The sequence below is a fragment of the Arachis hypogaea genome, chromosome 16 (assembly GCF_003086295.3).
Source record: "Arachis hypogaea cultivar Tifrunner chromosome 16, arahy.Tifrunner.gnm2.J5K5, whole genome shotgun sequence".
In the NCBI taxonomy this organism is placed as follows: domain Eukaryota; kingdom Viridiplantae; phylum Streptophyta; class Magnoliopsida; order Fabales; family Fabaceae; genus Arachis; species Arachis hypogaea.
The window spans coordinates 73,516,786-73,581,354 of NC_092051.1; the positions used below are offsets into that span (position 1 = coordinate 73,516,786).

At 39.9% G+C, this 64,569-nt stretch overlaps 1 protein-coding gene across 1 annotated transcript; it reads right to left on the minus strand.

The window, feature by feature from the left end:
- Positions 1–34,279: 34,279 nt before the first annotated feature.
- LOC112757157 (uncharacterized) lies at positions 34,280–34,771 on the minus strand. Its single transcript, XM_025805763.1, has one exon. The coding sequence runs from the start codon at positions 34,769–34,771 to the stop codon at positions 34,280–34,282; it is 492 nt and encodes a 163-aa protein (XP_025661548.1).
- Positions 34,772–64,569: the final 29,798 nt, after the last annotated feature.

Genomic DNA, 64,569 nt, shown 5'->3' on the forward strand with positions numbered 1-64,569 from the left:
AAAGGGAAGGCAGTTGCTTCCAACTCCGAGTCATGAGAGATGGAGAGATTCATCTCAAAAACCCACACATGGACCTCAACAAAAGCAACCCATTATCCTCCATGAAATCAGAGAGGAGCAACAAAGGCAAAGAAGAGACATTGAGGAGCTCAAGCACTCCATAGGATCTTCAAGAAGGAGAACTAGCCGTCATCACTAAGGTGGACCCGTTCTTTAATTTCCTTGTTCTTATTTTTCTGTTTTTCGATTTTTATGCTTGATGTTATATCTATGTTTGTGTCTTCACTACATGATCATTAGTATCTTAGTGTCTATGCCTTAAAGCTATGAATGTCCTATGAATCCATCACCTTTCTTAAATGAAAAATGTTTTTGATTGCAAAAGAAAAAGAAGTACTTGAATTTCAAATTTTAAAACAGTTTAATTATTTTGATTTGGTGGCAATGCTTTTTGTCTTTCTGAATGAATGCTTGAACAGTGCATATTTTTGAATTTGTTGTTTATGAATGTTAAAATTGTTGGCTCTTGAAAGAATAATGGAAAAGGAGAAATGTTATTGATAATCTGAAAAATCATAAAAATGATTCTTGAAGCAAGAAAAAGTAGTGAATACAAAGCTTGCGAAAAAAATAAAAAAAAAACCAAAAAAAAAAGAAAAAGAAAGAAAAAGAAAAAGCAAGCAGAAAAAGCCAATAGCCCTTTAAACCAAAAGGCAATGGTAAAATAAAAAGGATCCAAGGCTTTGAGCATCAGAGGGAGGAGGACCTACAGGAATAAAATCCTGGCCTAAGCGGCTAAACCAAGCTGTCCGTAACCATGTGGTTGTGGCGTGAAGGTGTCAAGTGAGAAGCTTGAGACTGAGCGATTAAAGTCATGGTCCAAAGCAAAAAGAGTGTGCTTAAGAGCTCTGGACACCTCTAATTGGGCACTCTAGCAAAGCTGAGTCACAATCTGAGAAGGTTCACCCAGTTGTGTCTGTGGCATTTATGTATCCGGTGGTAATACTAGAAAACAAAATGCTTAGGGTCACGGCCAAGACTCATAAAGTAGCTGTGTTCAAGAATCAAAATCCTGAACTAGGAGAATCAATAACACTATCTGAATTCTGAGTTCCTATAGATGCCAATCATTCTGAACTTCAAAGGATAAAGTGAGATGCCAAAACTATTTAAAACCGAAAAGCTAATAGCCCCGCTCATATAATTAAGACTGATCTTCATAGATGTTTTTGGAATTCATTGTATATTCTATTCCTTTTATCCTACTTTGTTCTTAGTTGCTTGGGGACAAGCAACAATTTAAGTTTGGTGTTGTGATGAGCAGATAATTTATACGCTTTTTGGCATTGTTTTTAGTATGTTTTTAGTATATTTTATTTAGTTTTTATTATGTTTTTATTAGTTTTTATTCAAAAATCACATTTCTGGACTTTACTATGAGTTTGTGTATTTTTCTGTGATTTCAGGTATTTTCTGGCTGAAATTGAGGGACCTGAGCAAAAATCTGATTCAGAGGCTAAAAAAGGACTGTAGATGCTGTTGGATTCTGACCTCCTTGCACTTGAAGTGGATTTTCTGGAGCTAAAAAAGCCCAATTGGCGCGCGTTTAATTGCGTCGGAAATTAGACATCCTGGGCTTTCCAGCAATATATAATTGTCCATACTTTACTGGAGATTTGATGGCCCAAACCGGCGTTCCAAGTCAGCAGAGAAATTCTGGCGTCAAAATGCCAGAACTGGCATGAAAGCTGGAGTTAAACGCCCAAACTGGCATAAAAGCTGGTGTTTAACTCCAAGAAAGGTCTCTACATGTGAAAGCTTCAATGCTCAGCCCAAGCACACACCACGTGGGCCCTGGAAGTGGATTTCTACACTAACTATTCTAGCTTACTCATTTTCTGTAACCCTAGGTCACTAGTTTATTATAAAACTACTTTTAGTGATTCATCTGGTACCTCATGACATTCTACATGTTTCATATTGTATCTTCTATGGCATGAGTCTCTAAACCCCATGGTTGGGGGTGAGGAGCTCTACTGTGTTTTGATGAATTAATGCAATTACTATTGTTTTCCATTCAATCACGCTTGTTTCTATTCTAAGATATTCACTCGCACTTTAACTTGATGAATGTGATGATCTGTGACACTCATCACCATTCTCAACCTATGAATGCGTGCTTGACAACCACCTCCGTTCTATCTTAGATTGAGTGCTTATCTCTTAGCCTCCTGATTCAGATCAGAGTCTTCGTGGTATAAGCCAGAATTATTGGCGGCCATTCCTGAGATCCGGAAAGTCTAAACCTTGTCTATGGTATTTCGAGTAGGATCTGGAAAGGGATGACTGTGACGAGCTTCAAACTCATGAGTGCTGGGCGTAGTGATAGACACAAAAGGATCAATGGATCCTATTCCAATATGAGTGAGAACCGACAGATGATTAGCCGTGCGGTGACAGCGCATTTGGACCATTTTCACTGAGAGGACGGATGGTAGCCATTGACAACGGTGATCCACCAACATACAGCTTGCCATGGAAGGAGCCTAGCGTGTGTGAAGAAGAAGATAGTAGGAAAGCAGAGATTCAGAGGATAGAGCATCTCCAAAACCTCAACCTATTCTCCATTACTGCATAACAAGTATTTAATTCATGTTCTTCTACTTTTTATAATTAAATCTGAGAGTTATTGATATCCTGACTAAGAGTTACAAGATAACCACAGCTTGCTTCAAGCCGACAATCTCCGTGGGATCGACCCTTACTCACGTAAGGTATTACTTGGACGACCCAGTGCACTTGCTGGTTAGTTGTGCGGAATTGCAAAAGTGTGAATGTGATTCGTGCACCACATGCCAGTCCTATCCACCAAGCTGGGCGTGGCACGCCAGTACAATTGGCCAAAGAAGAAGCTTTGCCACATCAACATGGGCATGACACGCTAGATTTGGGCATGGCACGCCAATTCGATTGTCCAGAGGAGAAGGGAAGGAGCAGCATCAATGGGCATGGCACGCCAAGCTTGTGAACCCAACTCTCATCAATGGGCGTGCTAGTTGAAACTTTGGGCATGGCACGCCAACTCTATTCACACTATGGGCGTGGCACCCCAGTCCGGGGCGTGGCATGCCAGTTCAATTGACCAGAGAAGAAGATTGAAGACCCCAACAAGGGCATGGCATGCTAGACCTAGGCGTGGCACTTGAGACCCTAGGAGTGGCACGCCAAGACAGCTCTCATCATGGGCGTGTGATGATGGTAAATTTGCACTGGTTTGGATTTTTCCTCTTAAAAATAACTTCTGTTGTAAGTATAGACCACACCATTTTAATTAAAGAGTAAAGTATCGTTTTTGTCCCCAACGTTTGGGGTAAGTCCTATTTGTGTCCCTAACGTTTAAATCGTCCTATTTGTATCCTTAACGTTTATAAAAGTGATTCAATGTTATCCTACTATCTATTATACTAACAAATCAGATTATATTTTTCAATTATTCTCACTTGGATGTATTCATTCTTAATTAGGTCTCACTTGGATGTGGCTGATTTTAATATTATATCCACTATTTGTGTTTAGGTTCAATTATGTCCTTAGAAAAGTAAATTATGTAAATGTTGTAGGAATTAGTTTCAACATTTGATGAGCTATTTTTTGAAGTAGATCATCGATTCTATCCCAAACATTTATATTCTAACTTCAAGAAGAGGTTTTTAAAACTCAAACTAAAGCGCTCATGATGTGTAATTGATGGCAGCATAACATTGAATCACTTTTACAAATGTTAGGGATACAAATAGGACGATTTAAACGTTAGGGACACAAATAGGATTTACCCTAAATGTTGGGGACAAAAACGATACTTTACTCTTAATTAAAAAATGTCACAGTTCAAAACAAATATAAACCGGGAGTTTTAAGACTCTCGGGTCGTCTTCCCTAGGAGTTGCAATGAAATGCTCAATTATATGCTATGGGGGAAGGAGGTTGATGGCAAGAGAAGCAAGAAATGAAAATAGCAAGAAAGTGAATAGATATGCAAGGAATTAAATGAAAGCAATTACATTCAAAGGCAATTAGTCAAGGAAAAAGGGAATTCAAATGCAATAAATACTTCTTGGCAAGGATTGAGGGTCAAGGTTACCTATCCTAGCCATTGACCACAAACACATGATGATTATGAAGAGTTAATCCTACTTAGTCAACCCTACATTGAGGATAAGTCAAATAGGCATTATTGATTTCAATCCACAAGTCCTAGTCAACTCTATTAATTGAAGACTTAGAGTTAGTAAAAACCAAATCAACTAACTACTCTAATATATCAATCAAGAATGGACATCAATGACTCAAGGGTCACCAAGGTCCTTAATTCCAAGCCAAGAGTGAGGAAAAACTAAGCAAAAACTAAGCCAAGCATTTTATCAAACACTTGGTGTACATGAAAATAAAATAATATTAAATTGCACTAAAAATTAAATCTAACTACCAAAAGCAAGAAAATAACAATAACAACTCAATTAAATAGCAATAAACTTAAAGACATTAAATTGCATTAAATGAAAATTAAGATGTACAAGGGTGTTCATAAAATAAAAAGTGACATAAATAAGAAATTAAGAAGAAGAACTAAGAGAACTAAGACAATAAAGCATGGAAACATAAATGAACCTACATTAGAACAAGAATTAAAAGCTGAAATTAAAGAGAAATTAACAAAGAATACCTAAATTCTAGAGAGAGGGGGGGGAGCTTCTCTCTCTAGAAAACTAAGACAAGAACATAGAAAAATCTAAACCTAATTGTCCCCCCTCATTCCTCTTCACTTTGGCTTGAAATAGCTTTAGAAATGCGTTGGATTTGGTTTTGGAGGCCAGAATTCGCCCCTACCGATTTACAATTAATGAGCTCACGTGACACGGGTAATGCGTACGCGTCACCTGACGAAATTCACTCCCACGCGTACATGTAGGTCATGCGTACGCGTCGCCAAGCTCGCACTTGTGCGTGCGCACGCATCACTGTGCACATGCACAGATGCTGAATCTTCCAAACACTATTTCCTCATGGTTTTTTCCCTTTTGCATGCTCTTTTTCTCACTTCTTCAAACCATACATACCTTGGAAACCTCAAATCACTTAGCAAACACATCAAGGCATCAAATGGGATTAAAGTGAATAAAATTTTGTAATTAAAAGGCCTAAAAAGCATGTTTTCACTTTCAAGCACAATTTAGGAAGAAATCATGAAACTATGCTATTTCAATGGATAAGTACAAGAAAAGTTGATGAAATCCATCCAAATAGAGCAAATAAATTTCATGAAATGTGGAGTCATCACATTCCCAAACTTAAACAATTGCATGTCTTCATGCTATAGCAAAGAAAGATAAGAAGGGGAATTACATTTATTCAAAGCAAGGAAACTACCTATATGCAATCTACCTATGTGAATGCAACCACTTTGTCAAAATAAATCAAACTCCAAGAATACTTATATAAACATAAGGACTAAAGCAATTCAAATCCATAATTGAATTGAGTTCTAGAAAAGAATTTATAAACTTGCAAGATAAGAATTAAGCATAGGTGAAAACATGTAATTGAGCAATCGAGCCCTCACTGGATGTGTATCCGCTCTAGCCACTCAAGTGTTTAGGGTCAATTCACTCATTTATCCTTTAATCTAGCTTTCTAATAAGATTTATTTTTCATCTAAAAATCATCACTTGTTCAATGTATGAATACAAATATCATGAGGGTTTATCCATAGGTTGTAATGGGGCTAGGGTCAAGGTAAGGTTATATATAGTTAAGTGAGATTAAAATTTGAATCTTTGATTGACTTAAGTTCTCACCTAACCTACATAACAACATATACAAATCAAAGGAGACCTAACTACCCATTCCTCACTTTTCTTACACACTCATGCATTTTCTTTTTTATCACAACTCATATGCATTGTTATTATTACTTTACTTTGGGGCATTTTGTCCCCTTTTTATTGCTTTCTTTTTCTCTATTTCTCTTTCTATTTTTTTTCAATACAAAATATATATACAAAAGTGTCAATGCATATGGTTTAAGCATTTGATGCATAGGTATGTACCCAATTTCCAAGATTTTTAACAAAAATACAAAAATCTACTTTTACCTCAGCCAAAGTTACCAAACTTCCCCACACTTAGATGATACACACTCTCACTAGCCTAAGCTAATCAAAGATCCAAATAAGGGACATTTATTTTTTTTTTCTTTAAGGATAGTAATGTGCTAACTTTTAAGAACAAAAGGGGATTGAAATAGGCTCAAAGTTGGTTAACAAAGGAAGATAAAAGGGTAGGCTATTTGGGACAAGTGAGCTTAATGAAAAGATGGCCTCAATCATATAAATGCATATACATCAAACAATGGACATAAAGAATCAAACAAATCAAAGATTGCAATCATAAAAAGAGTATAACACACACAAGAATGAAAATAGTGGTTATATGATGTAACCACACAAATAGGCTCAAAACTCATATGCTTATATGTTTTTAGCTCAAAAACATGTTCCACATTATATTTCAAGTAAGTTTCAATCAAAAGATCCAACTCAAATCAATTTGGATGTCAATGCACTATGAAGAATGTTTTTCTTGGAAAAAATTCATCATTTTAACTAAGCTTATTATATGTATGCAAAGACATGCAATAACTAAGCTGAATGCAATTAAAGCTATAAAATATATACAAACTAAGAAAAATAAACTGTGCAAGTGATCGGAATTAGAATTTGTCATCCAAGATTGCTGATCGGTGATGACCTCCACACACTTAAGGGTTTGCACCGTCCGCGGTCCATCCAAAGATGAGCAAGGGGGTATGTGATGGGGGAAAACACGATTCCGCACAAACTAACCGGCAAGTGTACCGGGTCGCATCAAGTAGTAAAACTCACAGGAGTGAGGTCGATCCCATAAGGATTGATGGATCAAGCAACTTTAGTGAGGTGATTAGTCTAGTCAAGCTAACAGTGGTGAATTGAGTAAAAGTAAACTAACAGAATGTAAATTGCAGATAATATAAATTGCATAAAGTATATTGACAGAAACTTAAAGAGCAAGAAACTTCTTTCTCAATCATATGAATAGATCTATGGCGGATTGAAATTGATTGGATCCCAATTCCTTGGAATCTCTCTAATCACAATCAATGTTGCCAATTCCTTGATCTAATTGTCATGAGAAGAGGTTAAGCATGTTCTCTCATCCATAAGCCACACAGACTCTCAAGATCTCAATTCCTCCCGAATGGTGTTGATCAAGAGAGCTGTGAGAAACAGAGCTTCAGTTCTAATTTCGATGATTCCCCTTCCGAGGCTCACATGGAAATTCACAGATTCAAACCTCTTTCCCGAGTGAATGGACCTCAATCAAAATAGAAGTTATTTCTTAGCTATCTAAAAGAATTGAGAAGAAGAAGATGTTCATGTAATCATATGAATTTAAATAGAGCTCCTCCTCCTAATGAATTGGGGTTTAATGGATCATCACTCAAGAACAATTGCAAGAAATCTAAATTGTAGAAATTTAAATCAAGCTCAGCATGAACAGAGATGTAAATTTCGTAGAAAGTAAATTTCCATAAGAGAATTGCAAGAATTGAAAATTGCATTGAAATTAAACTGATTCAGTATAGAAGAAATGTAAAGTGCAGAGAAGAAAAAGTGTATTAAAGAGAGCCTTCTATTCTACTCCTACTCCTACTCCTACTGCTGCCTACTACTACTGCAGCCTAATCCAGCGCTTCTCCTCAATGAAATACAACTGATGCCTTTATATAGGCTTTACAAAAATGAAAATGAAATTGTAAACAAATTACAAGTAAATGAAATTCCTATTCTAACTATGTCTTGTGCCTTTGAGTGATGTCAATAGGCTCTGCTTGCTTTGGCGCTTCAATCGGCTTTGAATCAAATTAATTGAGCCAAAAATGCACTTCCAGGAGAGCGTAGCGTTCATTAAGTTAGCGGAACGCTTTTACACCCTTGCGTACGCGTCCTCTATGCGTGCGCGTCCTTTTTGCGTTTTGGGCCTTCCACGCGTACGCGTCCCTCACGCTTACGCGTGCATTGGCAATCTGGCACATCGACGTGTGTACATCATCTACGCGTGCGTGTCCCTTGCAGCGTTCACGAAACAAGCATAGCATTCTTCAATTGAGCGCTCCACCATGCGTACGCGTACGCATGGACTACACAATGCCAATTCCACGCTGTTGCTCCATCCACGCTTACGCGTGCTTCTTCAGGTATTCTCCAACGACGCATGCACGTCGTGTACGCGTGTGCGTCGATTGCAAAAGCTTCAACTCCAGATTTGAACGTGCCTGAAAATGCTCACTTAATGAACGTAGCGTTCTCTTTGAAAACAAGCGCCAATCACTTCCACGCGTACGCGTCATTGATGCGTATGCGTGGGTCTTCAAAATTTGTTGCCTGACGCGTAAGCGTCCTTTACGCGTGCACGTCGTGACGTTTTTGCGCCAAGAGTGCTTTCCTTGTTTAAATCATGGGCCACGCTTTTAAAAACGTGGCGTAAGGCTCCAAGTGTGCTCAAACTTCAAAATGTGTCCAGAATTTTTCTTTTGAGCTTATTTTTATGCTTTCTGCTTCGTTTCCTTCATCTTTTCACCTATCATCAACCAAACAGATACATCAAAACCTTGGCATAATCATCAAATCTTGCATCATTCATATTATCAACTAAATCTTGCAAGAACTCTAATGAAAATGCATAAAATTATCAATGTTTGATTGAATCAAGACAAGCATGAAATTCTCACTCAAACACTTACTTATTACCTAACATGCATGAAAACCAAGTAAAAACTAATGAAAAAGGCTTGTGAAACTATCCTAAGATGACTTGTCATCACAACACCAAACTTAAATCTTGCTTGTCCCCAAGCAAGTAGTAAGACAGAACAAGAATGAATGAAGATAGAGAAGAGTATAGGTCTTTATTTGGAAAAAAAAACATTCAATACTGGTTAATGGGGTTTTCATGTATGGTATCTTAGAGATTTCTATTCTGGGGCTGAGACATCAACATCCCTTTGGATCCTTACTTGAATTACACAAAAAATGAGACTTGTTATTGCTTGGTCCTTAGTTTTCTTTTTGTTCTTCTTGTTCTCTTTCTTTTGCTTGAGCTTTATTGCTTAGCTGAGGCTTAATGTTATGTGGTAAGGCAGCTCTTTAGAGTAAGCTTTCAGCCAGCATTCCCGCCCAAGTTGGTTCAAGATGCTAGGTGTTGAAACACCCCTATGGGCTTACTTGCTCAAGCTTCTCCTTAGCATACACACATCACAGGCATTTAGCTTTGTTTTGTTCTTTGGAAATTGATGCCCAGCACCTCTTTGGGTTACTAAATGCTTTGTCTCAAAGTAGCTCTTGATGGTGGACTTTCGGTTGGCAATCCCGGGTTAGTTAACCTAAGTTTCCGGGTGATGAAGCACCCCTTAGAACCTAGTTATCCAAGCTTATCTTTGTACAAGAACATCACAGGCATATATCCAAATCTCAAGCCATTGGTGCCCAGCCTTGTTTATTCCTTTTTTTGTTTCTTTCTCTTGCATTTTCTTTTTTTATTTTGGACCTCTTTCATTTGTCAAGTCTCATGAATACAACTCAAGTTCATATCACACAGTCATGCCAACATTTAGCCTTATTAATGAATCAACTAATAAACTAGCACATACCACGACATAACCTTATTCTGTCTCATATTAAACCAGACTTTTACTCTTTCTCTGTTTCACAGTAATTTTTCTTTTATTCAAGCATGAGGAATAAAGCATATAATTTAAGCAAGATAAGGTGCTAAAAGCATCTAAACTAGCAAGCTGCTACAGCATGAAAACAAACAAACTAACAGACAGTAAATAAATCTAAGAAGATACTACTCAACAGGGGACATTTGCACTTTCAATTAGCATGTTTAAGCTAAAGTCAGTCAGAGAACAATACAACCTCTTGGAGTCCATTTGTTTCCTCTATGTCATCATCATTGTTGGGTTTCATGTCCTTCTTTCGTCCATCCACATGATGATGTATCTTTCCCTCCAAGAGATTAAATGACTTCCTACAAGAGATATTGAAAGTTGCTTGTTCTCCAAGCACTTGAAAAACAGTTAGCCTGCATGTTTGCTTGTGATTCTCTGAACCTAAGTTGGTGTGGGAACACCAAACTTAGTTCCTTGCCTACTTCTATATGCAGCAGAATGAATACATGCATGAAACATTGGGTACTTTTTATTGAGAAAGTAGACTATGAACTAGAGAACAAACTATGAACTAGAAAACAAACTAAAAACTAGAAACATAACAATTATTAAATAGTTTATCTGATTGCTTGGAGCCGATACAAGTCATGCTGAGAGTGTGATGAGCGGATATTTTATACGCTTTTTGGGGATAATTTCATATAGTTTAGAGTATGTTTTAGTTAGTTTTTAGTCTATTTCTAGTAGTTTTTAGGAAAAATTCATATTTCTGGACTTTACTATGAGTTGTGTGTTTTTCTATAAGTTCAGGTATTTTTCTGGCTGAAATTGAAGGAGCTGAGCAAAAATCTGATTCAGGCTGAAAAAGGACTGCTAATGCTGTTGGATTCTGACCTCCCTGCACTCAAATTGGATTTTCGGGAGCTACCGAACTCGAAATGGCATGCTTCCAATTGCATTGGAAAGTAGACATCCAGGGCTTTCCAGCAATATATAATAGTCCATACTTTGCACAAGGATAGACGACGTAAACTGGCGTTCAACGCCAGTCCTCTTCCCAATTCTGGCGTCCAGCGCCAGAAAAGGATCAAAAACTGGAGTTGAACGCCCAAACTGGCACAAAAACTGGCGTTCAACTCCACAAATGGCCTCTGCACGTGAATTGCTTAAAGTCTCAGCCCCAGCACACACCAAGTGGGCCCCAGCACACCAAGTGGGCCCCAGAAGTGGATCTCTGCATCATCCATCATAGTCCACTCATATTTTGTAACCCTAGGCTACTGGTTTAGTATTTAAACAACTTTTAGAGACTTATTTTGTATCTCATGATTTTCAGATCTAAACTTTGTATTCTCTGACGGCATGAGTCTCTAAACCCCATTGTTGGGGGTGAGGAGCTCTGCTGTGTCTCGATGAATTAATGCAAGTATTTCTGTTTTTTTTTATTCAAATACGCTTGTTCCTATCTAAGATGTTCATTCGCGCTTAACTGTGATGAAGGTGATGATCAGTGACATTCATCACCTTCCTCAAACCATGAACGCGTACCTGACAACCACCTCCGTTCTATATCTGATTGAATGAGTATCTCTTAGATTCTTTAATCAGAATCTCCGTGGTATAAGCTAGAACTGATGGCAGCATTCATGAGAATCCGGAAAGTCTAAACCTTGTCTGTGGTATTCCGAGTAGGATTCAAGGATTGAATGACTATGACGAGCTTCAAACTCCTGAAGGCTGGGCGTTAGTGACAGATGCAAAAGGATAGTAAATCCTATTCCAACCGGATCGAGAACCAACCGGTGATTAGCCGTGCTGTGACAGAGTGCGTGAGCGTAGTTTTCACTGGAAGGATGGAAGGTAGCCATTGACAATGGTGATCCACCAACACACAGCTTGCCATAGGGGGACGTGCGTGCGTGAACAAGAAGACAGAGGAAAGTAGAGATTCAGAGGACAAAGCATCTCCAAAACTCCAATATATTCTCCATTACTGCATAACAAGTAACCTTTAATCCATGCTCTATTGTTTATTTGCAATTCAACTGATAAACATAATTGACTTCCTGACTAAGATTTACAAGATAACCATAGATTGCTTCAAACCAACAATCTCCGTGGGATTCGACCCTTACTCACGTGAGGTATTACTTGGACGACCCAGTGCACTTGCTGGTTAGTGGTACGCGTTGTGAAAAGTGTGATTCACAATTCGTGCACCAAGTTTTTGGCGCCGTTGCCGGGGATTGTTCGTGTTTGAACAACTGACGGATTATTTTGTTGCTTAGATTAGGAAAAATCTTTCTTTTTTTTTTTTTTTTTGGTTTAGAGTCCTTTATTAATTACCCCTTGTTAAAATACTTTAAACTTATAGCTCAGTTATTTAGAACGTGGTGTTTATGTTCATGATAATTGGCTATCATATTTTTTTAAAAACCTTTTTCAAAAATAATTTTTCTATTAAATCCTGTGCCAAACTTTAAGTTTGGTGTTTTCAAAAATAATCTTTCTTAAAATTTTTGAAGGTCCCATAACTCATTTGGCTAGAGCATTAATTTGATTGGGTTAGAATCTTTTATACTCTTTTCAAAACCTTCTTTTTCAAAAATATTTTTTTCTATTAAATCTTGCGCCAAACTTTAAGTTTGGTGTTTTCTTGTTGATTTCCCTTTGATTTTCGAAAATTTTGGTTTGGTTTTCTAAAAATTTTAAGTTTGGTGTTCTTCCTTCATGTTCTTGTGTTCTTGTGAGTCTTCAAAGTGTTCTTGAGTTTCCTTGTGTCTTGATCTTAAAATTTTTAATTTTGGTGTTCCTTGGTGTTTTCCCTCCAAAATTTTCAAAAACAAGGAGCATTAGATCTAAAAATTTTAAATCTTGTACTATCTTATTGTTTTTCTCTCTCCTCACTAAATTCAAAAATATCTTTTCAAAATATCTCTTCTAACTTCCTAACATCTTATCTTTTCAAAATTTGTTTCAACTAACTAACTAACTTTTTGTTTGTTTCTTAACTTTTTCAAAACTACCTAACTAACTCTCTCTCTCTCTAATTTTCGAAAATATCTTCCCTCTTTTTCAAAAATTTCTCTTTTTTTTTTACTAATTAATTTTTATTTTTTTTATGAAAAAAAAAAATTAAAATAAAAATATTTTTTTTTAAAATTCAAATTCTTTTTAGTTATTTTATTTTATTTAAGTATTTACTTCTTATAAAATAAAATAAATAAAAAGATAAATCAGTCCAAGTTATATCCATAGATCCATCATGGACATAAGTAGAGATGGACAGTCCAGGAGGACTTTGGGGTCATATTCTAACCCCTCTACTGCTTCATATGGGAGTAGCATCTGCATACCCTCCATTGGAGTTAGTAGCTTTAAGTTGAATCCTCAGCTTATTATCATGGTGCAGCAAAATTGCCAGTATTCCAGTCTTCCACAGGAAGAACCTACAGAGTTTCTGGCACAATTTTTACAAATTGCTGACACAGTACATGATAAGGAAATAGATCAGGATGTCTACAGACTATTACTGTTTCCATTTGCTGTAAAAGATCAAGCTAAGAGGTGGTTAAATAACCAACCTAAGGCCAGCATAAGGACATGGAAACAGCTGACAGAAAAATTCCTGAATCAATATTTCCCTCCAAAAAGGATGACACAGCTGAGGCTGGACATCCAAGGCTTTAAACAAGGAGATAATGAATCTCTTTATGATGCCTGGGAGAGATACAGAGAGATGCTACGAAAATGCCCATCTGAAATGTTTTCAGAGTGGGTTCAGTTAGACATCTTCTACTACGGGCTTGCAGAAGGAGCTCAGATGTCTTTAGATTACTCAGCTGGTGGATCTATCCATATGAGAAAGACAATTGAAGAAGCTCAAGAGCTCATTGATACAGTTGCCAGGAATCAGCATCTGTATCTAAGCAGCAACCCTTCCATGAATGAAGAGGTTAAAACAGTAACTGCTGAATTCAGTACTGTAAAACAAGCTGCTGAATTCAATCAGCAATTAGATTTTCTAACAAAACAGCTAGCTGAATTCAAAGACAGGTTACAAGAGACAAGGATAGCTAATATACATATGGACGAACAGTTTAAGCAAACAAAGCAGCAGCTATCAAAGCAAATAGCAGAAGAATGCCAAGCAGTTCAATTAAGAAGTGGGAAAACATTAAATACCCCACCTCAAGGCATCAAAAATTCCAGAAATGAGCGACCCACCAAAGATTCCCCTGAGGACAGTAAGAGCCCAGGGAAAAATAATTCTGGCACTAAAACGCCAGAAAATGGGTGGAAGGCTGGCGCTGAACGCCCAGACCATGCCCAAAACTGGCGTTCAGCGCCAGAAACAAGGCAGGATTGGCGTTCAACGCCAGAAACAGGCAAGAATCTGGCGTTGAACGCCCAACAGGGGCACATTTCTGGCGTTTAGGCGCCAGGAACAGACAGTGAGCTGGCGTCTAACGTCACTCCAGCTTCTGACTCTGGCATTCAATTGCCAGTGAGGGATCAGACACACACAAGTGCTGACAACAACCCCTCTAAAAAGGCTTCTTTAACCACTAAGGTTGAGGAATATAAAGCCAAGATACCTTATTCTCAAAAACTCCGGAAAGAGGAGCAGGATAAGCAATTTGCTCGCTTTGCAGATTATCTAAGGACTCTTGAAATAAAGATTCCATTTGCAGAGGCACTTGAGCAAATACCTTCTTATGCCAAGTTCATGAAAGAGATCTTGAGTCATAAAAAGGAGTGGAGAGAAACAGAAAGAGTTCTCCTCACTGAAGAATGCAGTGCAGTCATTCTGAAAAGCTTTCCTGAAAAGCTTAAAGACCCTGGGAATTTTCTGATACCATGCATATTAGAAGGTGATTGCACCAAGACAGCTTTATGCGATCTTGGGGCAAGCATCAACCTAATACCTGCATCCACTATCAGGAAGCTTGGCTTAACTGAAGAAGTTAAACCAACCCGGATATGTCTCCAACTTGCTGATGGTTCCACTAAATACCCGTCAGGCGTGATTGAGGACATGATTGTCAGAGTTGGGCCATTCGCCTTTCCCACTGACTTTGTTGTGCTGGAAATGGAGGAGCACAAGAGTGCCACTCTCATTCTAGGAAGACCCTTCCTAGCAACTGGACGATCCCTCATTGACGTCCAACAGGGGGAAATAACCCTGAGAGTCAACAATGACGAGTTCAAGTTGAACGCTGTCAAAGCCATGCAGCATCCAGACACATCAACAGACTGCATGAAAGTTGACCTTATTGACTCTTTGGTAGAAGAGATCAACATGGCTGAGAGTCTCGAATCAGAGTTGGAAGACATCTTTAAAGATGTTCAGCCTGATTTGGAGGATTCAGGGGACATGAAAGAGCCTCTGAACTTTCTTCTGAAAGAGGAAAAACCTCCTAAACCAGAGCTCAAGCCACTGCTACCATCCTTGAAATATGCATTTCTAGGAGAAGGTGACACCTTTCCAGTGATCATAAGCTCTACTTTAAATTCACAGGAAGAGGAAGCACTTATTCAAGTGCTAAGGACACACAAGACAGCTCTTGGGTGGTCCATAGGTGACCTTAAGGGCATAAGCCCAGCTAGATGCATGCACAAAATCCTACTGGAGGATAATGCCAAACCAGTGGTTCAACCACAGAGGCGGCTAAATCCAGCCATGAAGGAAGTGGTGCAGAAAGAGGTCACCAAATTACTAGAGGCTGGGATTATTTATCCCATTTCTGATAGCCCCTGGGTGAGCCCTGTTCAAGTCGTCCCAAAAAAGGGAGGCATGACAGTGATTCATAATGAAAAAAATGAACTGGTTCCTACAAGAACAGTTACAGGGTGGCGCATGTGTATTGACTACAGAAGGCTCAATACAGCCACCAGAAAGGATCATTTTCCTTTACTATTCATAGACCAGATGCTAGAGAGACTAGCAGGTCATGATTATTACTGCTTTTTGGATGGCTACTCAGGCTATAACCAGATTGCAGTAGATCCCTAGGATCAAGAGAAAACAGCATTCACATGTCCATCCGGAGTGTTTGCTTATAGAAGGATGCCCTTTGGGCTATGCAATGCACCTGCAACCTTCCAGAGATGCATGCTCTCTATTTTCTCTGATATGGTGGAAAAATTTCTGGAAGTCTTCATGGATGACTTCTCAGTATATGGAGACTCATTCAGCTCCTGTCTTGATCACCTGAAACTTGTTCTGAAAAGATGCCAAGAAACCAACCTAGTTTTAAACTGGGAAAAGTGTCACTTCATGGTGACTGAAGGAATTGTTCTTGGGCATAAAATCTCAAACAAGGGAATAGAGGTGGATCAAGCAAAAATAGAGGTAATTGAAAAATTACCACCACCTGCCAATGTTAAGGCAATCAGAAGCTTTCTGGGGCATGCAGGATTCTATAGGAGGTTTATAAAGGATTTTTCAAAAATCGCAAAACCTCTAAGCAATCTGCTAGCTGTTGACACGCCATTTGTGTTTGACACAGCATGCCTGCAGGCGTTTGAAATGCTGAAAGCTAAGCTGGTCACAGCACCAGTCATTTCTGCACCAGACTGGACATTGCCATTTGAGTTAATGTGTGATGCCAGTGATCATGCCATTGGTGCAGTATTGGGACAGAGGCATGACAAGCTTCTGCATGTCATTTATTATGCCAGTCGCGTTCTAAATGATGCCCAGAAAAATTACACAACCACAAAAAAAGAACTACTTGCAGTGGTTTATGCCATTGACAAGTTCAGATCATACTTAGTAGGATCAAAAGTGATTGTGTATACTGACCATGCTGCTCTTAAATATCTACTCACAAAGCAGGACTCAAAACCCAGGCTCATCAGATGGGTATTGCTTCTGCAAGAGTTTGATATAGAAATAAGAGACAGAAAAGGGACAGAGAACCAAGTGGCTGATCATCTGTCCCGGATAGAGCCAGTGGAAGGGACGTCCCTCCCCTTTCTTGAGATCTCTGAGACGTTCCCTGATGAGCATCTATTTGCCATTCAGGAAGCACCATGGTTTGCCGATATTGCAAACTATAAAGCTGCAAGGTTCATACCCAAGGAGTACAATAGAATACAAAAGAAGAAATTAGTTACTGATGCAAAGTACTACTTGTGGGATGAACCCTATCTCTTTAAGAGATGTGCAGACGGAATTATCCGTAGGTGTGTCCCCAGAGAGGAAGCACAGAGAATCCTATGGCATTGCCACGGATCTCAATATGGAGGCCATTTCGGAGGTGAGCGAACAGCCACCAAGGTCCTCCAATGTGGCTTCTATTGGCCCACACTCTATAAAGATTCCCGAGAGTTTGTACGTAATTGTGACAGTTGCCAAAGAGCTGGTAACCTGCCTCATGGTTACGCCATGCCTCAACAAGGGATCTTGGAAATAGAGTTGTTTGATGTATGGGGAATTGACTTCATGGGACCTTTCCCACCATCATACTCAAACACTTATATTCTGGTGGCAGTTGACTATGTATCAAAATGGGTTGAGGCTATTGCCGCACCCACCAATGATACTAAAACAGTGCTGAAGTTCCTCCAGAAACATATCTTTAGCAGGTTTGGTGTCCCTAGAGTGTTAATCAGTGATGGGGGCACTCACTTCTGCAATAAACAGCTTTACTCTGCCATGGTTCGGTATGGAATTCGCCACAAGGTGGCCACTCCATATCATCCACAAACCAATGGGCAGGCTGAAGTCTCTAACCGAGAATTAAAGAGAATCCTGGAACGGACAGTAAATACCCGTAGAAAGGATTGGGCAAGGAGCTTGGATGATGCTCTGTGGGCTTACAGAACAGCATTCAAGACCCCTATAGGGACCTCTCCATACCAGCTCGTGTATGGTAAGGCATGCCACTTGCCCGTGGAACTGGAACATAAGGCCTACTGGGCAACCAGATTCCTAAACTTAGATGCCAAATTAGCAGGAGAAAAATGATTGCTCCAGCTAAATGAGCTAGAGGAATTCAGATTCACAGCTTTCGAAAATGCCAAGCTTTATAAAGAAAAATAAAAAAAATGGCATGACAGAAAGCTGTCATCTAGAATCTTTGAACCGGGACAGAAGGTCCTGTTGTTTAACTCTAGACTCAGGCTATTCCCCGGGAAACTGAAATCCCGGTGGAGGGGACCATACGTGATTACAAGTGTGTCACCATATAGTTATGTGGAGCTTCAAGATATTGATTCTGATAAGAAGTTCACTGTCAATGGACAGAGAATCAAGCATTATCTTGAAGGCAACACTGAGCAAGAATGCTCAAGGCTGAAGCTAGATTAAAAGCTCAGCAAGGTCCAGCTAAAGACAATAAAGAAGCGCTTGCTGGGAGGCAACCCAGCCATGGGGCAACAATCCTCTAAGCATTTTGCCCTATTTCTATCTTTATTTTTTATATATAGTTCATTGACAACAAGGTAAATAATCATTTACAGAAGACCTCGGCACACAAAACAGAGTAAAAGAGCTCAATGGCAAGAAAACGCCAGTAAAGGGGCATTTTGGGCGTTCAGCGCCCAAAATGGGCATCCACTGGGCGCTGAACGCCAGTAATGGCAGCATTTGGGCGTTCAACGCCAGAAATGGCCACCCACTGGGCGTTGAATGCCAGGAATGGCAGCAACTGGGCACTGAACGCCCAGGAGATCAGCATTTGGGCGCTGAACGCCCAAAACAGGCAGTGTTTGGGCGTTCAAACGCCAGGAGGACAGGGAGGAGCCAAATCCAGTAATCCCACACGTATTTCCATTTTAATTTCAAATTTTATGCTTCAATGCATGATTTTTACATGAACATATCAAGAACCCTGGTTTCTAAAATCCCTAATTTCTAAAAAAATCCATCTTTCCAAATTCAATCCATATCTTTTTCAAATATTCATATTATCTTTTTCAAAAATCTATCATATCTTTTCAAAATTAAACTCTATCTTCTATCTTATCTTTTTCACTCTAAAATCTTTTCAATATCTTTTTCATATTATCTTTTTCAAAAACCCAGATTTATCTTTTTCAAAAATCTATCTTATCTTTTCAAAATCAAACTATATCTTCTATCTTATCTTTTTCAACTCAATCTTTTTATCTTATCTCTTCCAATTTTTCGAAAATCCACCCCCCTCCTCCATCAACAAGTGCACCTCGATCTCCTTCTATCCCTCTCCTTTCTTTACTTTTGCTTGAGGACAAGCAAACCTCTAAGTTTGGTGTGTTTTTCCGAAATCACTAAGATCATGGCTCCCAAAGGGAAACAATACACTCCTAGAGGCAAGAAAGAGAGCATTCCAAAAGCACTTTGGAATCAAGGGAATTTCTTATCTAAAGAACATTCAGACCATTATCTGAAAGTAATGGGTCTGAGATCAGTGATCCCGGAAGTTAGATTCGATCTGAAAGAAGACGAATATCCAGAGATCTAGGAGCAAATTCGAATCAGGAACTGGGAAGTCCTAGCTAATCCTGAAACGAAAGTAGGAAGGAACATGGTCCAGGAGTTCTATGCTAATATGTGGCAGACTGACAAGCAAAGACTATCTGGAACTGCCTGCTACGAATTTCGGACCATGGTCAGGGGAAAAATTGTTCATACCACCCCTGACAAGATCAGAGAGATACTAAAGCTACCTCAGCTGAAGGATGATCCAGACTCCTTCAACAGGAGGATGATGAGAGCAGACATTGGCCTGGATAAGATTCTAGAGGACATCTGTATCCCTGAAGCCAGGTGGACCACCAACACAAAGGGCGTCCCAAATCAACTCAAGAGGGAGGATCTCAAACCAGTTGCCAGAGGATGGCTGGACTTCATTGGGCATTCTCTGTTGCCCACCAGCAACCGTTCTGAAGTCACAGTTAAAAGAGCAGTGATGATTCATTGCATCATGATAGGAAAGGAAGTGGAGGTTCATCAGCTGATTTCAACAGAGCTCTATAAGATTGTTAACAAAAATTCAAGAGAGGCCAGGTTGGCTTATCCAAGCGTGATTTCTCTGCTCTGCAAGGACGCTGGAGTCAAGATGGGAATAACTGAATATATCCTAATTGAAAAGTCAATCACCAAAGCATCAATGGAGAGACAACAAGCACAGGAGGAACATATCAAGAAGAGAGCACAGGAATTCCTCCCAGAGATTCCTCAAGCGGAATATTGGGAATATCTTGAGACGTCTGTCACCAAGATACAGGAAGCTATGGAGCAAATAATAAAACAACAGAAGGAACACAGTCAAATGCTGACCCATATGCTTAAAGAACAAGAGGAGCAGGGACGTGACTTAAGGGAGCTGAAGCGCCAAAAATCTTCTGTGATACCAAGCCTCCCAAGGATCAGAGGAACCCCCATACCCCCAGAATAAAGGTTGTTAATTTCCAATTTCTGCCTTAACTCTGTGACAGTGTCCTTATAAAAGTACCTTAGAAGTCATATAGTAGTAATTAGTATCTATTTTGATTTTATCTCCAATTAAGCTATAGTTTATTTTTCTCATCATCATTAAACATGAATAAAATAGTAGATCTTTTGAATAAGAAGCAATAAAATTTCGAGTTTAAATAAAACAAATTCTAATTGGTTAAATGTGGTGGCAAGGCTCTCTGTCTTCTGAATGAATGCTTGAACAGTGCATATGTCTTTTGAATTTGTTGTTTAAGACTGTTAAATATGTTGGCTCTTGAAAGAATAATGAACATGAAACATGTTATTGATAATCTGAAAAATCATAAAAATGATTCTTGAAGCAAGAAAAAGCAGCAAAGAACAAAGCTTGCAGAAAAAAAAAAAAAAGAGAGAAAGCAAGCAGAAAAAGCCAAAGCCCTTAAAACCAAAAGGCAAGGGTAATAAAAAGGATCCCAAGGCTTTGAGCATCAGTGGATAGGAGGGCCAAAAAGGAATAAAATCCTGGCCTAAGCGGCTAAATCAAGCTGTCCCTAACCATGTGCTTGTGGCGTGAAGGTGTCAAGTGAAAACTTGAGACTGAGTGGTTAAAGTCAAGGTCCAAAGCAAAAAGAAGAGTGTGCTCAAGAACTCTGGACACCTCTAATTGGGGACTTTAGCAAAGCTGAGTCACAATCTAAAAGGTTCACCCAATTATGTGTCTGTGGCATTTATGTATCTGGTGGTAATACTGGAAAACAAAGTGCTTAGGGCCACGGCCAAGACTCATAAAGAAGCTGTGTTCAAGAATCATCACACTGAACTAGGAGAATCAATAACACTATCTGAGTTCTAAGTTCCTATAGATGCCAATCACTCTGAGCTTCAATGGATAAAGTGAAATGCCAAAACTGTTCAGAAGCAAAAAGCTACTAGTCCCGCTCATTTAATTAGAATCTGAGCTTCACTCAAAAACTCTGAGATATTATTGCTTCTCAACTTATTAGTCTTCTATTTTATTTATCTAAGTTGCTTGAGGACAAGCAACAGTTTAAGTTTGGTGTTGTGATGAGCGGATATTTTATACGCTTTTTGGGGATAATTTCATATAGTTTAGAGTATGTTTTAGTTAGTTTTTAGTCTATTTCTAGTAGTTTTTAGGAAAAATTCATATTTCTGGACTTTATTATGAGTTGTGTGTTTTTCTGTAATTTCAGGTATTTTTCTGGCTGAAATTGAAGGAGCTGAGCAAAAATCTGATTCAGGCTGAAAAAGGACTGCTAATGCTGTTGGATTCTGACCTCCCTGCACTCAAATTGGATTTTCTGGAGCTACAGAACTCGAAATGGCATGCTTCCAATTGCATTGGAAAGTAGACATCCAGGGCTTTCCAGCAATATATAATAGTCCATACTTTGCACAAGGATAGATGACGTAAACTGGCGTTCAACGCCAGTCTTCTGCCTAATTCTGGCGTCCAGCGCCAGAAAAGGATCAAAAACTGGAGTTGAACGCCCAAACTGGCACAAAAACTGGCGTTCAACTCCACAAATGGCCTCTGCACGTGAATTGCTTAAAGTCTCAGCCCAGCACACACCAAGTGGGCCCCAGCACACCAAGTGGGCCCCAGAAGTGGATCTCTGCATCATCCATCATAGTCCACTCATATTTTGTAACCCTAGGCTACTGGTTTAGTATTTAAACAACTTTTAGAGACTTATTTTGTATCTCATGATTTTCAGATCTAAACTTTGTATTCTCTAACGGCATGAGTCTCTAAACCCCATTGTTGGGGGTGAGGAGCTCTGCTGTGTCTCGATGAATTAATGCAAGTATTTCTGTTTTTTTTTATTCAAACACGCTTGTTCCTATCTAAGATGTTCATTCGCGCTTAACTGTGATGAAGGTGATGATCAGTGACATTCATCACCTTCCTCAAACCATGAACGCGTGCCTGACAACCACCTCCGTTCTATATCTGATTGAATGAGTATCTCTTAGATTCTTTAATCAGAATCTCCGTGGTATAAGCTAGAACTGATGGCAGCATTCATGAGAATCCGGAAAGTCTAAACCTTGTCTGTGGTATTCCGAGTAGGATTCAAGGATTGAATGACTGTGACGAGCTTCAAACTCCTGAAGGCTGGGCGTTAGTGACAGATGCAAAAGGATAGTAAATCCTATTCCAACCGGATCGAGAACCAACCAGTGATTAGCCGTGCTGTGACAGAGTGCGTGAGCGTAGTTTTCACTGGAAGGATGGAAGGTAGCCATTGACAACGGTGATCCACCAACACACAGCTTGCCATAGGGGGACGTGCGTGCGTGAACAAGAAGACAGAGGAAAGCGAGATTCAGAGGACAAAGCATATCCAAAACTCCAACATATTCTCCATTACTGCAAAACAAGTAACCTTTAATCCATGCTCTATTGTTTATTTGCAATTCAACTGATAAACATAATTGACTTCCTGACTAAGATTTACAAGATAACCATAGATTGCTTCAAACCAACAATCTTCGTGGGATTCGACCCTTACTCACGTGAGGTATTACTTGGACGACCCAGTGCACTTGCTGGTTAGTGGTACGCGTTGTGAAAAGTGTGATTCACAATTCGTGCACCAGAGTGCAATGTGTTTTTAATGATATTTTTGGTGGAACACCAAACTTAACATCCAACATTCACCCCTTAATTACTTTGGTGTGCAATACCAAACTTAGCTCTTTGCAATACAGAGAAATCTACTTAACTCTTTTATTGAAATAGCTAAGAAAGTAAAACTACCAACATGTAGTTGGTGACTTTCTTCCTCTTCTTCCAGTTTGTCAAGAGAAATGACCTCAAGGGTAAGGAGGATCCAGTCAGTGTCCACTTTCTTGGCCTCTTCCCAGCAAGCTTCTTTTGGTAAATGGCTTGATTGAGCTTTCTTGCTGGATTAGGGGTAGGATTTCTTGCAGTTGACCTTTTTTTCTTTATGGATATGATCAATTGTGGCCTGGTCACAATCCTCTTCTCAGTGTTGTTGTTGGTTGCCTTCACTTCTTTGATTTCAAGACTTGGTAGTTGTATGATTGTTGGAGTGTTCTCTTCATAAAAAGCCTTTTGAATTGATGGTTCAATGAGCCCTTTTTCTATGCAAATTTCTGCTTCACTTGAGTGTGGACTTCCCTGATAGAATTCCTCCCTTTCTTCTGTATGATCTTCCATTAAGTTCTTTGGGAGTGAGTCCTCATGGTCTTCTATCACCTCAATTAGCCTCCGTGGATATGAATTCCTAGGTTCATACATCTCCACAACCTCATTCTTCATTGAAATCTCGTTGGGTACAAGAACTTCTTCATCTTGCCCTTCCACTTCCTTCTTTGCACTTAATATTTGTTTTAATTGTACTTTTATGGAGGAGGTTTGTTGTTCTTCCCAAGATTTCTTCATCTCCTCTTCATATTTTTCAATCACATATTCAAGTGTTGAGATTCTTTGGTTCAGGGAAGTTTGTGGGGGTTGTGAGTTTTCATGTTCCCTTGTTATCTCAAGTGGCTTTTGTAGATATGCACTTTTAGGTTCAAATACCTCCACCACCTCATTCTTCTTTGAAATTTTGCTTGACAAAGGGACATCTTCTTCCTTTTCCTCACTCACAGATTGTTCTTCATTCTCAATACTTAGCAATCCTAAATGTGTCCTCATTTGCTCTAAATGTCCATCCATCTTCTTGAAGAGGATTTCTTGTTCTTTTTCTTTCCAGGATTGTTTTTGTCTTTCTAAAAATTGTTCTTGTCTTTCCACAAATTCCCTGGACCATTGGAAGTACTCCTCAACTGCTGGCTCAAGAGATGAAGGTTGAGAAAAATTTTGTGGACATGGATGTGTTGTGGTGAAGTTGTTTTGAGAGGTATGGAATGAATTTTTTGAATTGTGGAACAAATTTTGTGGATGTTGAAATGAGTCTTCTGTGTAGTAAAATGAATTTTGTGGTTGGTGAGATGAGTTGCATGGATTATTGAGGAAACTTTGTGTTGAGGCATAGTCAAGTGATGAAGAACTTTCAAATGAAAAACTGTGAGGTGAGGTTGGACAATTTTGCATGAATGAATTGAAGGTTTGCTCAAGTGATTATGGCTCTTGATAAGTGGAGTATGAACTTTCTGGTTTTGATCCTCCCATCCACAATGTGAATAATTGTTAAATTCATCATAGTATGGATCATCTTGTGGCATTTGGGGGCAATCTTGCATGAATTTATTGAAAGCACACTCCAGTGATGATGCCTCTTGATGAACAAAGTATGGATCATTAAGATCTCTTTGATTTTAACCCTCCCAGTTATAATATGAGTAGTTGTTGTAGCAGTATGAGTCATCTTATGGCTCTGGGAGGTGTTCATTCTCTATCATTTCTTGTTGATGTTCCCATCCACCATTAGCATAATGACATGAATCATTTTGTGGTGTTGGGCAATATCTCATGAAATTGTCTTGCTCATCTGTTGGTTCTGAAGCATATCCCCGTTGATTGGGTTGCTCAGAATCTATTAGTTCTTGGTGATACTCCCAGCCATCATTAGGATAATGAATTGAATCATATTGTGCTGGTGGGTAATATCCCATGAAATTTGTTTGACCAAAAGATGAGTTGAACTCCATTTGAATTTTGTAAAAGACATCACCAGTGAAAATTGAAGTTTATGTCGCATATGAGATTTGCTTTGTGAGGCAATAACACAAACACCTTGGTTTCAGTAGAAAAAAGAAAATTAAAAGAACAAAAACAAAGAAAATGCTTAATATAGACTTCTCACCCACTTAATCATTGTCGATCTAAATCAATCCCCGGCAACGGCGCCAAAAACATGATGGGGAAAAAATGATTCCACACAAACTAATCGGCAAGTATACCGGGTCGCATTAAGTAGTAAAAACTCAAAGGAGTGAGGTTGATCCCACGAGGATTGATGGATCAAGTAACTTTAGTGAGGTGATTAGTCTAGTCAAGCTAACAGTGGTGAATTGAGTAAAAGTGAACTAACAGAATGTAAATTGCAGAGAATATAAATTGTAGAAAGTAAATTGACAGAAACTTAAAGAGCAAGAAACTTAAATTGCATCAAATGTAAAGGGACTGGGTGCTGGGAAATTAAATGGAATAGAAATAACAGAGAGAAAGATTCATCAGGGATTGGAGGTATCATAGTCCACAATGAATCAAATGGGTCTCAACTTCTTTCACAATCATATGAATAGATCTATGGCGGATTGAGATTGATTGGATCCTGATTCCTTGGCAATCCGATCTCTCTAATCACAATCAATGTTGTCAATTTCTTGATCTAATTGTCATGAGAAGAGCTTAAGTATACTCTCTCATCCATAAGCCACACGTACTCTCAAGATCTCAATTCCTCCCGAATGGTGTTGATCAAGAGAGCTGTGAGAAACAGAGCTTCAGTTCTAATTTCCATGATTCCCCTTCTGAGGCTCACATGGAAATTCATAGATTCAAACCTCCTTCTGGAGTGAATGCACCTCAATCAAAACAGAAGTTATTTCTTAGCTATCCAAATGAATTGAGAAGAAGTAGATGTTCATGTAATCATATGAATTAAAATAGAGCTCCTCCCCCTAATGAATTGGGGTTTAATGGATCATCACTCTAGAACACCTGCAAGAAATCTAAATTTTAGAAATATAAATCAAGATCAACATGAATAGAGATGTTAATTTGGAAGAAAGTAAAATTGCATAAGAGAATTGCAGGAATTGAAAATTTCATTAAAATCAAACTGAATTCAGTACAGAAGAAATGTAAAGTGCAGAAAAGAAAAAGTGTATTAAAGAGAGCCTTCTATTCTACTCCTACTCCTACTCCTACTGCTAGCAGCCTACTACTGCAGCCTAATCCAGCGCTTCTCTTTAAGATTCAGCTATTTTACTTCTTCTGCCCTTTAATTTACTGTCAATTTTCCTTTTCCCTTTAATTTCATGCAATTTAGCTTCTGTTGGTTACAATTCACTCAAATCATCAACTGTTTGCTTAACTAAATCAACCACCTAACTAAAATTGCTCAATCCTTCAATCCCTGTGGGATCAACCTCACTCTTGTGAGTAATTACTACTTGATACGACCCGGTACACTTGCCGGTGAGTTTTAGGTGTTGGAAATCTGTTTTCAACCCATGAAGTTTTTGGCGCCGTTGCCGGGGATTGATTAGCTTGACAATGATTAAGTAAGGTGGTGGTCTAGATTAAGCACTTTTTCTTTATTTTTGTTTAATTTCTTTGTTTTTAACTAGCACACTAACTATTTGAGACTTTGTCTCTACTAACTCTCACTACACTCAAGCTACAAAGTACTCTTGTGTTTCTTGTTGTTGTGGTTTTATGACAGAGGTAAGGAGGGAGACCCCTACTTTCTGTGAAGCTGACGAAAGAACTCTCCAAAGGATAAGAAGAGAAGCGAGAGGGAAAGGAATTATTGGAGAGGAAGAGCTTTTTGAAGAATAATTTCATGAAATGGAGGAATACTCCACAAATCCAACAAATCCACCAGTGGGAATGGCCAACAACAATGGTCAACCACAAAGGAGAGTATTGGCTTCATACACATTTGCTAATCCAAGGCATTGTGGGAGTAGCTTCCTTACCCCAAATGTCAATGCAAATAACTTTGAATTGAAGCCCCAGCTCATCACATTGGTACAGAACAATTGCTCATATAGAGGAAGCCCTTTGGAGGATCCAAACTAACACTTATCTTTCTTTTTGAGAATTTGTGACACAGTGAAGTCCAATGGTGTGCATCCAGAAACATACAAATTGCTGCTGTTTCCATTCTCATTGAGGGACAAAGCTGCTCAATGGCTTGAAACTTTTCCACAAGGAAGCATCACTAGCTAGGAGGATCTAGTAAATAAATTTTTGGCCAAGTTCTACCCCCTCAAAGGATCATCAGGCTCAAGACTGAGGTGCAAACCTTCACACAAATGGATGCTGAATCTCTCTATGAGGCATGGGAGAGGTACAAGGCCCTGATTAGAAAATGTCCCCCTGAGATGTTTAATGAATGAGACGTCCTTCAAAATTTCTATGAAGGTTTGACTATGAAGGCTCAGGAAGCACTAGATCATTCAATATGAGGCTCTTTACAATTGATGAAGACAGCAGAGGAGGCTGAAAACCTCATTGATATGGTGGCAAATAATCAATACTTCTTTGGCCATCAGAGACAACGGCAACCATCACAAAGGAAAGGAGTGCTAGAGTTGGAAGGAGTAGACACAATCCTAGCTCAACACAAGATAATGCAGCAGCAAATCCGACAATAATTTGAGCAAATGGCTAAAAGGATTGATAGCCTCTAAGTTGCAGCAGTGAACACAAGCCAACCATCAACCACATGGGGGCAAAATGAAGATAGTCAAGAAGATCAGCAGCAAGAACAAATTCAATATGTGAACAACCAAGGCTCAGGCCAAAATGAGGTTTATGGTGACACCTACAATCCATCCTGCAAGAACCATCCAAACCTAAGATGAGGAGATAACCACACTCAAAACCAGAAACCATGGCAAAGAAATTCAAACCAAAATAACTCAAGAAACAACAACCACAACCAGCAAAATACTAACCCCAATCCATATAGAAAACCCCAAAACAACCACCCAAATTTCAGCTACTATCCACCCAATAACCAAACCGCTAACCAAAATACGTACCATCAACCTTCAACATCTCATAACCCACCACAAGCATCACAAGACACTCAAAGAATCTCCAACTTGGAGATGTTTATAGAAAAGATGCTGAAGAACCAATAAATAACAAGCAAGAATTAGGAAGCCTCAATAAGAAACCTGGAGAGGCAGATGGGACAATTGTCCAAGCAAGTTGTAATTGAAAGACCAACAAGCTCACTCCCAAGTGATACCATTCCAAATCCTAAAGAGGAATGCAAAGCCATCCAACTGAGGAGTGAAAAAATCTTGGTGAGTAACAAAGAAGATAACAAGAGGCCTATGGACAATGATAAAGCTAGCAGCAAGCATAGTGAAGCTAGCAACAAGGAAGGGATGACAGCAAGCAAACAAGCTCAAGAGAAGCCTAGATAAAAAGATGACTAGCCACAAGATCCAAAGAAAGGGAAGCAAGTAATGGAGGAACCATCTCAAGAGCAAAAGCAGGTAGTGAAGGCTTTCACACCCGCCTTGCCATATCCTCAGAGGTTCAACAAGAAAACCAAGGATCAACACTTCCCCATGTTCCTTGAAGTCTTCAAGAAGTTGGAGATCAATATCCCCCTGGCTAAAGCATTAGAGCAGATGCCTCTATATGCAAAATTCTTGAAGGAACTCATTAACAAAAAGAGAAGCTGGCATGAGAAGGAGACCATTATGCTCACACAAGAGTGTAGTGCTATAATTCAAAGAGGTCTCCCACCAAAGCTCAAAGATCCTGGGAGCTTTTTCTTACCTTGCACCATTGGTAATATAACCATAAAACGGGCACTGTATGACTTAGGGGCCAGCATCAACTTAATCCCTTATTCTATGATGAGAAAGCTATGCATAGAGGAGGTAAAGCCCACACAGATGTCACTAGAGCTCGTGGACAAATCATTGGTGTTTCCCAAAGGAGTAATTGAAAACCTTTTGGTCAAGGTGGATAAGTTCATATTCCCTGCAGACTTTGTGATCCTGGATCTAGGAGAAGAAGGAAATGAATCTATTATCTTGGGAAGACCCTTCTTGGCCAAAACAAGAGCCATTATAGATGTTAAACAAGGAGAGCTGACTCTAAGGATACATGATGAAAGCATTACTCTGAATGTCTTTCCAGAAGCACAGCATAATAATGAAAATGAAGAATGCATGGAAGCTGACAAAAAAGACTTGTAGTGGAAGAAAGAAATCAACAAGACACTCATTAATCCTCCTCCAAAGCAAGAGACAAGCAGCAAGGTAGGCCAAGAGGAGAATGAGACTGTACCGAATGATGAGAAGAATCAATAAGGAAGTGAGGTGTTAGCTAGTGAGAAGATAGATTCTAAAACACAGCTCACACTGTCAAAGGAAAAAATCATCAAGAAAGGGGAAGAAAAGCAAGAAAAAGGGTCCAAGAGGGTGGAGAAATAAAAAGATCCTAACTGAAGGATTCTCAAAGGGAGATAAAGTGCAGCTAATTTACCAACAGTTGGGGACAAATCAACAAGCTGATGACTACTACCTTATCAACATAGTACTCTCACTAAAGCATGCAAAGATTGAATATCAAAGTATTGGAAGGAAGCTTACTGTGAGAGGAAACAAGCTGAGACATCACAGTCATCAATCACCCTAATGAGGGTCCAATGTCAAGCTAATGACAATAAAAGAGTGCTTGTTGGGAGGCAACCCAACCTGACGTAGTTTTCTTTTCATAGCTAATTTAATAAAAAGGTTGAGTGGTTTTATTTGTATTGCAAGGAGCTAAGCTTGGTATTGCACACCAAAACAATTTAAGGGAGAGTGAAGGACACTAAGTTTGGTATTCCACCAAAAATCTCATTTAAAAATACATTCTCACCTTCTGCATAAAGAGTTGCTAGCTCCAAGCAATCAGGTAAACCATTGAACCATTGTCAGTCTTCTAGTTTTTAGTTATATCACCTTTAGCAAAGACAGAAGTATTTCACATATGGTTAACTTGATACATAAGAAACATTGGCAAGGAACTAAGTTTGGTGTTCACACACCAAAGTAAGTTCAAAATGCCCACAAAAAAGTCATGTTAGCTAACCATTTGCTTAAGGGCTTGAAAAACAAGCAACTTGTGAGGATTATGCAGGAAAAAATTCAATCTATGGAGGGAGCCTGCATCTTTGTCCAAAGGAAGTGCAACAAGGAGAAATAATGATGACAGAAGAAAAGATGAGAAGACATTCCTAACAGGTTGTATTAACACTTAATCCTTGTTGCTTTGAAGTATTTTAACTTGGAAATTCCTATATGTCTTGCTGAAGTATTCAATTAAGTGCAAGTGGAAATGTTTGCTAAAAATGCTAGCCTGCATATTGTGATTGTAATCCATCATTAGCTTGAATTTTGTTTTGCTCCCTTCTGCAATAAATTAAAGAGAAATTTTTTATTTAGAAAAGTGAATATTCAATGTTGTAAAAGTTAGAATGAAATTCAGTGGTGGTAGTTGTTTGATTTAATGATTAGCTCAAATAACAAAAGCTGCATAATAACATGCTCTTTGAAGTGTGAAATAGTTTGCTGCTATAAAGTCCTTTATTAATGAAATTCCCTTGAGAATGAAGCAAAAACAAAAATAAAAAGAAGAAGAAAAGCCAAGAATTGGCAAAGAAACAAACAATAAGGCTAGACACCAATAGCTTGGACCCTAGGATATATGTCTGTGGTGTTTTTGTACTGGGATATGCTTGGACAAGTAGGTTCTGAGGAGTATTTTGAAACTTGGCCACTTAGATCAACTGATCTGGGATTGCCAACTGAAAGTCCACTATCAAGAGAAACCTAGTTACAAAACATTTAGTAATCCAAAGAGATGCTGGGCATCAATGTTCCTAGGAAGAAATTGTAAGCCATGTGTTTGTGGTGAAGAAATATTGAGCAAAATTGAGCCAAAAAGGCTGCTGCAACATTTGCCACCAAGCTTTCATTAATAAATAAGCTTTCTAAGCAAAAGAAAGAAATAAAAAGCTAGCAAGGGATCAAGAAAAAGCAAGGCATTATAGCAGCAACTCTAACCTTTAAGGAAACATTTCTTATCTGTCAGCAAGTAATAAATGAGCTACCATTGTCTGCATAAAACCCCATGAACCAAGTTTAATTATCTGCTAAATAAGGACATGCATACTTCTCTGTTTCATTTCATTTTCTCCTATGTTTAGTGCTTGCTTGGGGACAAGCAAGGTTTAAGTTTGGTGTTGTGATGACAAGTCATCTTATACTAGCTTTTCAAGCATTTCTCACTTGTTTCATTTTGTTTTATGCACTTTCTTGCATTAGAAGTAAATGATTTGGAGTGAATTTGCATGGTTTTGTTGAATCAATCAACCATCCTTTATTTGACACTAAATCATGAGGTTTAAGCTAAATTTAATTGGTTTTTGAATGAATTATAAACTTTATGAATTTGGTGGTACTTTGATTAGTTGTTTTGATTACTTGTAGGTGAAGAAATGGTTGAAAAAGGAAATTTTGGCACGCTTTTGAAGTAAAAGCACGCTTTCGACCTTAGGCCATGCTTTGAAAAGCGTGACCCAAGGTACAAAAGCGTGGCGCACCAAAGGAGGCATGGGCGCTCAGTTCAATCACCTAACTGAGCGCCAGTTAAAGCATTACCAAAAGGCAAGGCCATGGATGACCAAGGAAGCACCAACAGCATGGCGTTAAGTTAAGTTTACTTAACTGAGCGCCCAAGAGGAGTGAAGAAAGCACTAGCGCTCAGTTAGCTTTTTCTACCTTTTTCGTGCTCCTCAAAAAAGAAATCAAGGTGCAAGCAACCAAAATGGTGAAGCCAAGTCTCGAACCTTGCACTTGGAAGACATGGAGAAGCGCTACAAACAAAAGAAATTTGCCAAAGTGCAACCAGTAGGGTTCGAATCAAGGAGCTCCTCTCTTGCAAGGAAGGAGCGCTCCACTTGGCCAAAGTAAATGGCACCGAAGTGCACTCTCCAAGGCTCGAACCAGGAGCCTCAAGCCAAAGAGAAAAGGCGCTACACCAAAGCACAAGGCGCTCAGTTAAAACCTTTTCACTGAGTGCTACCCCTTATGCCAAGGAAATTAGTGAATTGCTTCCACCAAGGTTCGAAAAGAAGACTTCCTCACAAGGCAAAGGCACTCAGTTAACAAAAGTTAACTTAACGCTATGGAGACACACCTGGAGCAAGCCTGTGACGCAACATATTGGCCAAGGACAACAAGCATGGGCGCTCAGTTACTTTAAAGTAACCGAACGCTACCCTGGAGCCACACACGAAGCAAATATGGCCTAGACTTGGAGCGCTCAGTTAACTTAGTTAACTGAACGCTCCCCTGGAGGTGCACCATGGGCCAATTTCACTTTAATTGATATTTTGGATTTAACTCTTCACCAAATGAGAAGACCACTCTAAATTCTAAAATAAAAAATAGAAAGTGTATAAATAGGATTTAGTTTGATTTAGAAAGGACATTTTTGTTTTACCCTTACTTTCACTTTTGAATTTTCATAGAGTTTTGAGCTTTGAATTGGGAATTAGGATTGAGAGCTGAGTCCTCTCCTCCTGGTTCTCACTTTTGCATTTCTTGCTTTCTGTTCTTGAATTGTGGATAGAGATTGAAGGAATTCTGTTTCAATCCTTGATCTACAATTCATCTTTGCTCTCTTCTGCATAATTCTAACAAATTGTGAATTGGATTTAGCTTTTTGTTTTGATTTTCATTTCTTCTTCTACATTTGCTATCTTCTCTTGGAATTTGAATTGAGATTGAAGACCGTCATTGATTCTAAGTTTGAGAATCATCTTTCACCTCTCTTCTCAATTGTTCCAAGAAGTGGATATGAGTTTCTTTTACTGTTTTCATTTTCTTTTCTTCTACAAATTATTCTCTGTTGGATCAAGGAAGGAATTGAGATCTAGACTTGTTTTCTAGTCTCATTGAGCCTCTGAGCTCTTGAATTTCTTTCCTAGCTCTTGCAATTGAGTTGAATTTACTTTCTGTTTTGTTCCTCACTGAAATTCTCCAATTCTGTTTAGATCTGCTGCACTTAATTCTTCTTCTTTACTTTCTGTTGTAAAATTCTGGATCCCAGCATCCCACACCCCTTTATTATTCAGGCAATTTACATTTCTTGCAATTTAAGTTTCAGTCATTTACATTTCTTGCAATTTAAGTTTCAGTCATTTACATTACTTGCACTTTAAGATTTAGCTATTTTACTTCTTCTGCCCTTTAATTTACTATCAATTTTCCTTTTCCCTTTAGTTTCATGCAATTTAGCTTCTGTTGGTTACAATTCACTCAAATCATCAACTGTTTGCTTAACTAAATCAACCACCTAACTAAAATTGCTCAATCCTTCAATCCTTGTGGGATCGACCTCACTCTTGTGAGTAATTACTACTTGATACGACCTGGTACACTTGCCAGTGAGTTTTAGGTGTTGAAATCCATTTTCAACCCATCAGTGCGCGCCATGCACGCCTGCGCGTGCATGGGCAGAAATCAGTAGCAGCGCGGACGCGTACAGTGCGTGTACGCGCGAAGCGGTGAAGTGCAGGTTTGCGCGCGTGCGCCAGGTGCGCTTGCATGTGCATCTGAGTTGTGCTCTCAGCAAAAATTTGGCACAACTTTAGCTCAACTCTCGGGAAAAAGTACCAGAAGATGAAATTTTAGAATCGACGCGGACGCGCACGGTGCGCTGGCGCGTCGATATGCATTTTGTCTGCTGTGCGCGTGCGCGCCAGGTGTGCGTACGCGCGAGTCGAGTTAGGCCATTGGCATGATATTAGCCCAACTTGGGCATAACTCTCAGGAAAATGGCTCAGATTGCATCTTGTAACATCGGTGCGGACGCGGCTAGTGCACATACGCACTATTTTGCACAAATGGGTCATGGGCGCATACGCGCAAGGTGCTCACACACGTGAATGTGGTTGTGCCTGAGGCTCAGAATTGGCCCAGAATTTGCACAACTCTCTGGAAAATGACCCAGGAACGGCGAATGTGTATGGGCGCGTACGCGCATAGTGCGCACACGTGCACCCCTCCTCTTTTTTTTTAAGACATCAAGAATGCCTAATTGTCAAGAATTTAGTGGTTAAACAAGCCAAAGGGGTCAAAAACACCCAAAAACTCAATGTAAAACCCAAAGATGGGGTGTTCTTCTACCACACAATCAATTCATCCTTGGAGAAATCTATGCAAATCTTTGTGAACAAGTTATCTAAGGTATTCATAATCAAATCTAGCCAAACAGAACTACAGCTAAGCAAGCACAAAACAATGAAGAATTCAAGAATTATATACAAAAGGGTAAAAAGGATAGATCTCACCATGGTGGGGTGTCTCCCACCTAACACTTTTGTTTAATGTCCTTAAGTTGGACTTTCACTAGCTCATTGCTCTTTGCCAAGAGGTGCATCTTCCAAAAGAAATACCTCAATCTCCTTGTTGCTCTTCATTTGCTCACCATGATACAACTTTAGACGGTGCCCATTGACCTTGAAGATATCCGGACTTGAGGGATGATGCAAATGGTAAATCCCATAGGGTTCCACCTTCTTTACTTGATATGGGCCCTCCCATTTTGACCTTAGTTTTCCAGGCAACAATCTCAATCTAGAATTGTAAAGGAGGACTAGATCGCCAGCTTTAAATTCTTTACCTCTTATGTTCTTATCATGCACGGCTTTCATTTTCTCCTTGTAAAGTCTAGAATTCTCATAAGCTTCAAGCCTCAAACATTCCAACTCTGCTAGTTGTAGCTTCCTCTCAACTCCGGCTCCACCCAAACTTGGATTGCACTCCTTGATGGCCCAATATGCCTTGTTCTCTACCTCTACCGGTAAATGGCAAGCTTTGCCATATACCAACCGAAAGGGGCTCATGCCAATTGGCGTTTTGTATGCCGTTCGGTAGGCCCATAATGCATCGGTGAGCTTAGCACTCCAATCTTTCCTATTGGGTTTCACAATTCTTTTCAAGATGCGTTTAATCTCCCGATTGGAAACCTCGGCTTGGCCATTTATTTGTGGGTGGTAGGCTGTGGCTACTTTATGCATGATGCCATATTTCTTCATTAGCCCTTCCATTCTCTTATTGCAAAAATGTGAACTTTGGTCACTCACGATTGCTCATGGCGACCCAAATCTACAAATGATGTTATTTCTCACAAAGGAAAGGACTATATTAGCATCGTCCGTCCGGGTGGGTATTGCTTCCACCCATTTGGACAGATAATCAACAGCAAGTAGAATGTAGAGAAAACCATTAGAATTTGGGAATGGCCCCATGAAGTCGATTCCCCACACATCAAAGATCTCATAAAATAGCATGGTTTGTTGGGGGATTTCATCCTTCTTGGAGATATTACCAAATATAATGCATTGAGAACAAGATTTACAAAAATGAGAAGAGTCTTTGAAAAGAGTTGGCCACCAAAATCCACAATCTAGGATTTTACTTGCCGTTCTTTGGGGTCCAAAATGGCCTCCTCCTTCGGAGGAGTGGCAAGCTTCCAAGATTGAGTGGAATTCGGTTTGTGGAATGCACCTCTGAATTACTTGATCCGCCCCACATCTCCAAAGGTATGGGTCATCCCACACATAGTATTTGGATTCACTTTTTAGCTTATCCCTTTGATGTTTGGAGAGATTAGAAGGGAAGGACCGAGATACCAAGTAATTCACAATTGGCGCATACCAAGGAATGGTTTCCGAGATTGCATGCAAGCCCTTAAAGGGAAAAGAATCATTAATAGGAGTGGTATCGCCTTTAGTGTGTTCAAGGCGACTTAAGTGGTCCGCCACTAGGTTTTGCGTACCACTCCTATCCTTAATTTCCAAGTCAAACTCTTGCAACAATAAAACCCATCTAATCAATCTTGGTTTGGATTCCTTCTTAGCCAACAAATACTTTAACGCCGCATGATCCGAGTACACTACCACTTTTGAACCAAGTAAATATGCTCGGAACTTGTCCAAGGCAAAAACTATGGCCAATAGTTCTTTTTCGGTGGTAGTGTAGTTGGATTGGGCCCCATCTAGTGTTTTTGATGCAAAGGGTTGATGCACGGAAAACTTATCTCATAACAAATTTCCTTCGGCAAGTGTACCAAATTTGTCGTCAAGTAAAAACTCTTAATTGAGTGAGGTCGAATCCCACAGGGATTGATTGATCAAACAACTTTAATTAGAGGAATGTTCTAGTTGAGCGAATCAGAATTTGGGTTGAGAATTGCAGAAAATTAAATGGCGGGGAAGTAAATGACAGAAAAGTAAATGCTAGAAATAAAGAGCTGAATGTAGATGACGGAAAGTAAATTGCAGAATCTTAAATGGGAATGGGGTAATTGCTCATAAAAGTAAATGACAGAAATTAAAGAGAATGGGTAAGATCAGAAATGGGGAGTTCATTGGGCTCAGGAGATGTTGCATTCTCCGGATCAATTTCATTTTTATCTCTTCCTCAATCAATGCACTCATTGATCTCCTTGGAAATCTTAAGTGATCGAATTACAATTCCTTGTAATTCAATCTCTCAAATCTTGATCAATAGCCAATTCCTTGGTCACTTGCTCATGAGAAGAGATGAAGTATGGTCACTGATTATACCACATGCATTTCCCAAATCAGGTGTTGAGAGGATTATAGTCACATATCCATCCAAACTCATTTTGGTCCAGCATGAGAAAGCATTTCTAGCATGATCTCTTCATTCCTCTTTCAAGGTTCAGAAGAGATCCAAGTTTGAATAGCTTCTTTTCCAAGTTAACTACCCAATTGGATGAAGATCGAAAGCTTTCAAGTAAAATCAAGAGAAAAGATAGAAGAAGAATAATGAAAACTAGTATTGATCCATCCAATTACAACAGAGCTCCCTAACCCAATGAAAGGGGTTTAGTTGTTCATAGCTCTGGAAAATGAAAACGAAGATGGAGAATACATGATGAAACTAGAAGTGCAGAGAAAGTAAAATACAGAGAGTAGTTCTATGCCAAGAGGCTCCCTATAATTTCCAACTCCCTAAATAATTCAAAGCTACTCCTATATATACTACTCTTCTGATCTTCTAGTTGGCTCTTCAAGTCTTGGGTATGGGCCTTTGGATCTTGAGTTTGAAGTAGTTATCTTCTTCATTGCGCTTGGCTTTACTTGCAGAGAGAAAGTGTAAAGTGGGCAGAGACTTTAGCTCAGGACGTTAGTGGTGTTAACGTTCAGTGAAAATATGGGTTCGAGAACGTTAGTGACAATCACCTTTTTCACTAACGTTCCTCACCCAAGTAAGAGCCACGTTAACCTCAACGTTAGTGGCACAAACGTTGCCACTAACGTTGCCTATTTGTCCTTCGCACACGTTATTGGGACTTACCTTTCCCAATAACATTGAGAAGCCTCCTCCTTCCCTACGTTAGAGTCCACGTTAACTTAGTTAACATCTCCTTCGAGAACGTTAGTGACACTTACCTTTGTCACTAACGTTCCAATGTGCCCCTAGCTCCCACGTTAGAGTCCACGTTAACTAGGTTAACGTGGCCTTTAACGTGGCTGTGCTAGCCATCTCCAACGTTAGTGACAAAGGTGAATGTCACTAACGTTGGCTCATCATCTCTCCTCCTCACGTTAGCTTCCACGTTAACTAGGTTAACGTGGGAGTTAACGTGGCTTATTGGGGCTTGTGTGGGTTAATCCCAACGTTAGTGACAATGTTTGGTGTCACTAACATTGTCAATCACCTACTTTCTTCACGTTAGCTTCCACGTTAACTAGGTTAACGTGGAAGTTAACGTGGCTTATTGTGACTTGGCCAACGTTAGTGACAAAGTTGAATGTCACTAACGTTGGCTTCCCCTTTACTTCTTAACGTTAGAGGCCATGTTAACTAAGTTAACGTGTCTCTTAACGTGGCCACTATTGAGCTTGGTCCAACATTAGTGACAAAGGTAAGTGTCACTAACGTTGGCTCCATTTCCCTTCCTCCACGTTAGAGTTCACGTTAACTTAGTTAACGTGACTCTTAACGTGGGCAATGATGGCTTCGAGAGCGTTATTGGTGATTACTTTTCTCATTAACTTTGCAAGTTACTCCCATTCCACGTTAGGAGTTACGTTAATTAGATTAACGTGGCTGCTAACGTGGTTCTTCTTTGCTTCGTTTGTCCTGAAATCAAGCAATAGAGTGCATCAAAGTTCTAGTCCAAGTCATGGGAAATACAACATCCAATTTGTCATTAAATTCATGCAAAATCGTCATGAAATCATGTAAAGTTCACAATGTATGCTTGAATCAAGATGTAAGTGAATATCTACCCAAAACTAGCTTATTTTCTAAGGAAATGCATGAAACTACCCTAAAAACAGTAAAGAAAAGGTCAGTGAAACTTGCCAAAATGCCCTGGCATCAAGGGTATGACATATGGAATCTTTCACATTGTGCTAACGTGGCTCCCACGGCAAAATTAGAAGCATGACAAATTATCTCGAATGGCCGACTCCAATCCGGCCCTCGCACAATGGGAGCTTGGGTCAATCCTACCTTGAGCTTATCAAAAGCCTCCATGTAGTCCTTTCTTAGATCAAACTCAATGTCCTTTTGCAACAACCTTGAGAGAGGCAATGCTACCTTACTAAAGTCCTTTATAAACCTTCGATAAAATCCTGCATGTCCAGGGAAAGAACGGACTTCCCTCTCGGAGGAGGGGTAAGGCAAGCTAGATATAACATTAATCTTTGCCGGATCTACGGAAATACCATCTTTGGAAACAATATGTCCTAAAAAAATGCCTTGCTTAACAATGAAATGGCACTTCTCAAAATTCAAGACAAGGTTAGTTTTAGTACATCTTTCCAAAACTTTTTCAAGGTTATCCAAGCAATGATCAAAAGAATCACCATATACCGTGAAGTCATCCATGAATACCTCCATGCATTGCTCTAGAAAATCCGCAAATATGCTCATCATGCACCTTTGGAAAGTTGCCGGTGCATTGCACAAGCCGAATGGCATATGCTTGTAGTCATAAGTTCCAAAGGGGCAAGTAAATGTTGTTTTTTCTTGGTCCTCTAGAGCAATGTGTATTTGAAAGTACCCCGAATAGCCATCTAGAATGCAATAATGGGATTTACTGGATAATCGATCGAGCATTTGATCGATAAACGGAAGTGGAAAATGATCTTTTCTAGTGGCGGAGTTCAACCTTCAGTACTCTATGCATACTCGCCAAGAGTTTTGCACCCGTGTTGCTTTGAGCTCCCCGCTTTCATTCTTGATAGTGGTTACCCCGGACTTCTTTGGCACAACTTGAACGGGACTCACCCATTTACTATTTGAAATGGGGTAGATGATGTCCGCTTCGAGTAACCGTGTTACCTCCTTCTTGACAACCTCCAAAATGGTAGGATTCAATCGTCTTTGAGGTTGTCTTACGGGTCTAGCTTCTTCTTCCAAAAAGATCCAGTGCTCACACACTTGGGGACTTATCCCAACTAGATCCGCCAAGCTCCACCCTATTTCCCTTTTGTTTTTCCTCAAAACTCCTAGCAACTTCTCTTCTTGTTGAGGATTTAGTTCCCTTGCTATAATCACCAGAAACTTGTGGGCTTCATCAAGGTATGAGTACTTTAGGTGGGGTAGTAGTGGCTTCAATTCTAGCTTTTGCTCTTGGCTTGTCACTTGAACTTCTTCACTTGGGTCTTCACTATTTTCTTCAATCATATGTTTCTCATCTAGCTTTGCATAATGCACTTCGGCCACAATGTTGTCAATCAAGTCACACCGGAATATAGAGTGGTTCTCCGGTGGGTGCCTCATTGCTTCTTCTAGACTAAAACTCATAACTCTCCCATCTATCTCAAATAAGTAAGTTCCCGAATGGGTATCCAACTTGAATATAGAGGTCCTCAAGAACGGCCTCCCAAGTAGGATAGATGATGTCCTTTCGGCTTCACTAGGTGGCATCTCGATGATATGGAAATCAATTGGAAATAACAAACCCTTTATGTTGACCAACACATCCTCCGCAATACCCGTCACGGTTATTATGCTCTTGTCCGCCAAGACAAACCTAGCCGCTGACCGCTTCAACGGTGGGAGCTTCAAAATATAATAAAAAGAGAGAGGCATAATGCTAACACATGCACCAAGGTCACACATACAATCAATGAATTGAACTCCATCAATGACACAAGAGACTAAACAAGGGCCCGGATCAACACACTTTTCCGGAATGGCTCCCATCAAAACAGAAATAGAACTCCCCAATGGAATAGTTTCTAACTCATGGATTCTATCTTTGTTCATACACAAGTCCTTAAAAAATTTCGCATATTTAGGCACTTGATGTATAGCATCAAAGAGAGGGATAGTTACCTCCACTTTCTTGAACATCTCTATCATTTTTGGGTCAAGTTCTACATGCTTCTTAGCCTTTCTTGCCAATGTAGGAAAAGGGACTGGTTAAGCCACTTCCTATAAGACTTGCTCTTTTCTAGGGACTTCACCCCTTTGTTGAGGGTCTTCCTCTTCAACTATCACATGTGCTTCCTCCTCCTCTTCAATTTCTTCTATCTCCACTCCATCTTCCTTTTGAGCAAATATCATGGGGCTAGGCACCTTTTAGCCCTTCTCTTTCAATTGAGTTTTGGACCTCAAAGTTACGGCGTTGATGTCACCCTTGGGGTTGGGTAGAGGTTGAGAAGGTATGGCACTAGAGGTTGAGGTTTGAGGATTAGAAGTGGAAGGTGGCTCCATGCGAGCAATGAGAGCTTGGAGGGTGGAAGTAAGGCCATTGAGACTTGAGTTGAGTATGTTTTGGAGTTCTTTTTTCCCTTGGAGTATGGACTAGAGTGTGTCATCTTGATTTGGAGAGGTGGAAGGATAGGTGATTTGTGGTGCTTGGGGTTGGTTGGGGTGAGGTAGTTGTCTATGGGGTGGTATGTAAGTTTAGTAGTTCCTTCCTTGGTTTGGTTGTTGGTTTGGAGGGTTTTGTGAGTAGCAGTTTTGTGGAGTGTTGTTGTTCCATCTTTGGTTGCCTCCATTATCCCTACCTCCTTGTTGATAATTGTCCCGCCAACCTTGGTTGGAGCTATCCCTCTAAAGAGACAGAAGATTGATAGTTTAGAAGTTATAGTAAACTCTCGTTGCAAGTATAATTACTAAACCAAGCAATCAACCTTTCTTACAAATGTTTTGGTTGTCACAAGTAACAAACCCCTTTGAAATTGATAACCGAAGTATTTAACCTTGGGTCATCTTCTCAAGGAATTGTAGGGAAGTATGTTCTTATTATTGGTTATGAAGATTGTAAATAGGGGTTTTGAAGATGAGGAACAAGTAATTTAAATTGCAATTAAAATAAGTAAAAGATTGTAAGTAAATAAATAACTGTAAAACACACTTTTGGCAAGGTATGAGAAATTGGAAGCCCTATCCTAGTTATCCTTATCAATGATGATGAAAATTGAATCGTAATTCCACTTAGTTAACCTTTACTAGAGCAAGGGAAGGTCAAGTGACTAATTGGTTTGATCTTCAAATCCTAGTTAATTCCTAGAAAAAGATTGGGATTATTGAAGTTCAATTCAATTAACAAAGATAACAATTATCGATCACGTTGAGTTTGATAACTCCTGAGTTACCAATTTCTTAAGCAAGACCAAAAAGGAAAAAAGTAAATATACTGGAATAAAAATGTCTTCAGATTGGAAGCAACAGTAACATAAATAAAAGAGAGCAATAATAAACTGAAATACCTCAAATATCATTAATTCAAAGAATAATTTGTAACATGGAAGAATTCATAAACTAAATTGAGAAGATAAATAAAAAGGAATGTTGAACCTGATAAAAAGAGATAATCCTAAAATCAAAAGAAATCCTAATTCTAAATCCTAAAAGAGAGAGGAGAGAACCTCTCCCTCAAAACTACATCTAATTCATGAATACTAACTAATTGGAGACTCTCCTCAAAATGGATGCATTCCTCCACTTCATAACCTCTGATCTGTGCCTTCTGGACTTGGATTTGGGCCAAAAAGGGCTTCAGAAATTGCTGGGAGCATTTTCTGTAATTTTTGGTGCGTAGCCTCTGTCACGCGTCCGCGTGGGTTACGCGGTCACGTCATCTGAAGTTTTCCTTGTCACACGGTCGCTTCAGTCATGCGTCCGCGTCATATGCGTTTCGCTTAAGGCGCGCGATCGCGTCAATGACGCGGTCGAGTCACTACCATTTCGCGCTGGCATGCGGCCACGTCGTCCATGCGATCGCGTCACTGCCAGTTTCTTCAAAAACTCCGTTTTATGCTTTCCTTCCAATTTTGTATGTTTCCTTTCCATCCTTTAAGTCATTCCTGCCTTAGAAGATCTGAAATTACTCAACACACGAATCACGGCATCGAATGGTAATAAAGGGAAATTAAAATTATTATTTTTAAAGCATAGGAAACATGTTTTTCATATACATCACATAATAAGGAATGGAAAGTAAAACCATGCAATTTATATGAAAAAGTGAGTGAAGGATTGAATAAATCACTTAAATTAGGCACAAAGTATATCATAAAATATGGGTTTATCAACCTCCCCACACTTAAACAATAGCATGACCTCATGCAAAATCCAAGACAAAGAGTAAGGTAAGGTTGAAGTGGTGGAATCTCATGCAATGCAATCTATTCTAAATGCAACTACCTAAATGAATCATGCAATTCTAAATTTTTTTTCACTTGTATATAAAACTTACATGTAGTTAAATTAATTCACATTCTCAAGGAATCATATATGCATAGCCAAACCTTAGATAATGATAAAGCACTTTTACAATTGAGATGGGAAGGAAAAATATTTTACAAACTTGCAAGACAATTAACAATTTCAGCAGAGATATATGTTGATGAGCTATTGAACCCTCACTGGATTTTGTGTTTACTCTCTAGTCACTCAGTGTTTATTGGGTTAATCACTCTATTCTTCCTTTTATCCTTACTTTCCATAACTTTGTTCTTCATCTAACCAATCAACAATTATAGAATATAGGCATACAAAAATCTTGAGGTCTTTAATTAAGGTTGTAATGGGGCCAAGGTAAAGGTAAGGGTACATGTATAAGGCTAAGTGAGCTAATTAAGTGAATCCCTGATTAGTCAAAGATCTCACCTAACATACATATTTTGTAAATCAAAGCTTCGTTACCTATTTTCCCATATTTTTCCCACTTTTTATGTTACATGCTCATATTTTAATTTTTATTTATTTTTATCCCATATGCATCGTTTTTTGCATTTGGGGAATTCTTTTGCATCCCCTTTATTCAAATACTGAAAAATAAATTTTTTTTAAATGCACATGGTAATTAAATTTTTTTGATCTCACATGAGCATGCTTCCCAAAACTTTTAAAAATAAAAATTTTTATTCTTTTTAACTTTCTACCCTTTTGTTTCTATCATCCATGTTCCATAAGGTTCCCGCACTTACACAATACACAATTTCTATCTTAAGCTAACCAAGGATTCAACTTAGGATTTTTTATTTTGTTTTTCTGCTTAAGGCTAGTAATATGGTTATAAAACAAGAGGGGATTTAAAGGCTCGAGGGGGCTAACAAGGGTGATGTAAAAGGTAGGTTAATTTGGGAAAAGTGGGCTAGAATCAAACAATGGCCTCAATCACTTTCTTGGTATGTATCTATATTCTATAATCGGACATATAGATTAAAACAAAGTAAAGAACACCAGAATAAATAAGAAGGGCGGAACACACAGGAATAAAATGTTATGTTTACATGTAACCATGCAATTAAGCTCAGAACTCACAGGCTGTGTGTTCTCTAACTCAAAAATCATATATTAGTTATATATGTCATGCAAGTAAAAATTAAGAGTTCCCATTATTCTCAATGTAAATCTTAAGGTGGCTTTAAAGTTCTAGTATTTCTCCTTGATGAAATGTTGTTAAGTAACAAACATGTAATGCTATATATACAAGGTGTGGGTTGTTTTTATTCTGTTAAAGTCTCTAGTTTACTTCCTTTTTTATATTTTTAATTTAAACTAAGTTATCTTATGCTAAAAAGGGTAAACTATACTAATTAATCCACATTTTCTATAACTAATAAGTTAGAATTGCAACTAAACTAAATGGCTAAAATATGAACAAAAGTGCAACATGCAGAAATATAGTAAAAATATATGAAAATAGCAATGTATAAGTACTGAGAAAATAAAAATAAAAATAAAGAGAAAAATACAAAAAAATAATAAAGTAAAAAGAGTCTGTAATGGTTCCCCAAAAAATACGCCAGAGATGGCGACCTCCCCACACTTAAAATGAAGCATCGTCCCTGATGCTCACTCAAGCAGGGTGTGAAGGGGTGTCATCACTGGAAGGATGGGTAGCCGGAGTCTCTGTGGTGGTGGTCTGATGATCTGCCTGCTGCAGAGGAGGTGCTGACTGAATAGGAACTTCTGGGTCTGCAGCCTGAATCTGATGTGGGGCCTCCTGATGTGATGCAGCCTACTCTGTGCCTGCCTGCGCAGCCTCTCTCTGTGGATGGGTCTCCACCTCGTGATCATCCTCCTCCTCCTTAGATGGCTCTGATGGTGTGTCAGGCTCGGAGGGGATGTCGCTGCTAGAACGGATCATCAGGTTCAGGTGCTCACAGCATCGCTTGCTGCGATGTTCAGATCTCTCGTATCCCCGGCAACGGCGCCATTTTGAAGAGATGGAAGATTGATGGTTTAGAGGTTATAGTAAACTCTCGTTCCAAGTATAGTTACTAAACCAAGCAATCAACCTTTCTTACAAACGTTTTGGTTGTCACAAGTAACAAACTCCTTTAAAATTAATAACCGAAGTATTTAAACCTCGGGTCGTCTTCTCAAGGAACTGCAGGGAAGTATGTTCTTATTATTGGTTATGAAGATTGTAAATCGGGGTTTTGAAGATGAGGAACAAGTAATTTAAATTGCAGTTAAAATAAGTAAAAGACTATAAAATAAATAAATAACTGTAAAACACACTTTTGGCGAGTTATGAGAAATTGGAAGTCCTATCCTAGTTATCCTTATCAATGATGATGAAAATTGAATCTTAATTCCACTTAGTTAACCTTTACTAGAGCAAGGGAAGGTCAAGTGACTAATTAGTTTGATCTTCAAATCCTAATTAATTCCTAGAGAAAGACTGGGATTATTGAAGTTCAATTCAATTAGCAAAGATAACAATTATAAATCACGTTGAGTTCGATAACTCCTTAGTTACTGATTTCTTAACCAAGACTAAAAGAGAAAAAGTAAATCCACTGGAATAAAAATGTCTTCAGATTGGAAGCAACAGTGACATAAATAAAAGAGAGCAATAATAAACTGAAATACCTCAAATAACATTAATTCAAAGAGTAATCTGTAACATGGAAGAATTCATAAACTAAATTGAGAAGATAAATAAAAATGAATGTTGAACCTAATAAAAAGAGATAATCCTGAAAGCAAAAGAAATCCTAATTCTAAATCCATAAAGAGAGAGGAGAGAACCTCTCCCTCAAAACTACATCTAAATCATGAATACTAACTAATTGGAGACTCTCCTTTGAATGGATGCATTCCCCCACTTCATAACCTCTGATCTGTGCCTTCTGGACTTGGATTTGGGCTAAAAAGGGCTTCAGAAATCGCTGGGAGTGTTTTTTGTACTTTCGGGTACATGGCCTCTGTCATGCGTCTGCGTGGGTCACGCGATCGCGTCATCTGGAGTTTTCCTTGTCACGCAGTCGCTTCAGTCATGCGTCCGCGTCATATGCGTTTCGCTTAAGGCGCGTGATCGCGTCAATGACGCGGTCGCGTCACTACTATTTCGCATTGGCATGCGGCCGCGTCGTCCATGCGATCGCGTCACTGCCAGTTTCTTCAAAAACTCCGTTTTATGCTTTCCTTCCAATTTTGTATGTTTCCTTTCTATCCTTTAAGTCATTCCTGCCTTAGAAGATCTGAAATTACTCAACACATGAATCACGGCATCGAATGGTAATAAAGGGAAATTAAAATTATTATTTTTAAAGCATAGGAAACATGTTTTTCACATACATTACATAATAAGGAAGGGAAAGTAAAACCATGCAATTTATATGAATAAGTGAGTGAATGATTGAATAAATCACTTAAATTAGGCACAAGGTATATCATAAAATATGGATTTATCAACCACCCCACACTTAAACAATAGCATGTCCTCATGCTAAATCCAAGACAAAGAGTAAGGTAAGGTTGAAGTGGTGGAATCTCATGCAATGCAATCTATTCTAAATGCAACTACCTAAATGAATCATGCAATTCTAATTTTTTTTCACTTGTATATAAAACTTACATGTAGTTAAATTAATTCACATTCTCAAGGAATCATATATGAATAGCCAAAACATAGATAATGATAAAGCACTTTTACAATTGAGATGGGAAGGGAAAATATTTTACAAACTTGCAAGACAATTAACAATTTCAGCAGAGATATATGTTGATGAGCTATTGAACCCTCACTGGATTTTGTGTTTACTCTCTAGTCACTCAGTGTTTATTGGGTTAATCACTCTATTCTTCCTTTTATCCTTACTTTCCATAACTTTGTTCTTCATCTAACCAATCAACAATTATAGAATATAGGCATACAAAAATCATGAGGTCTTTAATTAAGGTTGTAATGGGGCCAAGATAAAGGTAAAGGTATATGTATAAGCCTAAGTGAGCTAATCAAGTGAATCCTTGATTAGTCAAAGATCTCACCTAACATACATATTTTGTAAAGTAAAGCTTCGTTACCTATTTTCCCATATTTTTCCCACTTTTTATGTTACATGCTCATATTTTATTTTTATTTATTTTTATCCAATGTGCATCACTTTTTGCATTTGGAGAATTCTTTTGCATCCCCATTATTCAAATACTGAAAAAAATAAATTTTTTTTAAATGCACATGGTAATTAAATTATTTTGATTTCACATGAGCATGCATCCCAAAACTTTTAAAAATAAAATTTTTTATTCTTTTTAACTTTTTACCCTTTTGTTTCTATCATCCATGTTCCCATAAGGTTCCCACACTTACACGATACACAATTTCTATCTTAAGCTAACCAAGGATTCAACTTGGGATTTTTATTTTGTTTTTCTGCTTAAGACTAGTAATGTGGTTATAAAACAAGAGGGGATTTAAGGGCTCGAGGGGGCTAACAAGGGTGATGTAAAAGGTAGGCTAATTTGGGAATAGTGAGCTAGAATCAAACAATGGCCTGAATCACTTTCTTCGTATGTATCTACATTCTATAATCGGACATATAGATTAAAACAAAGTAAAGAACACCAGAATAAATAAGAAGGGCGGAACACACAGGAATAAAATATTATGGTTTGAATGTAACCATACAATTAAGCTCAAAACTCACAGGCTGTGTATTCTCTAACTCAAAAATCATATATCAGTTATATATGTCAAGCAAGTAAAAATTAAGAGTTTCCATTATTCTCAATGTAAATATTAAGGTGGCTTTAAAGTTTTAGTGTTTTTCCTTGATGAAATGTTGTTAACTAACTAACATGTAATGCTATATATACAAGGTGTGGGTTTTTTTTATTCTGTTAAAGTCTCTAGTTTACTTCCTTTTTATATTTTCAATTTAAACTAAGTTATCTTACGCTAAAAGGGTAAACTATACTAATTAATCCACATTTTCTATAACTAATAAGTTAGAATTGCAACTAAACTAAATGGCTAAAATATGAACTAAAGTGCAACATGCAGAAATATAGTAAGAATACATGAAAATAGTGATGTATAAGTACTGAGAAAAAAAAATAAAAATAAAGAGAAAAATACAGAAAAATAATAAAGTAAAAAGAGTCTGTAGTGGTTCACCAAAAAATATACGCCAGAGATGGCGACCTCCCCACACTTAATATGAAGCATCGTCCCTAATGCTCACTCAAGCAGGGTGTGAAGGGGTGTCATCATTGGAAGGATGGGTAGCCGGAGTCTCTGTGGTGGTGGTCTGAGGATCTGCCTGAGGCAGAGGAGCTGCTGACTGAATAGGGATATCTGGGTCTGCAGCCTGAATCTGAGGCGGGGCCTCCTGATGTGAAGCAGCCTGCTCTGTGCCTGCCTGCGCAGCCTCTCTCTGTGGATGGGTCTCCGCCTCGTGATCATCCGCCTCCTCCTCAGATGGCTCTGATGGTGTGTTAGACTCGGAGGGGATGTCGCTTCCAGAACGGATCATCAGCTTCAGGTGCTCATAGCGTCGCTTGCTGTGACGCTCAGATCTCTCGTATCGCTGCCGGTTGCGTGCTTCATCTGGTCTAGCAGTTGAAATAGGCGGTGCACTAAGTGATAAACTGGCTCTGAGGCAGGTGGAGGTGCAGTGGTGGTAGCAGGGGTGGCTGTAGAGGAAGAGGGGCCGGCAGATGGTGTGGCTATCTCATTAGTAGGTGTGAGGAATGGAGGTCTGCAGCGCAAAGCCAGAAAGTTCCTGCTGTGAGGGATAATTTACTTGTATTTTGCAGCAGGTGGCTTCTCATCAGCAACCTCCCAAGGCACGTTAGCTCGACGGCCAAGCTGTGTAATCAGATATGGAAAGGGGAGAGTGCCTCAGACGTGGACCCTGGCCATGTAGTATCGAATGAAGCATGGCAGGTACAAGTCCTTACCCTCCATCACACACCATAGGAGGTGATCATACCAGCAGGTAGCTCCGTCTCGTGAGTACTCGGCATAATAAAGTTGCTTAGGATCTGATGCCTTAGCCGAGCCTCATCGTTTAAGTATGCCCGCTTGATTCCCTTAGGCATGTTGGTGTTCTGACCCATGACCCACGGAACAGTCGGGTCAAGGTCTATCCTTGCCTTGACGGCATCCCTGTCAAATTTCATGAAGCGCATGTCGTCCTCAGCCTTTTGATAACCATCTGGCTGATCGGATTTAGGCAGGAGCTTCAAAACATCCTCTATGGCCTCTTCAGTGACCAGTATCTGCTTCCTTCTTAGGTTTACTGCATCTAGGGAAGTTTTGAAGTAATTATAGTAAAATTTCCGTACCCAAGATGCATTGACCTCAGTCAGGTTTCTCTCCAGGAAGAACCAGCCTCTTTGTTTGATCTGATCAGAGGTGTATTGCTGGAGTTCTTCTGGGATCTTCAGAGTCCTTTCCAGGTACAGGTTCCTGGAGGTTGCAAACACCGGATACTTCAGCTCGCAGTATCGGTTTGCAAACTTAATGGGATCAGTAGCAGGGAGTAGCTGGTCAGCCTTCTCCTGCGAGGTAAAGTGTTTCTCCCGCCAGGAGTCATCATGCATGATGTCCAGGATGGACATGGAGGATTCTCCTCTTTTCCGTTTGCCAGTTGTTGCCTTTCCCTTTCCTTCTCTTTGGGTGTCAGACATCCTGAAAAATAGAAAACCAGAATATAATAAAAACAGGAAAAACAAGTATGCAAATCACAAAATAAGCATATAGTGGTAAAGGAGCAGTGGAGTAGTGAAAATGAGTTAAGTAAGTGTGCATTAAGGATTGAATAGGAGTTAAAAGTCCGAGAAGAAAAAAGTTAACAATCCAAAATGTATTAGAAATCATGTTAATTAGGAAAAATTATCATCATGCCTTAGTTAGAAGGTTAAAGAGAATAGTGAAAAACAAGAAGAGATGTTTTGAAAGGTGAGGTTGGTTAGGAATGAAAAAAGAGTTTAGGAAGTTAAAATTAGTGAACTAGTAAAAAGTGGGTTAGAGTAAGTGGCATGATGAACATTTTCTAAGTAACAAGCATTCTCAATTAGAAGCTACTGTTAACTCATATCCAAACAAGGGAATCAGGTTGATGATGAATCATAAATTGGAAGCTAAACATAAAAAATGCAGATTATGAACCAGGAAATCAAAAAGAATAAGAAAGCTTGCCCTGGTATTCATGAATTGGGTTGGTAAAAGCAGAGTAAAGCAGAGTTCAAAGTGCCAAAACCAAGACATGAATGGAAACAAAACAGTTTACAGAAAATTGGGCATCATTCCGGATAAAATTGGATGTTCTCAAAAAATAAACAGTAAGTAGGACAGTTCATATGAATTAAAACAAACTGCAATTAGATAAAATTAGCGTGAACAGGAAAGAACATTTGCAATAGCAGCATGAACAGTAAGAACAGCATATGAACAATACTAACATCACAGCAACAGCAGAATTGCGAAAATTATAAAACAAGACGCATGAACAGCGCAATTAATCAGGCCTAAATCCACTAACCACATCCTAGGCTACCTAACCACCTAGAATCCACTACAACATGCGTATCTAACTAGCCTAATTATGAACATAAACAGAAAAATATGTAATTAACTGGAAATTGAAAGAAGGGTGGCGTTCGTCGGAACCTGGTAGGCGTATGAATGAAAGTGGGGCAGAGAGATGGCTGGGGGATGGTGGTGGTGTCGGCTGACGCGGCGGTTGAGGGTGGTTGGCGTGGCGGTGGTTGTTCAGAGGCAGGGGGTTTCGGTTAGGTTGATGGGGGTAGGGGTTAAGGGGGAAGGAAGGGAAGGAGGGCGTGGGTGGTGGGTGGAGGTGCGCCGGTGACGGCGGCGCAGTGGGGGTGGTGGCAGCGAAGGTGGGCAGTAGTGGTGGAGGGAAGAAGAGGAGAGAAGAAGAAGAAAGACGGGGAAGGGAGAAGGGGGTGGCGCGGCGGCGGTGGGGTCTGGGTGGTCGGTGGTGGTAGCTGGAAATGGGTGGTGGTTGCAGAGAAAAGAGGAAGGAGGAGGGGGTTGGGGGCGCAAATGGGTAGGGTTTCGCGTGGCTGAGGGGTTATCGAATTTGAACCCACACGATCGCGTGAGTGATGCGATCGCATGTAATGGGTAAAATGGTGAATCACGCGGTCGCGTGAGTCATGCGACCGCGTCGCTGGAAATTGTGCTAAGCGCGCAATTTCAGCGTCGTTTCAGCGCAACTCTCTGTCTCCTTTGGGGTGTTGTGCAATCCATGCGATGCGATCGCGTCGCTCACGCTGTCGCGTGGGATTGGTGTTGTGCAAGTGACGCGATCGCATCATGGACGCGACCGCGTGGGTCGTTTGTGCGAAACGCACAACAGCCGCACGATTCCAGCCCAACTTTCTGGGCGTTGGATCCTTACGCCGATTTCCAGGTCACGCGACCGCGTGAATGATGCGGACGCGTGGGGGTTGTTTTTCACAACTGACGCGATCGCATGAGTGATGCGGTCGCGTCGCATGCCTACTCTCTCTCTCTTTTTTTTTTGATACAGGTATGAAATTATGCAGTATGCAATGCAAATGAATAATATTCAGGTTCAATTGAAAAGGAGAACAAAAATAAATAACACGAAATAAAACTGAAAAAGAAACAACCATACCATAGTGGGTTGTCTCCCACCTAGCACTTTTAGTTAAAGTCCTTAAGTTGGACATTGGATGAGCTTCCTGTTATGGCGGCTTGCGCTTAAATTCGTCTAGAAATCTCCACCAATGTTTGGAATGCCAATGGCCTCCGGGGTCCCAAAGTAGGCATGTAGAGCTTCTGAGCATCTTCAAGCAGATTGTCAGGCTCCCGGGGTGACGAATGTCAGAATAGATTCCAGGATCCTAAACTTTGCTTTTAAATCCGGCTTCGTCTTGATCTATATTTTTCCATCCGGGCGGTTCAGAAAGTAGATTTTTACCAAGATGACCAAACATTTTCCGAGATCCATTCGATTGATCATGATGCCAATCCATGCACTTCAAATTGAAGCGTGAAACCTTATTGAACCTTCTGCACCAGCTCTGAGTGCGAGCCATTTCCCTCTTACTCTTAAAGCCACAGAGAGCTCTAAGCTGGCCTCTGTCACGCGTCCGCGTGGGTCACGCGGTCGTGTCATCTAGAGTTTTCCTTGTCACGTGGTCGCTTCAGTCATGCATCCGCGTCATATGCGTTTCGCTTAAGGCGTGCGATCGCGTCAATGACGCGGTCGCGTCACTACTATTTCGCATTGGCATGCGGCCGCGTCGTCCATGCGATCGCATCACTGCCAGTTTCTTCAAAAACTCCGTTTTATTCTTTCCTTCCAATTTTGTATGTTTCCTTTCCATCCTTTAAGTCATTCCTGCCTTAGAAGATCTAAAATTACTCAACACACGAATCACAGCATCGAATGGTAATAAACGGAAATTAAAATTATTATTTTTAAAGCATAGGAAACATGTTTTTCACATACATCACATAATAAGGAAGGGAAAGTAAAACCATGCAATTTATATGAATAAGTGAATGAAGGATTGAATAAATCACTTAAATTAGGCACAAGGTATATCATAAAATATGGATTTATCAACCTCCCCACACTTAAACAATAGCATGTCCTCATGCTAAATCCAAGACAAAGAGTAAGGTAAGGTTGAAGTGGTGGAATCTCATGTAATGCAAACTATTCTAAATGCAACTACCTAAATGAATCATGCAATTCTAAATTTTTTTTTCACTTGTATATAAAACTTATATGTAGTTAAATTAATTCACATTCTCAAGGAATCATATATGCATAGCCAAACCTTAGATAATGATAAAGCACTTTTACAATTGAGATGGGAAGGAAAAATATTTTATAAACTTGAAAGACAATTAACAATTTCAACAGAGATATATGTTGATGAGCTATTGAACCCTCATTGGATTTTGTGTTTACTCTCTAGTCACTCAGTGTTTATTGGGTTAATCACTCTATTCTTCTTTTTATCCTTACTTTCCATAACTTTGTTCTTCATCTAACCAACCAACAATTATAGAATATAGGCATACAAAAATCATGAGGTCTTTAATTAAGGTTGTAATGGGGCCAAGATAAAGGTAAAGGTATATGTATAAGCCTAAGTGAGCTAATTAAGTGAATCCTTGATTAGTCAAAGATCTCACCTAACATACATATTTTGTAAAGCAAAGCTTTGTTACCTATTTTCCCATATTTTTCCCACTTTTTATGTTACATGCTCATATTTTATTTTTATTTATTTTTATCCCATGTGCATCACTTTTTGCATTTGGGGAATTCTTTTGCATCCCCTTTATTCAAATACTAAAAAAAATAAATTTTTTTATAAATGCACATGGTAATTAAATTATTTTGATTTCACATGAGCATGCTTCCCAAAACTTTTAAAAATAAAATTTTTTATTCTTTTTAACTTTTTACCCTTTTGTTTCTATCATCCATGTTCCCATAAGGTTCCCACACTTACACAATACACAATTTCTATCTTAAGCTAACCAAGGATTCAACTTGGGATTTTTATTTTATTTTTCTGCTTAAGACTAGTAATGTGGTTATAAAACAAGAGGGGATTTAAAGGCTCGAGGGGGCTAAAAAGGGTGATGTAAAACGTAGGCTAATTTAGGAATAGTGAGCTAGAATCAAACAATGGCCTCAATCACTTTCTTCGTATGTATCTATATTCTATAATCGGACATATAGATTAAAACAAAGTAAAGAACACCAGAATAAATAAGAAGGGCGGAACACACAGGAATAAAATGTTATGTTTACATGTAACCATGCAATTAAGCTCAGAACTCACAGGCTGTGTGTTCTCTAACTCAAAAATCATATATTAGTTATATATGTCATGCAAGTAAAAATTAAGAGTTCCCATTATTCTCAATGTAAATCTTAAGGTGGCTTTAAAGTTCTAGTATTTCTCCTTGATGAAATGTTGTTAAGTAACAAACATGTAATGCTATATATACAAGGTGTGGGTTGTTTTTATTCTGTTAAAGTCTCTAGTTTACTTCCTTTTTTATATTTTTAATTTAAACTAAGTTATCTTATGCTAAAAAGGGTAAACTATACTAATTAATCCACATTTTCTATAACTAATAAGTTAGAATTGCAACTAAACTAAATGGCTAAAATATGAACTAAAGTGCAACATGCAGAAATATAGTAAAAATACATGAAAATAGAGATGTATAAGTACTGAGAAAATAAAAATAAAAATAAAGAGAAAAATACAGAAAAATAATAAAGTAAAAAGAGTCTGTTGTGGTTCACCAAAAAATATACGCCAAAGATGGCGACCTCCCCACACTTAATATGAAGCATCGTCCCTGATGCTCACTCAAAAAGGGTGTGAAGGGGTGTCATCACTGGAAGGATGGGTAGCCGGAGTCTCGGTGGTGGTGGTCTGAGGATCTGCCTGCGGTAGAGGAGGTGCTGACTGAATAGGGATCTCTAGGTCTGCAGCCTGAATCTGAGGCGGGGCCTCCTGATGCGAAGTAGCCTGCTCTGTGCCTGCCTTCGCAGCCTCTCTCTGTGGTTGGGTCTCCGCCTCGTGATCATCCGCCTCCTCCTCAGATGGCTCTGATGCTGTGTTAGACTCGGAGGGGATGTCGCTTCCAGAACGGATCATCAGCTTCAGGTGCTCATAGCGTCGCTTGCTGTGACGCTCAGATCTCTCGTATCGCTGCCGGTTGCGTGCTTCATCTGGTCTAGCAGTTGAAATAGGCGGTGCACTAAGTGATAAACTGGCTCTGAGGCAGGTGGAGGTGCAGTGGTGGTAGCAGCGGTGGCTGTAGAGGAAGAGGGGCTGGCAGATGGTGTGGCTGTCTCATTAGTAGGAGTGAGAAATAGAGGTCTGTAGCCCAAAGCCAGAAAGTTCCTGCTGTGAGGGATAATTTACTTGCATTCTGCAGCAGGTGGCTTCTCATCAGCAACCTCCCAAGGCACGTCAGCTCGACAGCCAAGCTGTGTAATCAGATATGGAAAGGGGAGAGTGCCTCAGACGTGGACCCTGTCCATGTAGTATCGAATGAAGCATGGCAGGTACAGGTCCTTACCCTCCATCACACACCATAGGAGGGTGATCATACCGGCAGGTAGCTCCGTCTCGTGAGTACTCGGCATAATAAAGTTGCTTAGGATGTAATGCCTTAGCCGAGCCTCATCGTTTAACTATGCCCGCTTGATTCCCTTAGGCATGGTGGTATTCTGACCCATGACCCATGGAACAGTCGGGTCAAGGGCTATCCTTGCCTTGACGGCATCCCTGTCAAATTTCATGAAGCGCATGTCGTCCTCAGCCTTTTGATAACCATCTGGCTGATCGGATTTAGGCAGGAGCTTCAAAACATCCTCTATGGCCTCTTCAGTGACCAATATCTGCTTCCTTCTTAGGTTTACTGCATCTAGGGAAGTTTTGAAGTAATTGTAGTAAAATTCCCGTACCCAAGATGCATTGACCTCAGTCAGGTTTCTCTCCAGGAAGAACCAGCCTCTTTGTTTGATCTGATCAGAGGTGTATTGCTGGAGTTCTTCTGGGATCTTCAGAGTCCTTTCCAGGTACAGGTTCCTGGAGGTTGCAAACACCGGATACTTCAGCTCGCAGTATCGGTTTGCAAACTTAATGGGATCAGTAGCAGGGAGTAGCTGGTCAGCCTTCTCCTGCGAGGTAAAGTGTTTCTCCCGCCAGGAGTCATCATGCATGATGTCCAGGATGGACATGGAGGATTCTCCTCTTTTTCGTTTGCCAGTTGTTGCCTTTCCAATTTCTTTGGGTGTCAGACATCCTGAAAAACAGAAAACCAGGATATAATAAAAACAGGAAAAACAAGTATGCAAATCACAAAATAAGCATATAGTGGTAAAGGAGCAGTGGAGTAATGAAAATGAGTTAAGTAAGTGTGCATTAAGGATTGAATAGGAGTTAAAAGTCCGAGAAGAAAAAATTAACAATCCAAAATGTATTAGAAATCATGTTAATTAGGAAAAATTATCATCATGCCTTAGTTAGAAGGTTAAAGAGAATAGTGAAAAACCAGAAGAGATGTTTTGAAAGGTGAGGTTGGTTAGGAATGAAAAAAGAGTTTAGGAAGTTAAAATTAGTGAACTAGTAAAAAGTGGGTTAGAGTAAGTGGCATGATGAACATTTTCTAAGTAACAAGCATTCTCAATTAGAAGCTACTGTTAACTCATATCCAAACAAGGGAATCAGGTTGATGATGAATCAGAAATTGGAAGCTAAACATAAAAAATGCAGATTATGAACCAGGAAATCAAAAAGAATAAGAAAGCTTGCCCTGGTATTCATGAATTGGGTTGGTAAAAGTAGAGTAAAGCAGAGTTCAAAGTGCCAAAACCAAGACATAAATGGAAACAAAATAGTTTACAGAAAATTGGGCAACATTCCGGCTAAAATTGGATGTTCCCGGAAAATAAACAGTAAGTAGGACAGTTCATACGAATTAAAACAAACTGCAATTAGATAAAATTAGCGTGAACAGGAAAGAACATTTGCAATAGCAGCATGAATAGTAAGAACATCATATGAACAATACTAACATCACAGTAACAGCAGAATTGCGAAAATTATAAAACAAGACGCATGAACAGCGCAATTAATCAGGCCTAAATCCACTAACCACATCCTAGGCTACCTAACCACCTAGAATCCACTACAACATGCATATCTAACTAGCCTAATTATGAACATAAACAGAAAAATATGTAATTAACTGGGAATTGAAAGAAGGGTGGCGTTCGGCGGAACCTGGTAGGCGTATGAATGAAAGTGGGGCAGAGAGATGGCTGGGGGATGGTGGTGGTGTCGGCTGACGCGGCGGTTGAGGGTGGTTGGTGTGGCGGTGGTTGTTCAGAGGCAGGGGGGTTTCGGTTAGGTTGATGGGGGTAGGGGTTAAGGGGGAAGGAAGGGAAGGGGGGCGTGGGTGGTGGGTGGAGGTGCGGCGGTGACGGCGGCGCAGTGGGGGTGGTGGTCGCGGAAGTGGGCAGTAGTGGTGGAGGGAAGAAGATGAGAGAAGAAGAAGAAAGAGGGGGAAGGGAGAAGGGGATGGCGCGGCGGCGGTGGGGTCTGGGTGGTCGGTGGTGGTGGCTGGAAATGGGTGGTGGTGGTTGCAGAGAAAAGAGGAAGGAGGAGGGGGTTGGGGGGCGCGAATGGGTAGGGTTTCGCGTTGCTGAGGGGTTATCGAATTTGAACACACGCAATCGCGAGGGGCACGCGGTCGCGTGTCTGGGGTGGAATGGGGGTTGACGCGATCGCGTGAGTGATGCGATCGCATGGAATGGGTAAAAGGGTGAATGACGCGGTCACGTGAGTCATGCGACTGCGTCGCTGGAAATTGTGCTAAACGCGTAATTCCAGCGTCGTTTCAGCGCAACTCTCTGTCTCCTTTGGGGTGTTGTGCAATCCACGCGATGCGATCGCGTCGCTCACGCTGTCGCGTGGGATTGGTGTTGTGCAAGTGACGCAATCGCGTCATGGACGCGACCGCGTGGGTCGTTTGTGCGAAACGCACAACAGCCGCACAATTCCAGCCCAACTTTCTGGGCGTTGGATCCTTACGCCGATTTCCAGGTCACGCGGCCGCGTGAATGATCCGGACGCGTGGGGGTTGTTTTTTGCAACTGACGCGATCGCATGAGTGATGCTGTCGCGCGCACGCCTACTCTCTCTCTTTTTTTTTGATGCAGGTATGAAATTATGCAGTATGCAATGCAAATGAATAATATTCAGGTTCAATTGAAAAGGAGAACAAAAATAAATAACACGAAATAAAACTGAAAAAGAAACAACCATACCATAGTGGGTTGTCTCCCACCTAGCACTTTTAGTTAAAGTCCTTAAGTTGGACATTGGATGAGCTTCCTGTTATGGCGGCTTGCGCTTAAATTCGTCCAGAAATCTCCACCAATGTTTGGAATGCCAATGGCCTCCGGGGTCCCAAAGTAGGCATGTAGAGCTTCTGAGCATCTTCAAGCAGATTGTCAGGCTCCCGGGGTGACGAATGTTAGAATAGATTCCAGGATCCCAAATTTTGCTTTTAAATCCGCCTTCGTCTTGATCTATATTTTTCCATCCGGGCGGTTCAGAAAGTAGATTTTTACCAATATGACCAAATATTTTCCGAGATCCGTTCGATTGATCATGATGCCAATCCATGCACTTCGAATTGAAGCGTGGAACCTTATTGAACCTTCTGCACCAGCTCTGAGTGCGAGCCATTTCCCTCTTACTCTTAAAGCCGCAGAGAGCCCTAAGCTGGCCATCTGTTTCAAGCAAACCATATTCAAGTGGGAAAATAAAGCTAAAGGTTAAGGATTGTACCCACTTGAAGCTTGTATTGGGTGGTAATGGCCTTGGGATAGGTGTTTCTAGTGGTTCTGTAAGTTCTACTCCCTCGTGCTCTTTGGTGAATTTCTTCACTTCCTTGCAGACTTCTTCAAATGCATCCATGTCCTTATCAAAGCCGTCTATGTCTTCCTCGTCACTTAAGTCATAAATGGGAGGTTGAGAGAAATCTACCTCCGCATCATCTTCGTATTCACTTGGGGAAGATACTTCGATCTCAGAGAATTCATTTGCTGATGCAAGTTCATTATTGGGAGAACTTGACTTGAGATTATCATCATCAAGGAAACTTGCTTCTTGGATTATTCCGTCTAGTTCTTCATAAAAGACTTGCTTTCGGAGTTGTGCACTATCCTCCTTAGCATCAATTGTAACGTCCTTGACTGAATTTTCCACAATTCTGGATTCCCATGGAAGTTCAGCGTCTCCTAAGTCTTCAACCAACTCTTTCTCTTTTACAATGACAGCTTTCTCTGCTTGTTCCAGTACGAAGTCATGCCCTGTTCTATCCACTGGAGTTTCTAGTATCTCCTTCATGCTACGCTCTTCTTTAGATTGTCCACATGGGGCTGTGGGAGGTCCTTGAATGTTCGAACGTCTAGAAGATAATTGACTTACAGCTTGCTCCAATTGATGAAGGGTTATTTGAAGTTGATCTACTGTTTCCTTGAGGCGAACCTCTGATTCTCGGGGTGATGGATTTGGACGTGGTACATGGGGAAGTGGTGGTATTTGGGAGTAATTGGATTGGAATTGGGGTAAATGAGGATCATATGGTGGTGAATGGTGAAAAGGAGCTTGTGAGTGTGGTGGTTCGAAGTTATGTTGAGAGGATGGCCTATAAGCAGAAGGTGGGGCTTGTTGGTAACTACACGGTTGTCCACCATGCCTATTGGCTTGGTATGCATTGTAGAATGGTCTTTGTCCATGATATCTTGGAGGGTGTTGTTGCCTAAAGGGTTGATCAGATCCTCTTGGCTCCATCCATCTTTGATTGCTCTGACCTTGGTGCATGTTCCTATTATAACTTTCACTCCTTTCAACAATATTAGAACCAAACTCAAAGCGAGAAGGGTGAGAATTCATAGTAGCTAATGGAAGTAAAAGGAGAAAATAAAGACAAATAAACAAGTAAAAGAAAAATATTTACAATAACCAGTAATAAGGCACATGATTGCAATTCCCCGGCAACGGCGCCATTTTGAAGAGACGAAGGATTGATGGTTTAGAGGTTATAGTAAACTCTCGTTGCAAGTATAGTTACTAAACCAAGCAATCAACCTTTCTTACAAACGTTTTGGTTGTCACAAGTAACAAACCCCTTTAAAATTAATAACCAAAGTATTTAAACTTCAGGTCGTCTTCTCAAGGAACTGCAGGAAAGTATGTTCTTATTATTGGTTATGAAGATTGTAAATCGGGGTTTTGAAGATGAGGAACAAGTAATTTAAATTACAGTTAAAATAAGTAAAAGACTATAAAATAAATAAATAACTGTAAAACACACTTTTGGCGAGGTATGAGAAATTGGAAGTCCTATCCTAGTTATCCTTATCAATGATGATGAAAATTGAATCTTAATTCCACTTAGTTAACCTTTACTAGAGCAAGGGAAGGTCAAGTGACTAATTAGTTTGATCTTCAAATCCTAATTAATTTCTAGAGAAAGATTGGGATTATTGAAGTTCAATTCAATTAGCAAAGATAACAATTATCAATCACCTTGAGTTCGATAACTCCTGAGTTACTGATTTCTTAACTAAGACCAAAAGGGAAAAAGTAAATCTACTGGAATAAAAATGTCTTCAGATTGGAAGAAACAGTGACATAAATAAAAGAGAGCAATAATAAACTGAAATACCTCAAGTAACATTAATTCAAAGAGTAATCTGTAACATGGAAGAATTCATAAACTAAATTGAGAAGCTAAATAAAAATGAATGTTGAACCTGATAAAAAGAGATAATCCTGAAAGCAAAAGAAATCCTAATTCTAAATCCTAAAAGAGAGAGGAGAGAACCTCTCCCTCAAAACTACATCTAAATCATGAATACTAACTAATTGGAGACTCTCCTTTGAATGGATGCATTCCCCCACTTCATAACCTCTGATCTGTGCCTTCTGGACTTGGATTTGGGCCAAAAAGGGCTTCAGAAATTGCTGGGAGCATTTTCTGTACTTTTTGGTGCGTGACCTCGGTCACGCGTCCGCGTGGGTCATGCGGTCGCGTCATCTGAAGTTTTCCTTGTCACGCGGTCGCTTCAGTCATGCGTCCGCGTCATATGCGTTTCGCTTAAGGTGCGCGATCGCGTCAATGACGCGGTCGCATCACTACTATTTCGCGTTGGCATGCGGCCGCGTCGTCCATGCGATCGCGTCACTGCCAGTTTCTTCAAAAACTCCGTTTTATGCATTCCTTCCAATTTTGTATGTTTCCTTTCCATCCTTTAAGTCATTCCTGCCTTAGAAGATTTGAAATTACTCAACACATGAATCACGGCATTGAATGGTAATAAAGGGAAATTAAAATTATTATTTTTAAAGCATAGAAAACATGTTTTTCACATACATCACATAATAAGGATGGAAAAGTAAAACCATGCAATTTATATGAATAAGTGAGTGAAGGATTGAATAAATCACTTAAATTAGGCACAAAGTATATCATAAAATATAGGTTTATCACCGTCCAACCATGTTTAGAGTTGTTACTCCCTTGGTTATAGTTGCCTCCTTGTTGGGGGTACCCTTGGTTGTAATTGCTCCCTTGTGAATGGAATCCTTGATTAGCACGTTCATAGTAGGAGTGATCATAAAAATTATGGATAGCCGCTAGAGTGTTATCTTCTTGGAGACTCAAACACTCATCCGTGTAGTGGGAGTAGCATGAGCAAATGCCACATACTTTTTGGGGGACCAATTGTTGACATTGTTGGTTTTGAGGAGGTGGTGGTTGTTGTTGGGATGGAGGTTGTTGTTAATTCACTTGGAGTTGCTTTAGAAGACTTGTCATCTCACACAAGGTCTTAGTAAGGGTAGCGGTCTCACCACTAGAAGAAACTTCATTCACGGCCTTTGGGCAGTTGACTCTCCGTCTAGCATGTTGAGTGGACTCGGCCAAGTTGGTAATGAGTTGCCATGCCTCCTCCGCCGTCCTATCCTTTGACAAAGAAACGTTGCTTGAAGCATCCAATAAATTCTTATCTTGCTCCCTCATGCCTTGGCACACATAGCTAAGTAATACTTGAGTGTCAATCATGTGGTTGGAACATGAGTCAAGAAGTTTGCGGAACCGCTCCCAATATTCATATAAAGTTTCCATTTCACCTTGTACGATACAAGAGATCTCCTTCCTTAGCTTGTCCGTCATTTCTACGGGCATGAATTTATCAACGAATTCTCTCCTACTGCTTATCATCCGCAAACCAATGGACAAGCAGAAGTGTCCAATCGGGAGATCAAGAGAATCTTGGAGAAAGTGGTCAATCCACAAAGGAAGAATTGGAGTTTCCAGTTAGGAGATGCACTGTGGGCGTATAGGACGGCATACAAGACCCTGTTAGGGATGAGTCCCTTCCGGATCATCTACGGTAAAGCATGCCACCTTCTGGTGGAAATTGAGCATAGAGCCTATTGGGCGGTAAAGCAGTACAACATGGATCCAACCAAGGCGGGAGTGGCCAGAAAATTACAGCTAGAGGAGCTCGAGTGCTTGAGGAACGAAGCGTATGAGAACGCCCGGATTTACAAGGAAAAGACTAAGGCATTTCATGACCATCACATCCAGAAGAAGGATTTCCAAGAAGGTGATGAGGTTCTCCTCTACAACTCGAGGCTTAGATTCATGCCCAGCAATCTCCGTTCTAGATGGGAAGGACCCTTCAAGGTGAAGGAGATAAAGCCCTATGGAGTGGCAGAGTTGTTTGGTCCCAAAAGTGAAGCAACCTTCAAGGTGAATGGACATAGAGTGAAGAAGTATCATGGCTACAAGCTCCCAAAGAGCTAGAGGTGTTCCTATTGACGGATGCCCCTAACGGAGGAGAAGCTTAAGCAACTGAGCGACCATCTTAAGGACGTTAAAGAAAAGTGCTTGGTGGGAGGCACCCCACCGTGGTAAGATCTTCCTTATGTATACCATCTAGTTTTTAGCTTTAAATTCTTGTGAATTTTGTGATTTCTTGATGTTGTTGATTGCATAAGATTGCTAGCCTTATTGTTCTTGTTGGATAGATAGGATGTTCATATAGTTTTCATCATTCAGGTATGGATGAATTATTGAAGTTAGAGAAAATGCTGTCTTGAATGGTGCATGAATTTATAAGTGTTTTCTTGCCTACTAGCTTAACCACCTGCCAAGAATGTGTTAGAATAGTTTTTTATATGTTGAAAAAAAAAAGGAAAAAGGAAAAAAGGACACCGACGCGCCAGCACACCGTGCGCACGCGCGCCGGTGGTGGATTTCATACTCCTGGGCCAAAAACCCAAGAGCCATGCCCACTTTGTGCCCATCTTGTGCCCATCTCGTGCCAGGCACCAACGCGTCCGCGTGCTTGCCGCCTGCGCGCCCTTTGTAATTTAGCCATCGACGCGCAAGCGCACTGTGCGCGCGTGCACCGACTCCGTGGTACAAAAACTAGAGAGTTATGCTACACTTGTGCCTCACCTGTGCCCATACCGACGCGTCGGCGCACTACGCGTGTCCGCGCCAGTCGCCAATCCGCTCAGGCACGTGTCAGTGCACTGTGTGCGTCTGCGCGCCTGCAATGAATGCTAACTCTGGTACATATTACCCGAGACTTGGGCCAACTTTGTGCCAATCATGTGCCAGGGGCACAGCTACACTCGCGCGTCAGCATCATTGACGCGTGCACGTCCCTTGTCCGACCCTCACCGATGCGCCAGTGCACTGTGAGCGCGCGCACCGGTCGCGCAACTCAGTTTTAAAGCTGCGCGCCTTGCTTCTATCCCACTTTCCTTCTTATTTCTTTCTTTCTTCTTCCTACTCCATCACCTCTCTTTCTTTTCTTCTTCTTCCCCAACCCACCATCACCGTCTTTGGTTACTTACCGGTGACCACCACCGCTTCCGGTGGCTCTACACTTCTTCTCTCCTTCTCATTCTCACAAGAAGAGAACCTCACTTTCTTCTTTTCTCCTTCTCAAGGTTCTACTTCTTCCATATCTTTTCTTTCACTTTCTTTGCTTAATCTCTTCTTCTAGTTAGATTTTTCTTGTTTGTTTACTTATTTTCTATTTTAGTTACATGCTTACATTACTTGCTTTTTATTTGTTTACTTCTCCTTTTTCTCGTTCTTCCATGAATGTTGAATTTAAGTTTTAATTTACTTTGATAGATCTTCTTGTTGTCTCTCATTGTCTTTGTTATGTAAGTGATGTTATGTGATGATTGTTCCTTCATTTTGGAATTCAAATTAGTTGAGTATCTCATAATTGCTCATTGCTTGATAATTGCATACCAAGTGTTCGAGGAAATGCACGAATGCCATTTTTGGTTTATTTTAATCATGTATCTTCACTTTGGTGCTTCCTCCTCATTCACTTGCTCTCTTCTAAATGCATTGAGTCCACTTTGCTTATTACTTGCCAATTAGATACTCACTGAACATGACTTGCTCTTTGTTATGGATACTTGAGATTACTCTTCTCATGTCGTTTTGCATGCTTCATTCCCTCTTGCATCCCATGCCAAGTGTTATAACCCATGTTTCTATGATTACTTTGTTGCATTGTTTCTTATGGGCAATATCTTTCGCTTGCATGTTTTTGTTGAGATGATTCTTTGGGTTTAATGCTTTCCTTTTTCCCTTCCTTTTTCAGGTTGGCCACCAAGAAAGGCAAGGAGAAAGCTTCAAGGAAACTGGCCACAAAGAGGGCACCCCAAAGGTCAAACTCTAAGGCACACTCTTCATTAGGAGCTAAACCGCTATCTAAGAAAGCGAAAGCACCCACTCCTATTAATGAAAATGAAAAGAGCAAACTGGCAAAGGATTCTTCAAAGTTCCCCAACTACTTCTGTGAACTTATGTTCCCTGCCATGGTTGAGAGGAATTACCATGTCGAGCATCTACTCACTCCGCCGTACAAGGTTGCTCCTTGTATTTTACCCCGTATTGAACGGCGAGGATGGGAGTTCCTTCTGAGAAAACCACGAGAGGTCAACCTCTCATGGGTGGTAGAGTTCTACACTAACTACCATGTTCCCTCTCTTCAATAAGTATACGTGCGCCGGAAGCAAGTCTCGGTTTCAGAAGAGGCTATTCAGCATGTGCTTAATGTCCTACCAGTACCAAGTGACATGGATGGCTACCAAGAGGTCTTGCATTAGCGAGAAAAGTTTGGATTTGATTGGGACTCGATTCTCCGAGTCATTGCTGAACCAGAGATATTTTGGACCCATGGTCGATTCAGGATGAGACCAAGTGCATTGACGCTCGCTTTCTCATTGTAGAAGCTAGAGCTTGGGCCCAAACCCTATCCTACTATGTGCTACCTAGCACCCACAAGTTATCCTTCATGGC

What these genes read in the sequence shown, in the direction of transcription:
- LOC112757157 (XM_025805763.1), bottom strand. Translation starts at nt 34,771, where the DNA reads ATGAGCCCCTTTCGGTTGGTATATGGCAAAGCTTGCCATTTACCGGTA.